Here is a 60,948-nt window from a genome sequence, read left to right as displayed (position 1 = left end):
ATTGAATAGTAAATAGAGATGTTTATACTGTTAACAATTTTTCACTATGCAAAATCACCAAAAACATAAACGTCCGACGCTAGTGCAAGTGCCTAGCGAACATAGTCAAAAGGTTGTAAGTGTTAGTCTGAACTCTTATATTCATGAATAAGCTAGTGTACATGGTGTAAGAGTTAATGAAAGTTGATTTTATATATTTTCGTCCAGTTTGATATATTTTCTTTTCTTGATTTGTCTGGAGCTTACATTTTCAGAAACGCCGACACCTTCACAGTATATTGGTAAATATTTGGTATCAATATAATTTGCGTATGTTTGCCATGACGGTTAACCCACATATCAACTGATATTAACAAACAATGACTCTACAATAAGTGTATCAAACTGAGCTGACTGTATGCAAAATGTTTATATGATTTAATAATTTTGTTTCTGTTTACCAAATATTATATTTGCTAGGAAATAACATTTTCAAATTCATGAAATATTCAATATTGTAATCACAGGATGTGTTTTTGCAATATATCATTATTTAAACCTCGGTACCGATATGTAACCTATGTTTAGTTAGCTTAATTGCTTTCCTTTAATGTGATTCAGATCTGTCTTACAACAAACGACAATAAAGTTATGTGGACTTTTATTTTGTCCTAAGAAAGGCGTTTAACATTATTATTGTGGCTTATACACTTATTAGTTTTAACTCTAACAGATAATGTAATACATAAATGCACTTGTTTTTTAAAACAATATTCGATCTTTAAGTTCATGTGATGTTATAATGATGAATATTTATTATCATAAATAACAATATGAATAACGTTTGACTGATTATTGAAAATATCTTTAATGCCAAAAACAAATGCAAAGAATCCCCTTGTCATAATAAAAACAGTTAAGCCATAATAAGAGATATTCTTTCTTCTATCCAAAAGTATTGCATTTAACCTGCATATCAGTTTTTTGTATCATGCTCACTAATTTGCTTTATTCATCATTTAGATTGTGCAGTTTTGTACAATGTGTTTCCTATAAAGTTAAAACAAAGTGTCATCAAATATAAATGTGTAGCTCATTAACTAAAAAGAAACATACTGATAGTTCAATATCCTTAATGTGCCTCAAAGAGAGGAACTCAAATACAAAAATAAAAAACAAATTATGTATACATTGAAATTGAACATGATGCTACCATGATGAACCAATTGCGCTTTTTTTGAGCCCAGATGACTTTACAAAATAGATATCAAAATTTTGGAGTTATCAAATGTTTGTCAAGAACAAAATTTTATAGAAAATTTCACTGTGTGAAAAAGGGACTTTTCACTTGCTGAAGCGGCATCACGCAGGGCTGTTTGGGATTGCTAAATGTTTGTAAAAATTAAATCTCACTTCGAACGCAAAAACTTAACCACATTTTTTAAAATGTATAAGCTTCCAAACGAGCCGTTATAAATTACCAGTTAACGATCTGGACAAAAAAGTGGAACTTTGCCTAAATGGTCGCATCTTGAGCTACAGTGTAGTTCATTGATGGAAGATATTCTAATTTCTTTTTATCATTGATACGTGTAGTCATTTTACAACTGCAACAATCATTACAACGTCTTTCAAGTCGTTAGTAGACCAAAAGAATGATTTAAAACTTGTACAGTTATTTTCAGACTAATGATTTGTTTGGAATGCTATCAAATATGTGTTTCAAATATAACATTACGAGGTGTTGTGACAGTCTGTTTTCTGTCACGATCGACACTTTTAAGTCATAAAAAGTATGTAGTAAATGCAATGTTGAAATTGCGAAATTATTGAAATGTAACTTGTCCTATTCGTGATAAAATCACTGAATTTAGTCTACAGTTGGAAACAGGTGGTTTTGTTTGTGAATTAGTGTTTGATTAGTAAATTCTTGTGTATTTTAGAACACATTTAATCACAAATCAAATGAATGACAGCAAAATAAAAGCATAATGTTTTGTTTCGTTTTAGATTACAAGAATATTTCAACTTTGCAGAAGGCCTTAATTCTCTGTGCTGCTGTATCGTGTTGTGAACAGGAATATAACGCATACAAATTGAAATGCAATATTTGTAATACATTAGAAAACAGGTTATGCTGTCCATTGTTCAAAGAAAGCAAGATACAATTTATCATAATGATTATTTTATTTCCACTAATAATTACGGGATGTATATTAGCATTACTCATTGCTTTAGGATTAACAATAGTATCGTTTGGGTGTTACGTAGTTGGTCTCGGTGAGGGTGGCTGTGAATGTATGTTTTGTTGGCCTTGCGCGTTGTGTGGCATGACCATAAATTGTTCTCGCTGTTTATTTCCGGATTGTATGAGGTGACAAGTTAAAGACTTGAACAGCATTTTGTTTACATGCATTAACAATTGTTTTGCTTAATTCCTTCCGTGTACTACCTGAAATTTGTTATAGTAGCAATGTCATCATGTTGTTTTTATGAAAAATTGATAAGAATACTTACGATAGCCTTTTACGTAAAGAAGTGCACTGTATCTCAGAAGTATTTGTTTAGATTCTAAGAATAACACTAAATACCGCAAAACGCAATATACTTAAAAACATGTTGTTTGTAGACTTATGCAAAAACAAGTTGACATTCAATGTCGAAAGGATATTGTACATATAATATCTGAAAGTGATGATTACATAATGTTCTCTATATTATAACTAGTTAGACATTCAGATTTTTTATTCAGATATCATATACATGATAAACATTACGTGTCAACTTTATTGATGACTTCTTCGTCTGTTTAAGGCATTTATGTTCAGGTATATCAACGATGAAACAAAGTGTTGTACCTAAATTGTTTATAACAAAAATCAAAAAGATACAAACAAAACAACATTTAAATCTTAATTATGCAATTGAAATACGGATATCTTTTATTTGTAAAACGTATACGATATAATAAAAAAACGAGTTAAAAATGATTTAAAAGTCCTCTAACATGTATAAATTTTGACAAATTGTACTACGTGTAAAAACACAGGATTCCCAAATACAGTCCATGTAACGTTATAAAACGTATGAAAGATTATGCATCATTGTAATTACGATTGAAGAGCATTTCATCAATATGACTAATTTTGTATTCGGTTAAATTAATATACATTTGTCAGAAAAATTACTATTACAACATTTCAAAACATCTTGGCATTATGCTGAAGTATATAACATACTCATATTGACATTCCATGCTTGTGAAGTTAGAATTCCTGCGTGCTGATTCAGTAGAAAAATGTGTATCAAATCAATTATATGTTGAAATATTCTCTGCTGATTGTGTGATCAATAACTATCTGATCGGTCGAGGTTGGAATTTTTTAAGATCTAACACCAACTCTTTTAGTGTTGTTTTGACAATCGTAAACAAAACATAGAACTATAAAACGTAGAGACAAGTTGTTGTAGTTGTTGCTCTCCGTCTGTTAGGAATATGGCTATCTGTTTGTCGATTTACTACTAAGTACCTTTTTTGCAATTAATATCAATGGTTATGCTATTAGCCATGAATCTACGGACAATTTCGCACACATGTTCATGTTTTTACCTGGTCAGGCCAGCCAACGGTAACGTTTATTGCAGTTATTATTCGATAGAACGAGGCTAATGCACTTAACAAGGTCAATGGGCATAGCCATTTTATTTCAATTTTAAAAGTGCCCACTGAGTAAATAATTATCGTGCCCTTTTTAAAAGCTGAAAAAAAAATCTGTATGCCATAGCCTTGATTTGCATTTTTTGACATTTAAAAGAAACTAAATGGTTGCATATGTACCATGTCAAGAATTTACTATGCTTTTGTCGATTCTCTTAATGTTTTCTTTTGTTATGCCCCATAGACAAGTGCATTTGTATAGCATATGACGTGACAAACCTATCGAATTTTCATTGCCACTCTTTTTGGTCATTGTGTAGTAACAACACACATTATAACTATGTCAATGTGACCTGTTTTTGTACGATAACTGCAGATAAACTTTAACTAGATAAATTTTGTGTTCGTTATGGAGATTCGGACTATCGTCAAGTTATCAGAGTTCCAATAAGGACTAACTGTGCATCACTTATTTGCACACCTGTATTATTATTTTTAAAATTAATGACTAAAGTAAGCAACGATTCATCAAAACAACCACTGACGCAAAGAATTTAATATGACTTTTGGATATTTGGATATGTTGGCTTTCAATTATAACGATTTCGAAATTCAGTATGTACACCAACGAGATTTATCCTGCTTAAAATTGTTCATGTTTTTAGTATGAGTGAATCTATATTAATTCCAAAAATGCCATCTTTAATGGACTTTCAACGGTATCGCTACTATATCCCTTCTAAATATGTTTATGTAAAGTTTTGTTTAGCTTTAAAGGTGCCGAACAACATTTTTTGTGCTTTGTTTAGAATATTACTAAAAAAGATTGTATGTACAATATCTGAACGTATAAGATGTCTGCACGTTAATTTATATTTACGAATGATGTTCGTGTACCGATGATGAAATGTTATAAATGATTGAGAAGTTTCTGATATCGAAAACCCTGGTGTAATAATTGTTCGGTAATACAGAAATTGCTTTCGTTAAAATTACATACGTTGTTGCATACACGAGCGAATCGAACAAGTTGATATATATAAACATCATAAGATGGTGAAAAGGGAACGTCACCATTAAACACTGGATAATTAACAATAGGAAATGATAAATCATCTCTTTTATCGTAAATGTTGGTATTAAGCTTCCCGTGAAAGACATAGATATCAAGACCCAGGAGAAGGCAGCGTTCATTGCTAGAATTAGCTTTATTTAATGTAATTTCAGCAGGATTAATCTCTTTAGTGTACTTACTGAAGTTGTCATTTGTTAGATTCAATATATCATCCAAATATCTGAAAGTGTTTATAAATTTTATGTGTCAGATGATGTGTGGATTGGTGTCTGCTTACTTAGTCTTAAATTGTGACTCATACAAATACAGAAATAGGTCCGCAATAAAGGAAACACAGTTAGTCCCCATTTGAATTTCGATAATCTAACGAAAATGTTATCTAGTAAAAATGCAAGTGCAGTTATCGTATCAAAGCAGGTCCAATATACAGAGTTGTTTTGTTTGTTTTAAAATCTAAAAGGTTGCTTTATACAGTATTAGTTAAGCTGGGGTACATCACAACCTTTATCGGTCTTTAAATTGACGAGCATCACTTTTGGTATGTCTAAACACCAAAAAGTTGTTACTAAAAATGACCTAAAGGAGTTCAAGGGCAAGCTAAAGTCCACATCCGGGTTCCAGAATTACTCGCTGTGTTGAAGACCCATTAGTAGCCTTCGGATCTGTTCTGATTTGGGGTGGGGTGTGAACGAGCTTGGTTTAATAGCAGCATAGTTTAAACCAAGTTCACACAAAGAACGCATCAGTTAAATATTAACTTGTTATATTTTTTAATTTATTTTTCCTTTAAAATATAGATATCATATATGCGCATTCTTACATTTACTGATGATTTCAAATAGAAGAATTGTTCATTAAAAATCTCATTTTTATTAATTTTGCGCGTCCGTAGAGATAAACTATTTTTATTACATTGCAAAACATTTCTTTTTCTAGCTAACATATTACAGATTATACAGGAAAAAATGTGGGATGAATATACTTCAGTGACCTCAATCAAATTTTAGAAATCCAGGAGATGTTAAGGTGAACAGTGAACGTGCATTTTTCCAGGTTAAGATGAATAGATACATTTTAAATTCTAGAAGCACGTTTCTATATTTGTATTAACCAAAAACGGCGAAGTCATTTATATAGATTATTTGAAAGCCGAGGAATCATAAATACTGTTGATAGATTAGGCGGAAGAATCAACCATTTGTTTGAAATCTATGTCGTATTAATTATATAAACAACTATACAGCCAGATAACAATTCCGTCCACATTGATACTGAATCTAATGTCTATTTTTTGTTCGGCCCGAGGTCCAGTACAAAAGAAAAAAACTATTTCAAGAACTTGCTTAAATATGTGCTCAATTTTTTTTTAATGTAAACTAAATTGAATCATAAAAAAAGGATCGAAATTTAATTAATAGTCAATAGAGAAAAAAATATTGTTCCCAGTTAATAAAATAGTTTCGTGTCCTTTGCGATACTCTCAGGGAACAGAAAGTAAAACACAGAGTCAATGTTCACTATCAAACTTCATGGATTTTTTGTTTTGCTTGTTCCGCAACACGTCTCGTAGGTCTTGTAGAGAAAGCTTGATTCTCACACTTTGAGTTCTGTTCAACATTATTTACATTGTCAGTTTGTTCAAAACTGTAATCGTGACATTCAAAAAGATATAAGAAGTTATGTTTAAAGTTTTCTTAGACGGCAATACATTTGTAATACCTTTGATGATCTACATTGTTCGTCACTATATTTGGATACGTTTATGATTTTACCAATTTTCTACATTCCTCTTGGTCTTTGATCAAAGCAATGTCACCAATCTGAGGATAAGGATTTCACGAATGTTGAGCAGATACTCATCTCGCCACACTTTCAAGAATCTGTGGTTTATATTCGGGATCGTCATCCTAATCGATTCGCTCTGGTGTTCCTGTGTGTTTTTTTAAGCGTGAAGAAACAAGACGGTGTTAACACAATATTAGAGTCATTATCCTCAACAATGTATGCTAACGGCTTCAACGTCTGTTAAAAGTGTTCGTAATTGTTCGACGCTCAAACAAATCGTTTTTTTTTTTTTTTTTTTTTTTTTTTTTTTTGGCAAAAAACGCTTTGCAAGTCCCACTTGTCTCTCATAAAATCTACCCATCCAAGGTGCTAGTTCTACTATGAATTTCCTTTTTATGCCTTTGTGTTGATTGTCCGCATCGTTAAGAACCTTTTTACATTCTTCTTGTACCACATTACTTGCGATTTTTAACTGTAGAACATTATCTGAAATAATTTGTATTGGAGTTCCACAACGGGCAACACATCTTCAGAATCCAAGTGAAAGATGATTGGTAGTCATATCAAGAATATGTTCCAAATGAATTGCAAGCACAACTAAGCAGGTGTGTAAACAGACCCACACTTTTACAGATCCATTTACAGTTTTTACATAAAGCGGACCAAAGTAGTTAATTCCGCTGTATGTGTACGGATACAAGTACTATTTTTCTCGGACGTGGAGGGATGAGTGGCATCTTATACCGCCCTCCTTCATAACGGATACAGTTTCCACAAGTTCGTGAACCATGTCAGACTGATGCTCTACCTTACGGAATCCAAATATTTGGAAGCCAAGGGTGTATAAGAACCTGAACAACTTAACGATCAAAAATTACTTTTAAATAGAAAAATGAGTCTAAGGTCAACTTTGCCTGATGGAATTGAAACCTTAGTTTCTAAATAATTTCAAAATTTAAACATGGCCAATTTAGAAAGGTTTATTATTCATCATTTCAGTATCAACGTACTCACTACTCAGCTGATCATACCCTCGGAGACTTGTAGTCCACCAGCAAAGTAGGAAACAATGTCAGATCATCTATCTTTAAAATACGTTTTCACCCTCTGATTATCACTTGTCTCATTTCGAATGTGTTATGCATTTTTATTTGCAATGATGTTGTTTTTATTTCGTTTTCAATAAGGTAAATATCTAGGAACAGGATGTATTAAATATTTTTTGCCAATTATCCCAAAGAATAAATCCAAGGAACATCAATTTCTATTAACATTACATAGATACCTTATTGTTAATGCTCGTGAAAGAACGTAAACAAAAAACCAAATCATTATTGTCGGTTAAATTTCGAGTTTTTAATAAATATGTCACTTTTTATGCCCTACTGGTATTTTCCTCAAACCTTACAATAAACACCACTTATGTTCGGGAACTAAACAACTGTGTCTTAGAACAAACAAGACCGTCCATCAAAAAGACATTCCTAACAGATTTGACTGACGGACTAAATCAGTCCTTAAACTGGTAAAGGTCATTTAGGTTTTTTTTCTTTTGAACCCAATGGTGTACAATTTGATGTCTCTTGGTGTAGCTTGCTTGTCATGCGTTCTTATATCTAGTAGACACAGTGCTTATCATTACATGTATTAATAGTTTTTTGTCGTTTAAATATAACATGTATAAAGCATTTTAAGTGTATAAACAATTACAACAAAAAAATACGATAAACATGAGTAACTGTAGCTGGTTTTTAGGTGGAAAATTACATTTCACTAACAATTACTTTACTTGAAAGAAAATATTTTCTCGAGATAAGTACATGGTCTTATACATGTTATAGGAACAGTTTGCGGTGTACATATTGATTGTAATGTAGGTCATAAGCAAGCATCTGTATTTTTAATAATACTATTGCGTATATTATAGTTGCTGTTTTTTATTATGCAAATATGAAATATAAAACAAAATATTTCTACGTACATATTTTTTTCTTATTTTTTATCATTTTCATGAAAATTACCAAGAACAATACATATTATATGTTGTTTTAATTGTTAAATTAGTTTATCCTTTAGAATCTCTTAGTGGGTAGTTTGACATTGTCAAATAACAGTGTTTTCTCTAAGTGCATTTTGTTTTAAATTTCATAATAACGATTGTGTTTTATCTTTCTGCATAGTCATATAAACACAATCGAATTTTCCTTCACAATTGCTTTTATGTGTAAACATGCTTCTTTATGATTATAAATTTAAGGTCGTTCAACTTCCTTAACAACAACTTTCTATAACTATTTGTCAAATTTTAAAGAACTTGATGACTTGCATAGTAGGTGAATACAACATTAAATATCTACGTGTGTTAACAAAGGTGAGTTACATTTAGATGTACATTTAAATTCAAAATGATTTCAAATAGAACTCTTAATCATATTATTGTATTCATCTAAAATATTTGCTCTTACCGGCAAAAAGGTACCTGTTTCACTAGTTTCTGTTTAACATATTTCCATTATAAGTTTGTACTTTGACAATTCTTGGTTTTCAGTTAGATGTAATATTTTTTTTTTTTACAATTACATTGATTTCGTTTGAAATGTTGAATAACTGTGTCCTCATATTCAGTTGTTAATGCTATGAATCATAATGGCATGCGTGACTATACGTCTTAAGATACAATAAACCTATGTTTTATATCAACAATACTTGCAAATATTAAGATGACACCATATCCGTAATTGGCTGAGAATGTGTTCTACCTTTGAATTGTCAATGTATATGCCTTCACTTAAAGTTACCAAATTAAACGTGAAAAGAGATTATCGTTCAATATTAATAACACTTAATTACACTTAATAACGTAATGTTTTCTTGTAATGGCAAATCTGTCAGTGCAGCTAGTCATGTTAGTTGATTGTTGATTTTCGCAGATATACATGTTTTAACAGTGATGTCCAGTGTAGATAAAATTTCTTTACTATGATACTTTCCCTCTTTAGTTTTTTATATGTTGTGTTTTTTGGACTGTTTTGTTGTCTTGTTGTATTTTCCATTGTTTGCCATGGCGTTGTCAGTTCGTCCTTGACCTCTAAGTTTAAATATTCCTTAAGTATCAGCCACCTATCTTTTACAATACGAATCTAGAATTATAAAAAAAATGAATTCATTATTGATAAAAAATATATGCAGGTTTTGGTTAATGAAATTATAACATTCTTGCTGTTCAGCTATTGTTTCTGAGCAGGCTGATATGTCGAGAGTATCAGTTATTAGCTGTGGTCGTTGATGGAATATGTTCTTTTTTGTTCTGCGGTTTGCATGTGTGTCGACTATTATATTATTTGATTGTTCGTTTCTCTGTTATGAATGTTCTTGCGTGTGTTTGTGTTGTATTTCTGTCATGTAGTGTTTTAGCGATATTTTTTAACATTGCCATAAAGCGGGATGTTTGGCATGCCGTTAAACCATGTTCAACCCACCATGTTTTCTTACAATGTCCTGTACCAAGTTAGAATATTGCAATTGTTATCAAATAGTTCATTTCTATGTGTGTTAGCGTTTGTTTTTGTTGCATTTCGGTATTCCTGTTGTTCCTTTGTTTTTCTCTTATAGTTGATGTGTTTCCCTCGTTTTTGTTTTGTAACCCGGATTTGTTTTTTTTTCAATCGATTTATGACTTTTGAACACCGGTATACTACTGTTGCCTTTATTTACAGTTTGAAACTCAACTTAAAGTTTTTGTAAGTGTTCTGATTAATACGATATAAGTTTTCAACGAGGTCCTGGTTTATTTCGCACTATTCACAACGTTGATATTCAGAAATCTACTTCAAAGTGCAACTGTGTGAGTGCATGCAGCACGGCTTCATGTAAGCAGAATCACTATATATGACTTAATTTACATTGTTCGATATTGTATCAATACTTGGTTTTCTCATTGTTTTGTGTCGTTTACTTTACGATTCCATGACATGACATATGTCAGTGGTTTTCAGTCTGCTTGTCCCCCAAAAAATCATTGATATACACATTTTTATATTCTCATTCTTGCTATAATATAATTTCATATCAATATCCAAAGTTTGATACCCAAAGATTTGAATTGTTTGTTAAGTGTTTATACTTACCGAATACTATTCGACATGCTTAACAACTCAAACATACTGGGATTGCAGAAACATGGATGAATCGTAAATTATTTTTCACAATATCCATTGCAACGCGAAATGTAGTTAGCGTTTGATTGTCCATTTGACATTGTTAACACTACTCTTCCGAAAACATTAACCAATCTTTCGGAGTTCGATACTTGGACCATTGTAAAACTATCATGGCTTAAATAAACAAGTTGATAGTTTAACCTCTGGCGACCTTTCGCTTACCCAATCAATTGCATCTTTACATAACGTGAGCAAATGTTCCTCAGGCAAACCTTGTTAAAACACTTTTCTAACCGGACGAAAAACGTCACTAACATATACATCATAAGGGGATGTCTAAATACAAAGTATGATATCTTTTTGGTTTGCTGCGTATTTGAAAATGTACTTTGCCTTATTATTTAGATATAAGAAGATGTGGTATGAGTGCCAATGAGACAACTCTCCATCAAAGTCACAACTTGTAAAAGTAAACAATTATAGGTCAAAGTACGGCCTTCAACACGGAGCCTTGGCTCACACCGAATAGCATATGTTCGTTTTTCGTGTTACGTGTGCATTTAAAGACGATTAACTTAAGTGACTTGGTGTCGTTTCGTTCTCTGTTACAGTCATATATATATATATATATTCAAGAGTCTATCCTAAATTGAGGTAAATTATATGGCCTTCCAAATACCGTTTCGATTCCTAACATCACTGAAGAGACATTAATTGTCGAAATCCGGATATGGTGTACAAAATTTTGCACCTCATGTTTGCGGTATACCATCTTTTCCGCAAGTTTAATGTTTTCTGTTTGGTAATAAATTAATAATGAGATCTATTTCGTTACGCTTGTGATCCTTTTATTTGACAATCGCCAATGGCAGTCAGCAGGGTTTACGAACATCAGTTGTTCGACCTGCTGGTCAAATGTGTTTTGGTAAAATATACTTTTCACTTTTTTGGTCTTTTGAAAATGTTGTTTGTGCTGTATTTAGACCCCTCTACCAAGAAATTTGTTTTGCATACACACGTATAAAAATTGCGATTTTTATCCAACGCAATCATAGGTTTGAACGTTGTTTTCAATTAAGACTTATATATATATATATATATATATATATATATATATAAACAAGTCTAAATTGAAAACGACGTTCAAACCTATGATTGCGTTGGATAAAAACCGCAATTTTTATACGTGTGCATGCAAAACAAATTTCTTGGTAGAGGGGTCTAAATACAGCACAAACAACATTTTCCAAAAGACCAAATAAGTGAAAAAGTATATTTTATCAAAACGCATTTGACTAACAGGTCGAACAACTGATGTTCTTAAACCCTGCTGACTGCCATTGGCGATTGCCAAAAAAACGGATCAGAAGATGTAACAAAATGGATCTTTAAAAATTTATAATCTAATACCAAACAGAAAACAATAAACTTGCGGAAAAGATGGTATACCGCAAACAAAAGGTGCAAAAATTAGTACACCATATCCGGATTTCGACAATTAATGTCTCTTCAGTGATGTTAGGGATCGAAACAGTACTTGGAAGGCCATAAAATTTACCTCAATTTCGGATAGACTCTTGAATTTTAAAGAGTCGAAATAGGATGAACGGATCATATAAACCCGAAGGAAAATATAATACAAGCCCAAACGAAAAAATATAAACAAGTCTAAATTGAAAACGACGTTCAAACCTATGATTGCGTTGGATAAAAACCGAAATTTTTATACGTGTGCATGCAAAACTAATTTCTTGGTAGAGGGGTTTAAATACAGCACAAACGACATTTTCCAAAAGACCAAATAAGTGAAAAGTATATTTTAACAAAACGCATTTGACTAACAGGTCGAACAACTGATGTGCTTAAACCCTGCTGACTGCCATTGGCGATTGCCAAAAAAACGGATCACAAGATGTAACAAAATGGATCTTTAAAAATTTATAATCTAATACCAAACAGAAAACAATAAACATTTTGTTACATCTTGTGATCCGTTTTTTTTTTGCAATCGCCAATGGCAGTCAGCAGGGTTTAAGAACATCAGTTGTTCGACCTGTTAGTCAAATGCGTTTTGTTAAAATATACTTTTTCACTTATTTGGTCTTTTGGAAAATGTTGTTTGTGCTGTATTTAGACCCTTTAAAATTCAAGAGTCTATCCGAAATTGAGGTAAATTTTATGGCCTTCCAAATACTGTTTCGATCCCTAACATCACTGTCGAAATCCGGATATGGTGTACTAATTTTTGCACCTTTTGTTTGCGGTATACCATCTTTTCCGCAAGTTTGTTGTTTTCTGTTTGGTATTAGATTATAAATTTTTAAAGATCCATTTTGTTACATCTTGTGATCCGTTTTTTTGGCAATCGCCAATGACAGTCAGCAGGGTTTAAGAACATCAGTTGTTCGACCTGATAGTCAAATGCGTTTTATTAAAATATACTCTTTCACTTATTTGGTCTTTTATATATATATATATATATATATACATATGAGTCTAAAAGATTGTGTAACAATACCGATCAATAGATGGAAAACAAACACTAAAAAGTGTTGAATATCATCGCACAAAGATGGAAAAACTGAACAGATGATATAAATTATACAATAATTGCAAATATTTCGGCTCAACAAATGGCCTTCCTCAGTGTTAAAAGTTTTAACAATACTGATATATAATGTATAAGGTGTAAACATAGATCAATAATAATACAGGTAAGTTTTGGTCGATTGATTTTAATCCAAAATCCTGAATATCATAATATAAACATTAGACTGTAAATTTAATTATTTCTTTCTACTGATTCCATCTGGATGGAGGACACCCAGTGTTTTTATCCAAAACTTCTCCCGATTCTCTTTTTGCCTATTTTGCCATGTACAATCCTGTTCGATCACAAGGATCTTCATGTCATCAAAATCTTTCAGATTGTGATCTGGTAACCTGAAGTCACTGCAAAACAACGTCTGGGGCAGCTCAAAGGACATTTGAAAAGAAGGGGATATAAACACAAAAACGTCAAAAATAGTTTTCGAAAAGCGGAATCAATCCCCAGAAGCAGTCTGCTAACTTACAAAGAAAAACAGAAAAGTAAAAGAATCCCATGTGTGCTCACCTACCATCCATGCCTGAGAAATAGTTTCAAGACCATTCGTGATCATTGGACAGCAATCGAGAAACATTCTAAGTTATCCAAAATCTTTCCTGAGCCTCCCATGATTGCCTTCAAACAACCTAACAGCCTGAGAAATATACTTGTCCGTGCTGACCTTTCCAAACCTAACCATACTGTAGGTAATTGCCAGCCTTGTGGGGATAAGCGCTGCAAATGTTGCAACCAATTGGGGCAATATGCGTAATAGATTCTCCATAGGCGGTAATGTTAACGTTTTCTTCTGTTGCTCAGGCCATATCGTAAACTTGGATATGTATGATGGCTCATTTTGAAGCTGAGACACTTGCACATGTGTGGTGCGATTTTCGGGGTGGCAAGTGTGATTCGTTTTCCCGTCAAGTGCCCAACCCCGAAAGATAGTGAAAAATGTCACTCTCCTCGGGAAATAATCACAAAATTCTGACCATAAAAATCATTAAAAAATATGTCCTTTGTAATTATTTGTTCAGGTTTATTTTTTTATACTTTTTTCACATCACATCAGCTCTATAAAACACCAGTCCTAGTTCATTTATGTCAATTTTTAAAATCACAGCTTCCACAATTGTATGGCGGACTAATTTTTTAATGAGAGTCATAAATCTGTGTTCCTCATCTCAAGGTCCATTAGGGATATTGACCCATATTAGATCAGCTAATGTCAGATTCCACTTATATTGCAGTTTGTATCCCTTAAGTACACATTTCTGAACAATTCTGTGAAGTTTTAGCCATATCTGAAATAAAATAAGCTCATTTTAATACTTTTAGGTAGCAATGTTTATAACTGTTCAATATCCTTTTTAAGGAAGAAAAAAACACAATAAGCATATGTTATAAATTTACATTTTAAACATTTGTTTTAACTTTTATTGGTATAACTGCAATTCATAAGCCTCTTCTACCTTACAGACTTTCTACAAATCCTCATTTTATGTTGATAAATCATGTAAATATAGTGTTTTTCACTTAAAAACTATCAGATTTAAGAAATTTTTCCACCCTGATAGTCTTGTTTTCTATTATATATTTTTTTTTATTGAATAAATATCTCTAATATATGTTCATTACTGTAACGATTAGTCACAGACCTTTCCAAAACTAGTCTTGTTTTCAAAATCCATCAAGGAATAAGAATTTTAGAGGTTTTTTTTGTATGTGTGTTGAAAGTGGGAAAAATGGGTTATTTCTTTGGTGAAGAGTACATTGTGACGCCATTGTTTTTGTGACGTCATTGCATTATGACATCATAATTTAGAGTTGTACACATCTTACAAAGTGTATTGACATTGAAACATACCACACACAGCATCATACATGCAAATTAACACACATGTATTGCATAAAAATTTATTTTTCCTATCATGCACACATTCATTGATACAACATACAAGGAAATAAAATAAAATAAAATCATGTCCATATTTACTTCCATTTGCAACTATTTCAGTTCTGTTAGCTTTTTATTTTACTTTAGATATCCTAATTTTATAATTTTGTAGTTTTTGTTTGATTTGTTTGGTTTTTATATTGAAGATTTCTTTTAAAGCATGCTTACTTTAGTTGGTTCATGTGGTTTGAATGTCCCAATTTCCTGACACAGTTAAAAATACATTTGTAAACAACAAGAGTTACTCCCCCTCCTATGTCAATGAAAGGTAAACACTCGCGAAACAAGCCGTAAAATGTGTTACCTCAGGTTAATATAAACATGCATGTTTGTTTCAGTGTCTTGGAGGGTGAGAGGGAGGGCTTTTATCCCATTTTCATTTTTTAGCAGTGTAAGAAACTTGTATTTGAGTAAATGATTCATGCATAGTGAAGTGTGGAATATGTCACCTCGGAGAGTTAAATTTTAGAATTAAAAATAGAACAAACCACAGTTTAAGATGCAACATGCAGTTAGGATATGTTGTGCCATGCAGTTCATGAGTGGTGCATTTTTGTGAAGTTACACAGACCTTACGGTGGTTATTTAAATCATGGGGCTCAAAAATTATATGGTCAGCATTAACACACAAGGCATTATGGCAGAGGTGCGAGGCATCTAAATTTCTATCAATGTCAATTGTTTTTAACTGTAACATTTTTGCCAAGCGTGCAACATTCATTTTTGTCCTTTTTTCATTTGGATAAGCCACATTTAGCATCCCTAGAATATAATTTCTTTTCCTTTGAATGACCCCTGTCCAGATTTTACATGACCCATTTTCTGCATCAATGCTATTTAACAACAAAAAATTAGTATATTTTTGATAAAAATCAAAAGTTTGGGAAGCCATTTTGTATTATTTTGATTAATTAGCACTAAAAGAGTGTAACTGACCTTGATTTCAGCAGCTATCATCCTAATTTGTGGTCACTGAGCCATGAAACACTCCATTACCTTTGAAATTCAAGGCCATAAATTGGGACAATATGCGTAAAAGATTCTCCATAGGCGGAAATGTTAACGTTTTCTTCTGTTGCTCAGGCCATATCGTAAACTTGGATATGTATGATGACTCATTTTGAAGCTGAGACACTTGCACATGTGTGGTGCGATTTTCGGGGTAGCAAGTGTGATTCGTTTTCCCGTCAAGTGCCCAACCCCGAAAGATAGTGAAAAATGTTACTCTCCTCAGGAAATAATCACAAAATTCTGACCATAAAAATCATTAAAAAATATGTCCCTTGTAATTATTTGTTCAGGTTTATTTTTTTATACTTTTTTTCACATCACATCAGCTCTATAAAACACCAGTCCTAGTTCATTTATGTCAATTTTTAAAATCACAGTTTCCACAATTGTATGGCGGACTAATTTTTTAATGAGAGTCATAAATCTGTGTTCCTCATCTCAAGATCCATTAGGGATATTGACCCAATTGCAGCATTCATCAACATTTCACAGTAAGACCACAGAAAAGACATACAAGATCTTCTGCAATGTCAACTGCAAAAGCTCAAACGTGATTTACGTTCTTGAGTGTCCTATATGTGGTCTCCAATATGTTGGTGAATCCATGCAGCCATTTCAAAAGCGCCTTAATGGCCACAGGAGTGACCTCACAAGAAAACCGTATATTCCTGTCAGCCAACACTTCAGGTTACCAGATCACAATCTGAAAGATTTTGATCACATGAAGATCCTTGTGATCGAATAGGATTGTACATGGCAAAATAGGCAAAGAGAGAATCGGGAGAAGTTTTGGATAAAAACACTGGGTGTCCTCCATCCAGATGGAATCAATAGAAAGAAATAATTAAATTTACAGTCTAATGTTTATATTATGATATTCAGGATTTTGGATTAAAATCAATCGACCAAAACTTACCTGTATTATTATTGATCTATGTTTACACCTTATACATTATATATCAGTATTGTTAAAACTTTTAACACTGAGGAAGGCCATTTGTTGAGCCGAAATATTTGCAATTATTGTATAATTTATATCATCTGTTCAGTTTTTCCATCTTTGTGCGATGATATTCAACACTTTTTAGTGTTTTGTTTTCCATCTATTGATCGGTATTGTTACACAATCTTTTAGACTCATATAATTTTCCCTGTTTGTGTAGTATTGTCAATTTTGATGATCCAATACCTATTAAGTTTACTGGTTGGTATATTCTTATAGACTCTATATATATATACATATATATATATATATATATATATATTGACCTGTTAGTCAAAGGTGTTTTGTTAAAATATACTTTTTCACATTTTTGGTCTTTTTGAAAATGTTGTTTGTGCTGTATTTAGAACCCTATACAACAAATTTTGTTTTACATGCACATGTATAAAAATTGCGATTTTTATCCAACGCGATCATAGGGTTGAATGTTGTTTTCTATTTAGACTTGTTTATATTTATTTTATTTGGTCTTGAATTATATTTCCCCTCCGGTTTATATTATCCGTTCATCCTATTTCGACTCTTTAAAATTCAAGAGTCTATCCTAAATCGAGGTACATTATATGGCCTTCTAAATACCGTTTCGATTCCTTACTTCACTGAAGAGACAATAATTGTCGAAATCCGGATATTGTGTATACATTTAAGCACCTCATGTTTGTGGTTTACCACCTTTGCCGCAAGTTTATTGTTTTCTGTTTGATATTAAATTAATATAAATATCAATTTTGTTTCATTTTGTGATAATTTATTTGGCAATCGTTAATGGCAGTCAGCAGGGTTTAAGAACAGCAGTTATTCGACCTGTTAGTCAAATGCGTTTTGTTAAAATATACTTTTTCACTTTTTTTGGTCTTTTGGAAGATATTGTTTGTGCTGTATTTAGATCCCTCTACAACGAAATTTGTTTTACATGCACACGTATAAAAAGTGCGAATTTTATCCGACGCAATCATAGGTTTGAACGTTGTTATCAATTTTAACTTGTTTATATATATATATATATATATATAATATATATAAATATATATCGTTTTAGTATTAGGAGGTACATGTATTTGACGACAAGGTCAATCGTAACTTTTATTAACGGTTGATGAACATGTGTTAATGTGATGAGTACCCAATGTGTTCTAGTTCTGTATCAAACAGACGACACATAAACGGTTACAAAAAAAAAAGATAAACAAAGTGACATTTTTCCTCTTTCTATAGTGAGTTTTTGTAGAATGATAGCATGTGATTGTGCTATGGTAAATTCTTGCATTCTTGACTTTTATTTTTAATAAAGTGCTTTGATTACATGCCTTCTTGCGTTTCTGTGTTGACATATTTGTTTGTTTTATAGTGATTAAGATTATAACACAAAGTTACCTGCTGCAACCCAACTTTTGACATTTGTTTCGATTATGTCTGTTTATTTTTTCACACATTGTGGCAATATAATATAATTGTATGCGACTGTCATTCAAGTAAGACGTTTATCCATCTGTAAAACCAGATGAACTCACTATTTTTACATAAATGACTGTACTGAGTCAGGAATATGACAGTTGTTTTCCATTGGTTTGATGTGTTTTCGTTTTTGATTTTGCAATTTGATTAGGAACTTTTCGTTTTGAATTTTCTCGGAGTTTGGTATTTTTGTTATTTGACATCATACCTTTTATGATCTTTTGTCATCTTGTGTTGTTGACAATATTATATCATCATTATGATTCGACCATTCATACAGAAGTTATCGCGTAATGTTCATTTTTGTAGTATTGTAACTATAACAAAATGTTAAGGTAACAACTTTGAGACAGAGAAAGCTCTTGTTCTTGGTTCTTTTGTTTCCAATCATATGTTATTAACAAAATAATTCCGCTATTATATTGATTTAATATTTTTTACTAGAGTTCTTTTGTGAATGCATTTTTTCTTACACCTGTTACTCGTGTAAGCAAAGAATTTCCTATTTGTTGATGGAGGTAAAAAATAAAAAAGTTTAAATGCTAAATATCATAAATATTTTTTCTAGATATGTGTAGATCATATCACTACAAACTATTTTCTTTAAAGATGTATTCCTACATTTTCAAGGAAACACAGCAAAAATACATAAGAAATAGTGGATATACTTATTTACAATAAATGAATGAATATAAACCATCTAATGGTATGTGAATAAATCATAACAATCCAATAGTTGTCCAATGGGAGATAGAGGAGTGTTGTTCTGAAGGTGGTTGGTGTTAGATTGTTGAAATTTCGTATTATAGTGGTATTGGAATATAGATGACTGAACTTAGATAGCTATCCCTATGTTTATTAGAAGTGGATATATAATAGTAAAAGATATACACGACGATTTGGCAAAAAACTACGACACTTTATCATGTTTATTGAATAGTTAGCCATCGTGTGTAATTGGCTATATTATACCGTTAACAAACTTATCTGAGCGGCACTGGTGAGTCTGTAGACGAAAAGCACGTATGGTGTATTAAATTATAAGCTTGGTACCTTTTGATAACTATTAACATGTTGAAATGTCCTATTGTAATGTTTATTTGTGTGTTTATCTGTCCTGAATATTCTTGCATTTGTTTGCACTGTAGTCCTGTGATGTAATGTTGTCATTTTAGTGTTATATTTAACATTGCCATAAAAGCAAGAGGTTTGGCTAGCCGCAAAACCAGGTTCAACACACCATTTTTTTCTTAAAAATGTCCTGTACCAAGTCAAGAAAATGGCATTTGTTATCTTATAGTTCGTTTCTGTGTACGTTGCATTGTCGTTTTTTTTTTTGGTTTTTTTTGTTTCACTTCAGTGTTTCTGTTGTTTTGTTGTTTTCCTCTTATTACCTCAGTTTGTAACCCGGATTTGTTTTCTCTCAATCGATTTATGACTTTCGAACAACGGTATACTACTGTTGCCTTTATTGTATCGTAGATCTTTATACAAATACTATATATATATTGTGTACGTGTGTTTTTTTTTTTTACAAAAGACTGTTGTATTTCATATATTTTTTCACAATGTCCTACGAGTTATATACTTTTACCATATTTTAACTTAATGACACATTGTAACACACAATTTAATTTATTGTGTGTACAACACCGGGATATTTTTCTACGGCATAATACTCTTGTTTGTAATAAATTGCCAATATATTTACGTCTTTCAGTTCATCGTCAAAATAATGCTTTCAACATGTTCGATGAAAAGGGAAATATAATCCTGGAATGTAACCAAGTTCAACGCACATGCCTGCAAAATGTTTTTAATATATAAAGTCCGGCGGGATTTAAACTTGGGAGTTTAAGAAAAAGGTACATGAATATACATTTATTTTTCAATTTTGCTGTATCTTTGACGCACCCAAATTTTTGGTAACATTTCAAATTGAATATATGTTCAAAACTGTGAATAACTGTGGAGTAACATTCAGCTTACAGGAATGTTCGATTATTAGTCATGTTCACCATAAGCGAATACCGAAACTGAAACCGAAACCGATTGATTGTTTCTTGCTTGGCGAAACCTTATATCCATCTGAACATCCTATTGCAACACCGTATACTCTAAGCCAGCTACGCAATCAAAATGCAATAATTCGCGATCAACGCAAATTTGTCAATCAAAAGATATATTGAAAAAGAGTTTATATAGAACTTTCCATTAGCCGAAAACAAATTAGAAAAATAATCAGTTCTCTTTATAGACATAGTTGGAACGATATTGCACCTATTGTAGAACTGTGTGCAGCTCTTTCCCGACGACGAAACCTGCTTCATGATTAATGTACATCATATATAATTGTATCAACATCTTAAATTGTATATTACTTGCTTTAGTGCATTTAGTAATGGTTTAAATTAACTTTTCTTTTTTTTTTATAAATTGATGTGAATTGATGAATTCAAGTAATACCCTGTATTGTGTATTCGAATTTCAAACAATATATTGGAGTAAAAAGGTTGAGTTAATTAACATTACATTATAATCATTTACAATGTACCTCACTACTTTTTTTGATTTCGGTTTCGGTATCGGTTTTTGTTTCAGTTTCGGTTTCGGTATCGCCTTAAGGTGAACATGTCTAATATGAACCATTAATTGAACTTGATTTTGCGTCCGATAATATAAATAATAGAGGTTGAATATACCTATCAATAATTAAACAACGTCACCAGTACAAGTGCTTGTCAGCAGACAAATTGCATTAGTTCGGACTAAGGTAGCAATATACAGTTAGGAAAAAAATTAAAATGTACACCCATAAATTTTGCAATACCCTTTTTCTTGCTTATTTGCAACTTAAGATTACTGTTGTGTCATATATGTGCATATACGTGTAATCAGTTTATTCGATATATTTGATATCCAGTAGTTTAAATGTCAAAATATAATTTCTTTAGTTGGTGTATCATTGGGAACTATCTGCAATAATTTGCTATAAGATATTGCAAAAAAGGAGGAAACAGATATCACATAGATCTCAAAACTTTTGCCAGAAGAATAATGTCAATCTCTTGGAGTTATACCTTTTCTGAAACTGGTGCCATATATCCATAAAGAAATCACATTAAAATCATATGTCTATCGTTTCAGTTTTTATAAAATTGCATCAAAAACTTTGTGTAAAACAGGTGTTTGTAAACATTATATTGATGTCCGGACCTACGGCCGGTCTTACTATGAAGATACGGTCAGTCAAACAGAAATAGTCCATAAATCATGTAAAAATTAACGTGATGTTCTTTTAAACCAACTTTTATGGATTAATTAGTACTCAGTTGTCTCAATATTGATTTTATTGCCTAATAACTTTAATATTTGAAAACTCCACAGGTGCCTTTACCCAACTCCAAACTGTGTATTGCTACCTGGGCAGTTTCTATTCACCGATAAGCCAGATATCATGTGTTCACATAATTTTCTTACAATGCTTATAATGAGGATTTAAAAAAATATTTCAAGCTTTTTGTTATTTCAGTATATACTAGCTTCCTATAATACTTTCAAAATTAAGACAGGCTATAATTTTTATTTCCATTTATCTATACTATGTATAAATACTTTCGTAATGGAGGGTTTTTCATTTCAAAATATATCCTTTGAAATCGCAATAATATCTCTAAAAATACGTTAACAGTGAGTCACAACTATCATGATTTTTGTATGAGTATATTCTAAATAATAAATGAAGAAAGTTTTGTAAAACAAAATAAGGATACGAAAAAAACACAATAACCTACACCACAAACCTATAAACCCTAGAGCTTCGACAGAGCTACAAGTGTCATGGGTATTATTTGTGTTGGTTATACTTAAATTCGAAAAATGTATAGAGGTGTTCAGAGATATAAAATACAAGGCTCTACTGTAAGTTTACTTTTAAAACGAGCTTCTTTCTTCTATTTTTTTACAAACTCAGGGTGTGTAAATACAAAGTAGAATATGAGATATGCTCAGGAAATCGGAATTTATTATTTTTGCTAAAGATTGACTCCAAACCATCTAGATTTGAAATCAAGGTGAGTATTGCAGACATGAAAATTAGTTTGATAGTTATTGTTTTATACATGTATTGGTTTTTTATCAATCATTTGCACACTGTTAATTAAAGTAAATCGGATGACACAAATTTATTTCTTTTTTTTTAAGTATTACATATTAAGTGCTTAGCAAGGGTTAACAAAGAAGTGGTCTCGGTGGACGAGTGTTCTAAGTAGTCGAACTACTGTATCACTAGCCTGGGGCAGGTGCACATGACTTTATTCTTAATCGACTACGACTGTAATTTTTCCAATGACAGGTTGTTTATTCTTTCCTGAAACCCTGGCTTTCTCCATCTATAAAAAACTAGCCGCTACAAAATAGCGAAAATAGAACTGAAAGTGGTGTTAAATAGCAATCAATCAATCAGCAAAAAAAACCAAAGAAATAAAAAATAATATATTTCACTTGAATTTTAGACTTGATTTAATCAAAGTTACATTTCACGTGTACGTGTTGATTTGATGATCATGTGTGTCCCTCTTTTATTCAGATAACCAACGTCGATGAGCAGAATGTTGTTGCAACTATTGATTTATTGACGAGGCAAATTGACAAAATTAAATTCACTCTAAATTGTAAGTATTTTATAAACAATTAATCGAGGTAAATGAAAATTCAATGTATGTATGAGATTTTAAATTGCTTATAAAATGGAGTGCATCTCTTTTACCTAGGAGTTGTGTATTTTTGTTAATATTTTCTTCTATTTATTTTAGTAAGAACAAGTTCACTAAAAATCATATGTCATACTTGTGTATATTCTTAATTTAGATATGGAGAACATTGCTATTTTGCACAAGACTCTTATTCTATGTGCTGTTATATCGTGCTGCGAACAGCAGTATAAAGCCCACACGTGTGATATTTGTTCTAGATCTATAGAAAGTCTGTGTTGTACATTGACCATATCCGAGATATTATGTGTTGTATGCATTGTATTATTTGGGCTTTGTGTTGTAGGCGTATCCTTTCTTGATTTGACATCGATTGCTACAGTTTTCCTCTGCTTTTTTTTAACAGGACGTCGTAAAACTGGTCTTTTTAAAATGTGCACGTGTGGTCTTTATAAAACCGACATATAGAATTTCAACTTGGTAAGATTTTAATCAAAGATGAATACATATTTTTAATCAAAAAATCTTAACGGGACGTGCAGTTTTCGTTGTTCTGATTGCCAGCTACATGTATCATTTCAGTATGATAGTTTTCAGTGATGTTTGAATTCAAAGGCTGCATTTTTTATGAACTATTTACCAAATGTATTTTTTGAGTTTGAATGATAGGTTGATATTTCAACAGGCAGTTGGTATTTAGATAAGTACTTATTGGCAGCCTTACTGACCGCTTCGTTGTTGAACTCATGTGAATTAGATTATCTGCAGTAACATACCCTCTGTCCATTGCATGGTGTTTATAAATCTAAATCGTTTGATCCATATAATTTCAATTACAAGAAAAACTGCCGCAACAGCGTTATTAAGACTGACTAAACATGACACTCTATAAATTATACGGACACCATTTGACAAGGATGAGATTTTTTCGAGCCATAATTCCTTCAAGGCTTCAATGAACATTACATTGAACAAAAAATCGGAGGATTTACCTTGTTTGTATTGGATACAAAAGCTTCACACAATTCCGTACAAACAACAATTCAGTGACGTCTCATCTGCATGTTCCACTAAAGAATTGTCCATTAGATAGACTAGAATTCTGTCCGCAGTGAAAGAGGGTCTTCAGAAATACTGTGAAATGTTTACTCGCGAAGTAGTATTTACCATATGTGGATTCTTAAAAATTCTTAAGAACTTCTGGATAATTTCAAATCTCGGTCTTTTTCTGAGATCAGTTCTATCATAACTTATAATTTTGCAACCGTGTATACCACCATTTCCCATCTGGAATTGAAAAATCGCCTAAAAGAAATAATCCACAATGCCTTTAATCATAAAAATGGTAGCATACGCTATAAATTTATTACTTTGGAATACAATAATGAATATTTTGTTAATAGTGAACAAAAGGGAAAAACATGCTACACAGAGGACAAGTGATCTGTATGCTGGAGTTTCTTATCGACAACATATTTGTTGAATTTGGAGGTAGACTTTTTCAACAAATTGTCGGCATTCCTATAGGAATGAACTGTGCGCATCTCCTTGCCGACGTCCTCTTATTTTCATATGAAACGGAGTTCCTTCAGACACAATTCAAAAACAAGAATATCAAAGATGCCAGATTATTTTATTTCACTTTCAGATATATTGATGATGTTCTTTCCATTAACAATCCGAAATTTTCTGATTGGGTTCCATTAATATATCACCCAGACTGAAATTAAAGAAACAACAAACACGGCTTCCTCCGCGTCATCTCAGTACCAGAATCTATGACACACGAGACGATTCTAATTTTGAAATTATCAATTTCCCCCACCTTAGTAGTAATATACCAACTTCACCTGCATATGGGTTACACATTTCCCAATTTATTCGGTAGTCAAGAACTTGCAGCTCCTACTAAGCCATTATAAAACGTCACTAGTGTCTGAGCAGACAGTTGATGAATCAGAGGTATGTCATAGAACGTCTCGTCCTTTTTTATAGAAAAGAGTTCATCGTAAGGTACCAATACCTTGTTGATAAATATTCCGTATCAACTTCGCAAATAATACATGATGGTATTGGTGTATATATATATTCTGCTTATTCTTCCAATTCATGTCTTTTGCCGTGGAGGATTATTATTCCATCATCCATGTATCTGGCATAATAAAATATGTCTGTCTTGTAAAGAAATGATGAAAGAATTTCTTTAATTATTTGATATAACAAAATATTACTACATTCTGGTGCACAGCAGGCTCCAATTGCAGAACCTAAACATTGTTGATATAATTGATTAAATTCAAAGATATTATATTGCATAACATATCACAGGAGGGAAACTAAATCATCAGCAGAGAGATATTTTATATTATAATGCGATTTATCAAATGCATCATGTGCTGTTCTTACTGATAAAAGAATTTCTTCAATTGGAAAGTTAGTAAAAACCTGACATTTGTCAAAGCTACATAAAAGGCAATTGTCCTATGATTTGATTGTTTCTACTTTTTGTATTACATCAGATGAATCTCTGGTAAAAGTATGGTGTTTCTTAACTATAGGCACAAGGAAAAAATCAACATAACGACGTATGTGTTCAGTGATCGTACCAATCTGGGAAATGATAGGTGTCCCTGGTGGGACTATTAAATCAATATCAAATCCTATACTAATGACATTGTCATAAACTACAAAATTTATTTTATGTATTTTCGGTAATATATGAATTTGTCCCGGTCAGTAATTTTTCTGATTGCCATTTATCATATATTTGAATCTAGTGTAGGATTGATGCAAACATATTTAAATTATTAATAGCATATAGCATACAAACTTTACGATTTCTTATCAGAAGGAATCTATCTCTTAATAAACATAATTAAAGATTATGTGATAAAATAATTGCAGGACATTAGCTAAACCAATATATTTCAATATTGTTCCGAACATGAACATTGCATTGTTAAATGAAAATAATGATAGTAATTGTGTGAAGATGAAGAGGGAAGCCGTGGACATTGGGTTTCGCTTTATTTTAATTGTTTAAGAGAAGATTACTTCTATTTCCTATTTTCAATTATCCAAAGTTGGATGATGACGATCCTTTTTGGTACCATCTAATGGTATTTGATTATCTCACCTTTCGCTCGTGTTTGTAACACATATTTGAACGCAGAAAATAACTGTATTGCTTACAAATTATTACACAAGGCCAGGTTTTTTAATATCACAAACTAGTCAAAACATTCACAAAATGTCATCATCGCTACATGTACAAGGACATCATTCGAAAATATAAATCAACATGCAGGCATCTTATACGTTCAGATGTCGTAACTACAAAACCCTTCCCTTTTCACGAATGTGACCTACCGAATTAGACTATTTAACGGATTTGTAATAACATAAGCAACACGACGGGTGCCACATGTGGAACAGGATCTGCTTACCCTTCCGGAGCACCTGAGATCACCCCCAGTGTTTGGTGGGTTTCGTGTTGCTTAGTCTTTAGTTTTCTATGTTGTGTCTTCTGTACTATTATTTGTCTGTTTGTCTTTTTATTTTTAGCCATGGCGTTGTCAGTTTATTTTCGATCTATGAGTTTGACTGTCCCTCTGGTATCTTTCGTCCCTCTTTTACATCCCATATTCCATAGTAATATTCTATACAAAGCACAAACATGTCCTCATTCCCCTCAAAAGATAAACAAACCTTAAAACAGACTTATTCGGAAAGGATATAGTTACGATGATGTTGTTCATAGGTCATTAAAGATGTCTGTTTTTGAAATTGATAATAATTTACTCATAGGGTTTTTGCATCGACTAATAAACACAATAATTCTAAAACCAGTGTTTGGCATGCTACACGTAATGTGCCTCTCGTATGTTTGACGGCATAATTAACTGGAGAAATTTTCTTGATTTTCATTTGATGGAGACATCAATTTAATTGGTTTTTTTTGGTTTTTTTATGTTTTTCTTTTTTAATTTGTGTTCCTTTATTTTTTTCGGAGTTTAGTATGACGTCCATTTGTGCCGAACTACTATACATTACTGTTAATTGGCGGACTGAAGGAATACACCGGATTCGGATTTTTATCTCGCTCTTGATGTGAAGGACCATTTTTTGCCTTGTGCTTGTTTTACTCGTTGCTCTTTTGTTAGGTTGTTGTTTCTCCGTTTCTTTCCTCAATTTCATTCCGTGTGAGCATCACATGATTCGATGAAAGCTCATAGACTCAGATTTATGTTCTATTTGCATTATAAGATGGACTTAATCTAATAATAGACCCAAATTGTACCAGCTGATGTTGCTTGAAATTAAAAAAGTCAAATATAATAAATATAATGGTACTTTGTGATGTAACAATCATATTTCATTGATCTTTAATATCAAATGATAACATATTATAACATCTATAGGTCAATCATGGTTTAGTTCATTTACACAACGAGGATGCATACAATATCAAAGATAAGTGTGTTTCACGGGTTGCATCGACTGCGGCGTAGTTGGTTTGTCCAAGTGTTTTCTTTGGAATCAGGAGTCAGCACCCTGTGGTAGGCCGCAGTTTTCTTGAAGTCTGATGTGTACTCGCTTTTGTACACATATTCCACCAAAGTGTCGTGGCCCTACGGTGAATATGGGCAAATTACACAATGCTGTTTGAATGCTGATGTCCCGTCATGAGGTCATTGACGTCAATAAATTTGCTGGTGCAAAAGGCGGCGATTGCGAATGTTGACATTGATGAACAAACTTAGTTTATTCTGAACCTGTATGGATCCCGGTTATAGTATTATGGCCTTACGCAAACATACTAGTAATCGAAAGATAATAGAGAAGGAACGGGTGAATTAATGATAAACAGCAGTTTTGAACCGTAGTTCAGTCCATTCCTGATCAAAGAATGAAGACGAACTCTATATAATTATTCTCAGAGACCTTACTTACAATATTTACATATCATAACAATAAAAGAATATGTAATATTCATCGAATGTCTCCATATACGCGTTATATATAAAAGAAGAAAGGGAATATCATTTGCGTTCGTATGCATTTCATAATGAATAACATTACTTATGACAGGATTACTATCATTTAGGTAATAAAAAGATACCTTAAAATGAGGGGCGAAATATACCAGAGGGACAGTCAAACTCATAGATCGAAAATAAACTGACACCGCCATGGCTAACAAAGAAAAAGACAAACAAACAAATAATAGTACACAATACACAACATAGAAAACTAAAGACTAAGCAACACGAACCCCAACAACAACATTTGTGATCTCAGGTGCTCCGGAAGGGTAAGAATATCCTGCTCCACATGTGGCACCCGTCGTGTTGCTCATGTTATTACAAATTAGGTCACATTCTTGAAAAGGGAAGGGTATCGTAGTTACGATATAAGGAACATATCCGATATTATCTGTGAAACGGTTATTTCATAACGGTCAACCAACTCGTGATGGCATTCGTAAAATTTACGATTGGATGATTTCAACTTCACCATTTGGAACTCTTGGTTTAATAGCTTCTACGTGAGCGGCAACCCTATATCAAGGAAATCATGATGGGAAATACAAGCCCGGGAATATCGTATGAAGGCGCTGCTGGGATGTTGCTACATAGAAACTGAACTTTATTAGTTTCAAATTTGATTAAAGTATTAACAAGTATAGGTATATTATTCATATTCCATTTTTGAGTTCCTTTATTTCTTATTATGATCATGTGTGATTTGTATTTTGTATATGATTACCTCTTGCTTCACATGTGATTGTGATGTTTTTCATTGAAATATATTGTATTACATGTAGTTTCAATATAAAGTACAAAATGTACTTACTCTATTTAAGGTAAGTTTATTGGTATGGTATTTTCACATAAGTAAATAATAAGAACACTTACGTACTACATAAAATGTGCATATCACCCGTCACAAAAGAAATCATACTGACAATACCATATGCAAATATTCCGCAAACCTTCTTTCCGTTACTCAGACACGTCGATGAGTCACTAGCTAGATATAAGAAGAAATGGTATGAGAGCCAATAAGTCAACTCTCCATTCCTGTGACACTTTGTAAAAGTAAACCATTATAGGTCAAGGTACGGCCTTCAACACGGAGCCTTGACTTACACCGAACAGCAAGCTATAAAGGGTCCCACAAATGACTAATGTAAATCCATCCAAACAGGACAACCAACGGTATAATTTATATAACAAAAACGGGAAACGAAAACCACTTATGAACCATATCAACAAACGATAACCACTGAAAATCAGGTTCCTGCCTTAGGACTGGTGCAAACAAATGCAGCGGGTTTAAATGTTTTAATAGTCCCCAAACTTCACCCAACCTGAAACAATACTGTAACATCACAACATAGAAAAACACACAATAAAATATCAATTCAAATGGTTTAACTCAATCAATAGACATATAAACACAAACAAGTGAACATACACAGAATGAATACATTTGATCTATGACACAATGACAATACAAAATTAATAAACAAGGGGGTTGAATGTAAAATAATATCAGAAAGACACCCATAACATTTGACAAAATACCATCAAAGAAGATAACGTACAAAGGTATTATTTAAGACACGCTAGAGACATTTGTAAACTAATTTAGGTAGCAAAAATACTGAATGGTATTCCACCCGTCACAAAGACGACGATCATTCACCGGGATAATACCAAATAAATATGTTTTACCGACATTCAATCCTTCACTCAGACACGTCGTTCGTCTTTGAAGAGTTGTTTTGATAGCAATCATTTCCCAATCTCCATTCTATATCATTACCATATTTCCTCGTTTGTGATCATAATTTGCGTATTCCATTTAACCTGTCATGAATAAATGCCGATGGTTCTTTTTTGTCTGACATGCATGAAACAATAATACAGGTATGGTTTTCATACGAAACGACATCTCTTCAGGAATATTGGTAAACAAACAAAGGTAACAAAACTACAACCTGGTATTGCTTAGACATTTAACCCGTCACGCATGCAGACACGTCAATGAACCACGTGAAACATTTATTTATACTAGCATAGTAGTCAAAAGAAGGTTCAACTTACGACTCTGCTTATCGTAATTGGTCAAAAACAACTAAAGTTTATTCATTGATTAAAAAAGAACTCGTACATAACTGCAATGCAGCAATTTCAAACAGATAAAACTGTGATTAAAAGAGGTATAACTCTATATTATATAAGTTTCCGAAATATTCATATATATCCTCTTTATGTATCGAAGATAACTATGTACCTTTACGTAATAATACTAATTGTGAATCAAATTGAATATTAAACATCATGTTTTTTTTAAATGAAGAAAAAATAATTAGAAAAAAAAACATTTCAAAGTCATTATGTTTTTGTTCAACATGTTAAAAGGTCATTCCAGATAAAACTTCGTATGGTGATTATTTTGTTAGATAATGCAAAATATGAATTATTTTCAGAAAACACAATTTCTTTAATAATCATAAACACATTGTTTTATCTTAACTCATACCTTGATTAGTTTCGGACAATATAAGTCACCATCAACTTCAGAACAAATCACTTTTCAGAGCATGTAAAAGACATTGTTTAAATGGATTGTACTGCAAATTCAGTTTAGGCAGATAAGAGATACTATAGCGTTACACATGCACAAAACGCAACAAAGACTGAAACAGTGAGACCATCTCCTTGTGTTTTTCAACAATTCTATAAAATTCTGCACAAAAAGCATAACATTGCCTACATTCACTTCATTTGAACTTTGGTAGATAGTTGTCTCTTGACAATCATACAACATCTTCTTATTTCAATACAGTAACTAGAATACAAAGCAAACTATTTTACAGGCTATAACTTTTCATAAGTTTGACACCAGGAACTGCGGTCGCAAAAAATTATCCGTGAATAAGAGTAAAAAATATGAACTAGAAACATCAAATCTAGCTTTTTATATGGATGATGTCTGTGTTTGAGGACGATACTCGAAATGTCTATGACAGCAAGACTATAATCAAGTTATGGGTATGTTCTTGAGTAAATCTAAAATCTATCTATGATGACTCTATTATTAATCTGAGTTGGCTCTATTTTCTTAATAGTTATGGCAGCTATTTAATAAATTGTGTGAAAAGAACATATGTACTGGCAATAAAAACCAATTACGAATAGCATTGTTTACCAAAATTATACAGTAACATTTTATTTAAAATCGAGTTAGTTATTACTTCGAATTCGAAACTGAGATTCAGTCTGGAAAAGTCTCTGTTTCTATACGTCAATTTTTATCTATGCAAAGAAAGATCTTTATAAAAAATTGTATTTTTGACGTTTTCTTGTAATCCAGGCAGAGAAAGAGTCTTTTCAAAAGTTTTTTGTTAATATAAATAACCTCAAGGTATATCACAATTTTTAAATATTTTTTTCTGTCATCAAATCAATTTGGAGTAGATTGTAACTTCAGCATTCATAATATATCTGTGTCATAAAGATGTTTCTGAATTTGTTTTAGTACAAATCAGTTCCATGACTTCTCTGAGGCTTAGTGACTTGATTTGCTGCAAAATTGTTTTTCGTCATTTTTCTTCCAACATGCGTGACATATATCAGTATCAACAGTTTATTCCAAAATGTATATGCCAACAAAAATGTTCAAGGAAAACAAAATGCATATCTACAAAATAGTCTTTTATTTTATTTCGAACGTGACTTGTAGACTCTGGAAGCCACTTAATATCTTCATTGTGTCATCTAAATAATGACATAAAACATGTCATTTGTCCGTACCACCACCGATTATAGCATAGAATATATTGTTTAAAAATATATATATTCTGACACAATCTACAAGGCCATGCAAACACACAGGAAAAATTATAATCCTAAAAAATCATTTTTGTGATTAATAATGTAAACAGAGTTGCAACTATAATATGCTGTGAAATATATAACAAGTTTATGCATCGTTATCGAGGAAAAGGGAACACCATAGTGAATAGTACAACTGAAACATTTCTTTCGTCAATCGGTAAAACAAATTTTCCAGAACGGTCAATCAACTCGTTATAGGAACGATAAATTTTCAGAAGGAGTTGTTAACGCTTATAGATATAGGTATAAGATGTGGTATGAGTGCCAATGAGACAACTCTCCATCCAAGTCACAATTTATAAAAGTAAACCATTATAGGTCAAGGTACGGTCTTCAACACGGAGCCTAGGCTCACACCGAACAGCAAGCTATAAAGGGCCCCAAAAGTGACCTTCACCACTTACTAATATGTGTTCAAAAGCTTCCTTGTTAGCAGCAATCCTCTATCAAAACAAATTTGATAGGAACTACAAACTGTAGAATATTGTATCAAAGGGGAGTTATGTACTCGTAAATTCAGGATTGGGAAAATGAAATCATCTCATTTTTCGTAAAGTTTTGTTCCCAACTTGTTAATTTTCCAATAGTTAAGATACACGTAGCAGTATAATTACTTTACAATGAATATCGATGCACCAGAACTGATCAAATCAAAGTTTTCAAGCGCAAGGAACATATTGAAATACTCAAAAATCAGACCATCATTTTAATTTTTTAAACAATATGGGAAGTTTGAGTCATGTATCATATGTCTTGGCTGATGTGGAACTACAGTTAATCAGCAGTTATAATCTATTGCTTTTATATTTTACGATAACAATGATAAAAAACAATTGTGATACATATTCATGGTAAGCACATTAGTAACATTGAAAAACTGAAATTATGATTAAATCTCATCTGGTTACATAATTATGTGTTTGTCAATTTTTCCATAGTAAATTATGAGCTCAAATAAAATGCTGAAAAGTTATTTTTGCTCATACTATTATTACAAAAAGCATAAGAAGTACATAAAACGAATTCATTGTCATACTTTACAGTAAGTATACATGTACCCGCCATCCCTGAAAAATATGGAAAAGAACTATGATGAGAAATACAACGAAAATGTGGTTTATGGACCATACCCATTTCAAAAACCAACAATAGTCGGAAAGTTCGTGTTTATTTTTACACAATCGATATGGCCAATTTAAAACGCATGCCAAGTCCGGTTTTGAATCGCTGCAATAGCAAATAAGTACGTTAAATAGAGTACCAACGAAGTATGCTACAAACACAATTAGAAATGTAAAATACATTACAATGACTAAGGGAAATAAAAAGCACAAGACGAAAAACATAATTTTGCTATCATAATACAATGGAAAGCAGCGCACTCTATCAAGTTTATGTTTCATCATACAACATAACGTATTCTGTTGAGTGTTTGATAGAACTGCACATACTACTATATATATATAGTATTTGAAGCTTGTATAATACTTGAATATTCTTTACGTCTGAAATAAAGCCAAATTAGCTATTAATTTGTTACCAAGACATAACCAATTTAAGACTTAGTAACACAAGAAAATTGAATAACGTCAACGATACAAATATCCAGCTGAAGACCAATCTGTATTAACAACTTTGGTTTTTATTTTGTCATTAAATGTTTTGGTATCATACGTTCTTTAATCGTAGATATAAACATTTATGACATACAAAACTTCCCTTGAGATTTATCTAGAACACAACAATACTGTGTTTTGGTTTGTACAAACTTTACCTTGATCAGACATGTTGATGTTATGCAAAATATAGAGAATTTATTTGGAGCAGACAGGCAAGCAAGTTTAGTGGTTGGCAGACTAGACCTACGATATGATTTGTTTTGTTAAAATGTCTGCTCCAATAGAGTGTTATAAAGTAGTTTTATTTTGAAAGTAAGAACAGTATGGATTACAATTGACTTCCACATTAAACGCTTTGCTTCGAAAGACCAAAACAAATATTAAATGCTTACCATTAGGTATAACAAGTTTAACATGGGAAAATATATGTGTGTTGCGATAACGTGTATGCACAAGAAAAAGCTTATTTAGATAATTTGCGGTTTGCTTCAAGTTTTGATACCATAATAATTAGGCAAATGAATTGAACGCTTTCGATTTATGTATTCGGAACATGTAATGAGACGGATTTTGTTCAGTGTTAGCATACATGATATGACATACGACGTTGACAGTGTTATCCATATATCTTCTCAGTTGGTTGTTATTAATTTGTGCTAAACGGAGAAGAAACTTGTCAGTTTTTATTTTATATCAGGGAAAACAAGGACATGGCATTTGGTCCTTTTACCTTTATACTTGTTAATATATTCTTATTGACATCAACTTTGGGTCGTGTGATTATCTCTCATAGACAACTTTCATCAGGATCACCATCTTTAACTGTTTTCCTGAAGTATATTACAAAGGTACAAATATACTTACAAGTGATAGTATACAAGACTTTGCCATCCTGTGTACGTGATATTGTCACTTTTGCTATTAATTCTCAATCACTGTTTTCTGTTATCTTCAGAAAAATAAATATTTGTTGTATGTAAATGCCGTTGATTTCTTTATCTCTAATACACCAATCATATCTGCAATTAGGTTTTTCTTAAAATTATTGAAATTCTCAAAAATAAAACGGAGTGACATTTGACTTATTCCACATAATGACCCAAACCTTACACAGATAGGATAACATAACTCTTCCTGCTTGGACAGTAAGACTAAATGTATCATTCCTTTTTCCCTAAACATTTAAAAGCAATTTATGTTGTATTGGTTATAGTACGATACAATTCTTTCGAAAAAAATTAAATTTAATTATTTCAAAAAGATATAAACACATGCAGTGATATGAGAAGCTTACTAAATATAACCACAAAAGACTCCATTCAATTATTTTGAAACAACATTAACGGTGTAGTTACTGCACGTATTTAAACTAACATTAAAAAAAATCCTGTTTAAAAGTTTTTGATTCAATCGATTGATTAAATCATACAATTTAACTGACAATAAGAAAAAAAAATATTGTGACTTAAATTTATTGAAAGCCAATTCAAAGCTTGTATATACTATAATTATCATTCTTAAATTGAGATAAAGTATATGGCCTTCTAAATACCTTTTCGATTCCCAACATCACTGAAGAGACAATAATTGTCGAAATCCGGATATGGTGTACTATTTTTTGTACCTTTAGTTGGCACTTTATCAGCTTTTCCTCTATTGTTTTCTTTTGTGTTTTGTTATAAATTAATAATTAAGATCCATTTTGTTACATCTGGTGATCCGTTTATTTGACAATCGCCAATGGCAGTCTGCAGGGTTTAAGAACATCCGTTGTTCTGCCTGATAGTGAAATGCGTTTTGTAAAAATATACTTTTTTACTTTGTTGGTCTTTTGGAAATGTTGTTTGTGCTGTATTTAGACCATTCTACCAAGAAATGTGTTTTGCATGCACACGTATAAAAGTTGCGATTTTTATCCAACGCATAGTATTGTTTTAAATTTAGACTTTTTTGTAATTATCTTTTATATAAAATAATGCATGTGATGACGCTTACCCTAATGGTTGATCCTTAAGCGTTATTTTCACAAATAAGCAGAAATAGGATCATTTGATTTGCTGTTCTTATCTCATAGTCTGCCTTGAAATTGAAACATCTAGACGTTAAACAAACAAATTAGAAAATATCAATAATACCATTTAGAAAAGAGAATAATACATTGCACTAAATATAAAAGGTTTATGCTAAAAATTGTATATATTCCTCTTAGTTTTGGCTCAAATATTTGATTTAATAATATTTTTGTAGACCCATTCCAATGAAATTGATTGGTTCAAAATTTAATTATCGCTTCTTATGCATCAGTATTTGCTTGACAGTCAATTCTGATTATGTAACATATACCGATATAGTTTACGTCCTTTATTTTTCAAAGTATAACATTGCGTATTTACATGTAGGTGATTTCTTAGATGTTTTGCAATTTTAATATGACGTATAATGTAGCTTAACAGAAAGACCTTATACATTTCGCCACTTATTACTAGGAACAGATAAGGCATTGTCGTCACTTTGCTATCGTTAAAGATAGGCGGACGATAATTAATGGATATTCAAACTCATATGTTGAAAACAAACTGACAATGTCATTGCAAAAATAAAAACGACGAAAGAACAAACAGTACACAAAACATAACATATAAAACAGATGAGCAACACAATAGCAGGTGATCCAGAGAGGTAGGTAGATCGAAATCAAATTGTGACTCTCGGAAAATGTATCTACGTCTTTATTTTAACGTTTAGTCAATTGTCTGGAATATTCTTTGACTGAAAGAATATTAAGTGTTTCAAAGTTGTATTTCCAATTGATTGATTTTTGCTCACACTAGTTTTGGCTTTTTTTGGTAAAACATTTATAAATGAACGGGGAGCTAGAACCGGTGCAAGAGGAACGTTTTAGTAGGGATCTTTTCTCCGTTTCATTTTTGACAAAATGAACCGGTCTGAAAAGTCTATGACCGGCAACATTCGTTACATTGGTTTCGTAACATAAGTTGTAGATCGAATATATCCATACCTTTAATTTTGTCATTGTAACCGTATGGTCTCAAAATTTCCTCTTTCTGGAATCAAACAAAATTTTGTCTACGGAGAGTTGTTGCAGAATGTGATACAGATAGATCACACTAGAAGGCAATTAGCCACCAAAAAAAAAGCTTTGGAAGGGGTCATTGCTATGTTTCCTATCCCTTGTCATTAGTCAGATGACTTTTAGTTTATTGTTACTATGTATGTCTTGCGTACACATTGAACGTTATTATTTAACATATTTAATGGTAATGTGGTAGGTAAATAGATAATTTATCACTCAAAACAAGATCATTTTACATTCTAGGATACAACTAAGTAATATATAGTACAAACCCGATGACTGCCTGCTTTCATTCTCCAGTACTAAAAATGGATATACTTTCATTAACATTTTGTGATAACTATTATGCGGCGTACGGATTCATTTACGAAATAATTAAAACGGCTTACTTACTTTAGGTGTGCGAAGTAAAGCACATACAACATAAACATATAACATGATATTTTATAATTTCAAATATATATGTCATATTGCAAAATTACCAACTAGTGCTACCATATACACTAGAATATTATATTCAGTTGCCGTTCTATTGAATTATTATTTTTTTTGAATTAAAACAATAAGATTTCAGATTGTGTCCTTTTAAATTCACTCGCCACGCTGTCCTCTTCTAGGTAAACCATCTATTTGGTTTCAAGGTAATTTCATAAAAAAAATCATTCTGAAATTGTATGTGCCATTAGTTTGGGGGAAATATGAGTCTATTCCCACATGTTCCAAGTCCTTGAACTTTCCTACTTTATTAATAAATAAATTGTATCATTTAAATTTTAGATCTAAATAATTCTACATTGAAAATGCTCATTATATTGTTATCGCCAAAAACAGTACCTCTAATCGACAAAACACGGTTTTGAATACATATGTATCATTAAATTATCATAGGTACTATTTTAAAGGTAGCTTTGTGCGCAATCTTAATTAGATATTCAATTTTACCTTAAAATATGTTTGAAGTAGTTTGATTTCTAATTTAAGAATAGTTTACCTAGATCTTACATCGATAACCTATAAATGAAATTTGTCAAAAGATATTTTGAAAATTGTCAAATTTAGTACATTTCGAATCAAATAACATCAAGCGAATTGTTTGAATATTACTGAATGTATTGCAGTTGCAAATTCTGAAAAATGACTGAAAGACTGAACGTGACTTAATTATTTATTGTTCAGACTTTTTATATATTGTTAAGACGAAAATAACTGTTTTAGACTAAAATTCAATTTAAAGTGGTTATCCTGTAAGTTACATGTATATTAAAATCAGTAAAAGAGAAAGGCTATAATGTACAAGTCATTTACTTTTCTCATCAATGATGATAGTATACACTTCGTCAAAAAGTCTGATATTGTGAGGAAGCTTTCCATGTACCTTTGACATTTTCCGCACACATATACACTAGTAATCAACTCTTTACTTTTACCAGTTCCTATAATGAGATGAAAAAGATGAAATTCACATACAAATAAAATCAAACTTATGACACACAAAAAAGACCAAAAAAAACACCAAAAAAATAAATTAAGCGCCTGTAGTGTTCTAAAGAGCCAAAACAAGGTAACAAACAAAACCGGGGGGATTCGCATGAACTCAAAGCTGTAATGTAGGTGAAAATATTAATGTATACATTCACGTTTAATACATTTCCACAGCCTGGATATGACGAGTAAACAATCTTCTTTTAAGATTGGTTTAACAAAAAACATACCTTCAATATAATGATAAAACGACGTGGTATGATTGCCAATACCATAAATGCCTAATAGCGACCTAATGACGGAGACGTTAGCATATAAAAATCACCGTACGGTAAAGCCTTTGACAAAATGTTTGACAATGATTAAAACCCATATCACATAAATGTAACAAGTAATACAAGGCCCCGAAATAACAAATGTAAAATGTGTTTAAGTACAATGATTTTACTGTTTAAATGGTATTTATACATATATCTAAACTTCTGAAAAAAAATGAAATTAATTGGATTATATAATCCATTGTGTCCGATGCGCTTTTTCAATTTCATTTTATTAGGAAAGTTCTAAACTATAAGGGCCAAAGGTGTATAAGATCTGAAAACGTTTACGAGGCCAACAAAAATAAACAAATTTAGATTACTTGAAAAATATTATGCTGGTAAATATTAACCAATCCGATGAAGTGATCATTGAAACGAGCATCACATATTTAGAATGTATACCAATTGGAATTATTCTTTTAAAGTTAAAGATTGGTTGAGTCACAGAATAAATATTTTAAAAAATCAAATCGGAAAACAAATATCATAGAAACATCGTTTTGGAGATGGCAATTTACCGAATTAGACCTATCACCAGCTTTGTGTATAAATGAGGAACAGGTACAAATGTACCATATAAGAAACGATAGCTGATAAATTTCGAATCAGCAGAAATCATAACTATTTTTTGTTTTCTGTGTGTTCTGTGCACTACTGTTACTTGTCCTTTGGGAGTTTATCGTCTTTTGAGTGTGACTATCCCTTTGGCATCATTCGCCCCTTTCTTAGTAGGACTAACAGGTTTATGTAACCAAATGTACTTATATTCAGGTATCTTATTTTTCAATACAATGCAGTCCTCATATATGGGGATGCAATTCAAATCTTTTGAGAATAAGAAGTAATCTTGTCACCATAGATTCCACGTTCTGTGATAAAGATGTTGGTTGTTAAATTGGAATTCCAAAATTTGATGCTTTAGATGTATATAACAGATTCAGGATTTATCAGAAGTGTTCCCATTTCTCTGTTCTTTACTTCACGAACACAATAAGAAATAAGTTTATAAACATAACCCTTTAATTGACAACAATTATTGAAAGCAGTTTTTCCCCCCTTTCAAATACGGATTGTGTAGTGTTCAGCTGAATTTATATATACAACAATTACTTTATGATTCTTATTGTATCAGTTTCTTACCTTAAAGTCATATGAAACCTCAAAATAAAAAAAAAAATGATGCATATGTTTTTTATAACTAAATGGATAGTTTTCATTATAAAACTTATGTACATATACTTTTTTCTGAAGAAAATTCTTTAATTTGTCCACATTTAGAAGAAGTTTACTTTTTTGTGATTGGTTGCTTCCAGGAAGAATTCGCCGACATATTTTCCGTATGCAAGTGACCTTAGCGTGACCCTTCTCGTAAAATTCCGGTGATCACAATACGAATGAATCTGTCATTGCAACAAACTTTTATCTGATTGTACATGTTATGCACATGTTCAATATCAATGCTTCTTTGTTGATTGTTTACTATTAGGTGTAATACCACCATTGATTTTCCCCTATTAGTCTTTGTTAAATTTGCACTTTTCAAAAAATTGTGCAGAATTTATCTTTGTTTCAAATAAAGAAATACTTGGCATGAGTAAAGTTTTATCCTGTCCAGTACTATAGAAAAAATTTCACATAACATTTCATTGCATATAAGAAAATAACCATCACTGGAAGTTAACCAATCAAATTTTCCCCCTTTTTTAACCTGTGTACAAGCTTTAGTAACCATGTAACCTCAAGTTTCCAAAATATTCTATAGAAACCCCAAATAAAGAAATAATGGTGCTTTGAAATACCCAAGATATATGTTTATGACTCAGAAATGTTTTACTGCAATGAAATGTAGGATCAATTACCTAAAACTGTCAAATTCAAGGGAATTTTTTTTTTTCGACCTATTTTCGTATGCAACCGGATGTGACGTACTATGATTTGGTGGTATTACACCTAAAGAAGACTTTTTTGTTGAATAAACTGAATGTGACTTTTTTCCTTTGTAATACTGGTTATTTCAAGCATTCCTGTCAAGTTTTGTCATAATCAGTTCAATAGTTTGAGAAAAATCTAGTATAATGTAAGACGACATCTACAGCGATTCGAGCAAAATTTCTTCGAAAAATTCAAACCAAGCCGCATCATGATAGAATATAGTGTGGACCAATAAATGATCAAATATTTATCTCATCTGCCTACAAACAGTTGAATATGATACAAAAGATGACTTTAGGATGATAAATACTACTAATGGACCTCTTATTCTTCCTTATAAAGTCTCTTTTGGTCCATTTATACCTCTCATTTCCTCAAAATTTCTACTTTTTAGGCCAATAAATAAAAATTTTGGGGTAACTTTCACTCATTTATGATAGGAATGTTATTATAAATGATTAATTGAAGTATTCAAGCTGCTTGAACTATCCGTATAAAAGTTTACTGTCTCCAAGGAGGTTTCAATAAGTCCTTGCGTAAAACTTAAATTTACGCCGCGTTCCAGAGAGGGACATAAAAAACTTCTCTTTTGGTGAATAATTTGTTGTTACTGCTTTAAAAATAATTTCATTTACTTAAAACTATATATTTATTAAAGTATTTCTTAGGAAAAATTTTCTAGTATAGCAGAATATAAGAAATAAGGAGAAAAAGCTCCCCAAGACTCTATGTATGGCTTGTTCTGTCAACTAATATTCATGGTAAAGTCCTATTTCAGGGAAATTTTCTCATAAAATGTATTTTGGAGACTCAATCCACTCAGAATATTTCATTATTTGTAATATTTCACTTAAATAGCAAGAAATTTTAACACATGAGAGTACTCACAAGGTCAAAGGTGCATGTACAGCTTCCCATATTAGGTGTAATACCACCATTGATTTTCCCCTATTAGTCTTTGTTAAATTTGCACTTTTCAAAAAATTGTGCAGAATTTATCTTTGTTTCAAATAAAGAAATACTTGGCATGAGTAAAGTTTTATCCTGTCCAGTACTATAGAAAAAAATTCACATAACATTTCATTGCATATAAGAAAATAACCATCACTGGAAGTTAACCAATCAAATTTTCCCCCTTTTTTAACCTGTGTACAAGCTTTAGTAACCATGTAACCTCAAGTTTCCAAAATATTCTATAGAAACCCCAAATAAAGAAATAATGGTGCTTTGAAATACCCAAGATATATGTTTATGACTCAGAAATGTTTTACTGCAATGAAATGTAGGATCAATTACCTAAAACTGTCAAATTCAAGGGAATTTTTTTTTTTCGACCTATTTTCGTATGCAACCGGATGTGACGTACTATGATTTGGTGGTATTACACCTAAAGAAGACTTTTTTGTTGAATAAACTGAATGTGACTTTTTTCCTTTGTAATACTGGTTATTTCAAGCATTCCTGTCAAGTTTTGTCATAATCAGTTCAATAGTTTGAGAAAAATCTAGTATAATGTAAGACGACATCTACAGCGATTCGAGCAAAATTTCTTCGAAAAATTCAAACCAAGCCGCATCATGATAGAATATAGTGTGGACCAATAAATGATCAAATATTTATCTCATCTGCCTACAAACAGTTGAATATGATACAAAAGATGACTTTAGGATGATAAATACTACTAATGGACCTCTTATTCTTCCTTATAAAGTCTCTTTTGGTCCATTTATACCTCTCATTTCCTCAAAATTTCTACTTTTTAGGCCAATAAATAAAAATTTTGGGGTAACTTTCACTCATTTATGATAGGAATGTTATTATAAATGATTAATTGAAGTATTCAAGCTGCTTGAACTATCCGTATAAAAGTTTACTGTCTCCAAGGAGGTTTCAATAAGTCCTTGCGTAAAACTTAAATTTACGCCGCGTTCCAGAGAGGGACATAAAAAACTTCTCTTTTGGTGAATAATTTGTTGTTACTGCTTTAAAAATAATTTCATTTACTTAAAACTATATATTTATTAAAGTATTTCTTAGGAAAAATTTTCTAGTATAGCAGAATATAAGAAATAAGGAGAAAAAGCTCCCCAAGACTCTATGTATGGCTTGTTCTGTCAACTAATATTCATGGTAAAGTCCTATTTCAGGGAAATTTTCTCATAAAATGTATTTTGGAGACTCAATCCACTCAGAATATTTCATTATTTGTAATATTTCACTTAAATAGCAAGAAATTTTAACACATGAGAGTACTCACAAGGTCAAAGGTGCATGTACAGCTTCCCATATTAGGTGTAATACCACCATTGATTTTCCCCTATTAGTCTTTGTTAAATTTGCACTTTTCAAAAAATTGTGCAGAATTTATCTTTGTTTCAAATAAAGAAATACTTGGCATGAGTAAAGTTTTATCCTGTCCAGTACTATAGAAAAAATTTCACATAACATTTCATTGCATATAAGAAAATAACCATCACTGGAAGTTAACCAATCAAATTTTCCCCCTTTTTTAACCTGTGTACAAGCTTTAGTAACCATGTAACCTCAAGTTTCCAAAATATTCTATAGAAACCCCAAATAAAGAAATAATGGTGCTTTGAAATACCCAAGATATATGTTTATGACTCAGAAATGTTTTACTGCAATGAAATGTAGGATCAATTACCTAAAACTGTCAAATTCAAGGGAATTTTTTTTTTTCGACCTATTTTCGTATGCAACCGGATGTGACGTACTATGATTTGGTGGTATTACACCTATAAGGTGACAATCGGTTAACTACGGCTTCAAAACACGACAAATTTTCACAACATAACAGACAGAGAGGGAAAAAGGTGACAATTATACGATATGTTTGCGTAAAAAATTATATAATCGTGCACAGAAGACTAAGTTTATGATATATACATGCATTGGTTCAAGAATTGGATACATTTTTTTCACCAGTCACTCGTTTTAAATGACTTTAATTCACAAACAAGTCTAGCCTTTAAACTCATTAAATGTTGATTGGTTGACTCTTTATAAAATGATTGTATATAAACAGTTTAATATTTATGATAGATATCTACTGCATTGTACTATACATGCTATAATTGATGTTGTATAATGAATAGCAAAACATTAAAAAACAATGGGGTATTTCAAACCATAAATACTAATCTATGATTCTATTCTTTAAATGTAAAGGTGGTATGTTATTAATATATATTTACAAACGATTCGATGGTACAGATATGTGTATGAGAAACGGATGGGTTGAACTTTTATCACACTTTGTTTCATTCTTTTAATCCGTATTTATATTTATTTAACGGCAATAAAGATGCATTGAGTGTTGTTTGAAATAATTCTAGCAATAAAATTATGCATATTAGGAAGAGGTCAAATAAAAGAGAATCCGTTGTCAAAAGATTATTTTCATATTACCGACTTTTGACTCCGGATCATATAATTTTTCGACAGGTTACCTTTTCTTTGGTACTCGATAGAGTAAGAGTAACCAAAATAGGTAAAACCAAACATATAATCCGTGCAATTTGAGGCGAAGGTTTTCTGTTTTCCGAATATTTTATCGTGTTAAGAAATATCCTTATAAAATATGTTGTCCAATGCTATAAGAAAATTTCGTACTCAAAGGATAAAATATTACACCAGTATGAAACTTTAGATTAGATTATTTTTTATGTAACATAAGTTCCCTATAACAAATACATTGATTTTCATCATAGTAGCAAATAAGTAACAACAAATAAGGCAAAAATATTTTCTAACATATACATTCTGATGGTAAATAAAAAAGATTGCTTAGAAAAAAATTAATTGCTAATTTACATTTTTTTCTTAGAGGGAAATATTCATAAATGCTATTACGGCGCTCTTTTCAAATACATTGTCGTTTTTTCGTCCATTACTTGCACATACATAATCTTCATCAATCAGAGTCAAAAACTGGAGAAGGAAATGAAACAAGTTTACTCACTTCTAAATCAAAAGTAGCATCTGACTGAAAAGTAGATAGAGTCAAGAAGATGCTATTATCGTCTACGTCATTAGTGTTAATGTTTTCATCCTGTCCGTCATTATTGTCGTTTGTATTCTCATTAAGCTCTTAGGCTGTTTTATGACACACTCTTTCTTTAGATCAACAGATATTCTAAAACCAATTGAAATGTTTGTTCCAGGAAGATATCTTATAAAGGTGGAAATAATATTATGTCATGATTGTTCCAAAGAACTTGTATCATCCATTGGTTTGTATTAGTGGAACAAGTATTATGCGGAACAAATATATGTTCACACAACAGGTCACAAACAAACCAATTGACAAATATCGACATTAAGATGCAGGAAGCATACTCATCTGTTTAACTGTTTTTTTACAGATACAATGTAAATAGCTTGTCGTACTACAATCTTTTTTCTTTCTTTGAAATTTAAATTGTTAATATCAACAACTTACAAAAATATCGAATTTTACAATTGTTTCGTTCCAAATTAAATGGACGACATTTTATCCCATAAGGAGATTATGGTTGAACTTCATTTTAATAGACTAAGTGTAGTTTTTAATTATCTAGCATGTGTTGTAATGCCTGTCCCAAAAGTGGAAATTGTACCATTATATTAAGTCCGAGGTTGACAAGTTTATCAAAATTGAAAATTGTATTCTTTTCTCAGTTTGTCTATTTTCAATAATGTATAAAGCATTTATTAAGGAAATATTCATATATCTATTCATCATTATATTCTCCAAGCATTTAAAACAAATGATGTGGTGGATGTGTTTAAATGTATACGTTCTTATTTATTAAGCTTTTGGTAAAATTTCATGAGATAAAACAAGTTGCTTTTTTTGAAAAAAGGAAAAGCAATACGTGAACCCAAGAACTCTGACTGGTAACCAAAAAGTTGTTTGTGAATATTTGTTTGCTTTTGAACTGAAATAATTGAATGTGCATAGAATAAGATAATGGTGATGTTAAAACACGTGTCGTGTCAGTTGAGAGCAATGATGGATAATTGTGAATAGAAAAGTGTTTATACAGCTACTATTTATATAATAATGTTGTGTTTAACATTGAATATGCGAAAATAGTAGCCAGGGTGAGAGACAATAGTGCACGACCAAAAGGGAGTGCACTATTGTCTCTCACCCTGGCTACTAATTTCCATAGTCAATGTTAAACACAACATTAAAATCATTATTATACTGACTGTTTACTATTTCAAATAGTGCTAATTGTGTATTTATATGTAAAAAATGATTTTTATTATGAAAAGAAGCCCTTTATATAACTCTGCATATATATATGCTGTCTTAAAGAAAATTGATTTTGTATACTTGACTGTTAGAAAGAGTTACAAATAAATAGATTCAAAAGTATGTGTTTTGAGGTGAAATGATTGATTTTAACTCTTTCTGAATTTAAATCATTATTGACTAGTTAAACAAGTAGAATTCTGCTTAAGCTGGTGCTAGAGGTTGTCTTGTCTTAAACTTGCTATGAGGTACCTATATTTTGTCCATTTTTGAAGGCATGAACTCGTGTTGACTTCAAGATGAAGAAGTACCTAAAAGGTATCGTGTCATAGTTTTGATTGTCCGGTATTGTTGTGGATTTTGTCTAAACAAGGTTTACTTCCTACCCCTTCCATTTCATTCTCATTAACATGTTCCATAGTACTTAATAACTTACAAAAAAACCAGTGATGTGATCATAACTATTAATCTGTCTAACAAATGACTTCTAAAGTATTCAAACAATTTTGGCTTCAACGGCAGTAGGCAGAAGTAAACGGAGAACAAAAACGTTCTTTCAGAAACTACAGTATTTCAAAGTCTCTTAAAATGTCAGAAAAATTTAAATGATATCTACTATTTTCCCCTTATTGTTCAATTGTAAAAGTTAATTAATTGTCAGGCTAATAAATCCAACCCACTTGTCTGTCAAAGCAACTAATCTCCTCCTTTGCACGCGAAATTGAAAATGATTGACGTGAAAATCTATAGTCTGTTGCAACAGCAAGCCATACTATTTTCGCATAGTGCAGTTAACGCTCTATATTTCTTTTGAAAACTATTAAAAAATAGAGCAATTTTACTAAAAAAGGACATTCTTACAGGAAGTATTATAATTGAATATACATTTAAGGCTCGACTATTTTATTTATTACTTGGGAGTGTACATCATTTTTTCATTACCCTTTTGCAAATCCCAGTTTTTTACAAACCCGATGTCTAATGCAAATTGCACAAACCAATCGCAATATAGATTTAAGCACATAATGTGCTTTATAATCTGGATGCATTTATTTTATCTATCATATCTTCATATTTTTTTTCCTGGAAACCTCCAATTATTCTCAATTCAAATTTCCATGTGAAGTGAAACCCTGTTGCATGCAACTCATAAGATGGTTTCGTATATATTTCTTGAAAGTAACACACCAGCTTCATTTGGACCTCTTATATAGAGACATATTTTGGTCAAAAAAACATATTTTAAGGATTTTCTGATGTTACTTAAATCAATCAAAATATTCTACAGGAAAACTTTGTTTTGAAGAATATCTTATTTTCAGAAGTTATATGAATACCTAAACATACTATAAAAAGAACCAATTTAAATAAAAAGATATATAGATATAAAAAGATAGCATGCCATGATAAAAATGTTGTACGCCAGACGCGAGTAAAGTCTACAAAGAATCATCAGTGACGCTCGAATAAACAAGTTTAAAAGGCCAAATAAAGTACGAAGATAAGTAATTAATTCCTTGAGTAGAAAATCCTTAGCATTTCGAAAATGTCAAAGTTTATAATAGGACAGAGACTCCAAGAAGAAAACAAAAGAGAAACAGCTAGAGGTCAGAATACTGTAGTTAATCATGACCGTGCTTGAAAGTCACATGCCAAGCTCTTACTGCCGTGTCCTGAATTCGCATTCACGAGTGAAATTAATATTGCATGCACGTGGTATTTTTGCGCTAGAAGTAGTAACTAGAAAGCATACGCACTGATATTCTGTATAATAATACGCATTTGCGTCATCACATATATTAATTTATTAGTTGAACTCGTATGTCAAAATACCTACCTCAACTGTTTTGACTCCGGATCCGTGACATTTTATCCGGAATTTTTGTTAACGCAAACAGATATGCACGTGTGAACAGGGTGATATTCAATTTGAACGATAGCTGGTCAACACAATGAATGCAATTTTCATATAGTACAAATATTTAAATATTATAAGGTTGAACTATTAAAACAAATACACAAAAAAAAAATTGAAATTTTATAATTAACATACATTCCTGTTAGTGAATTTTTACGAGGATTTAGAATAGAATATCAATAAACACAAACGTCAAGTATTTACGGATGGACATTTTATTTATCAAATCAATCGCTTTTTAAAGTCTAACATGCCACTATATGAGTATATTGCTATACAAAATATAAGCAGAGACTTATAAATCTTTTGTTTGATTATCTTTCTGCTTTCCGACCTAAGATAAATATGTTTAACAGAAATATCGTTTTCTTAATTTTCTTCATGCTTTCCGACTTTTCCCATGCTATGCATGAAATACAAAATATCAAATGATAAACGTTCAGAAATAATCAGTTTATTCTCGGACATTATATTTATATATATATATATATATATATATATATATATATATATATATATATATATATATATATCAATTAACTACTCCCAGGTCACAATGCACAACAGCACCCTGTATGAAATACTACATACACAACGTGTACATGGACCGTCTCAAAGCATGAATTATATAATAACGTTATCATTTTACTTGATATTTAATAAACATTCACATTATTAAAAACACATATGTTTTGTGAAAAGGCAAATAGGTTCTAATATATAAACGATTTTTGACTGCAACTTAGTCTTTATTATTTTACTTTCCGATTTACTTTGGTTGTGAAATATACAATGTCACGTGGTAGCCTATCCATAGAGGGACCGTAACAAAGACGTAGATAACTACCTGTATAAATGATCGAAAGACGTCCCGAGAATCTTGATTCCGACTTTCGGACGAGGATATCGAGTGGCCCATAGATTTGGTTTGATTTTGGTGTTTTAACACCACTTTTAAGCGCCGTTTGTGGGCTATTTCGTGGCGGCCAGTTTTTATTGGTGGAGGAAGCCGGAGTGCCCGGAGAAAACCACCGACCTTCGATAGGAAAACTGACAATTCTAGTCAATTAAGATTGGAGTCGAGTGCACCCGCACGAGCGGGGTTCGAACTCACAACCTCAGTGTTGACTGGCTAGTGATTACAGTAGTAATTACTTAGACCACTCGGCCACCGAGGCCCCCTGTGGCCCATAGACACTTCAAAAACTCACCAATATATAAGCTTGAACCCCTCAGGGATTTCACCCAAAAACATGCTACACTTAAAACTATTAAATAAGTCAAATGAAAATGTACATTCAATACGCATATCCTGTATCTTAAAAGTTGCTGAAATGACTTCTATGATGACATGATAAATAGAGGTATTTCCATAACAGTATGGACAACCGTAATGATTATGTTTTTAAAACTACCTAATCATTTACCTTTAAATGTTTGTCATCGGCTATCGATTACAATGATTTTACGCTCACTCAGTCTGTCAGAGGCCTTCAAGTAGGGATTTAAATAATCACTTGTTTCGCATTTCGATACATAAAATTAAACTTTCTTTCAACAAAATTTCAAAGGAATTAGTCTTAAACATTCTTTATATCGTCAAATCTAACAGTTTCACTTGAAATAACAATAAATGTGCAGAGCTAATATCATTAAATCATAGAAAACATATATAGTAAATGTAAACAATGTCGATTGTTATTTTGTACCTAACCATGAATAGCTCTCTATATAACATATCAGTGACCGCCGTGGATAGTAAACTTGGAAGTGAAAGTAAATAGAAAATACATTCAAGTTATTTATAGTATATGGAATTGACAGTAGATAGCAAATAGAACTTATTTATAGCATAAGTATGTTCATAGTATAGAGTAAACTAATTGAAATTAAATTTATTTTAATAGAAAAAAGTACGGGTTTTTGAAAAAGGGGGAGGGCTAAAAATGAATTGTTTTGTCCCCAAGTACCTATGAAAATTATCAAGTGTAGTTCATTAGCTCTCCATTTGTAATTGTAATCTAAGCATAAAACGTCAGCTTTACTAAACGTATACATAAAAGAAGAAAAGTGAATTGTAGTACTCTGAAAAACAGGAACGATTGTGCACCCGTCCTGATTAAATGTAGTTATGTTTCGGAGGGATACATACTTTTTAAGCGGTCCTCAATCATTCAGAAAGAAAGGTGAAAAACTAATGAATATAAAATTAGAATCAGGGAAAAAAAGAAATACGACACTGAGATTAAAATATTGTTCCTGTATGTTCATAAGAAACAATCCCCCACCCTTGCTTATTGCAAAGATTTAAGTTTCCCATTCATCAAACTATAAATGTATTATTCTGAATAATCTAGTCCAAATGCAAATTCAGTCAATAGAACTTATTTGAATTATAGCTTTCCAGTAAATTAATTTATGCAACTATAAGTTATATTAAGATATTTAATTTAAAGATTACTATTTCATTAAGTAAATGCAAATTGTATTAAGCTAGGTCCAAATATATGTAGCTTTTCACTGTTTATATATTGCAAGTACAAAAAAAGACCGTACCAAAATATATAATATATATCTTTTTAATTGCACCACAATTGAAAGTTATTATGCATTCGTTCTAAAAATGAATAGTTTTACACAAAATAAAGGTTAAACGATATAGAGCCAGTACAATTTTTTAAAGCGACAATTGCAAAATCGTTTGAAAGTCGAAAAAGGTACTTGCTTATAAATTCATACATTACAATTTTTGAAGCTTGTGAAGTTTTACTTTATTTAAAGAGCGTGCGGTATGATAAATCTTTTTTATTATCGATTGTTGATGAAGAATGTCAAAATCATGTTAGTCAATACACCTGTGGTATTTTTTCGTTTTTTTTTGTTTTTTTGTTACTTGTTTTCAGGCGTTAAGAAACCTTTGGTGACCTCATACGTTTAAATGTCCCATGTAAAAAACGAAGTATAAAATAGGCTTAACAGACAATTGCAAACCGTTACCCGATCTGATCCAGTCAATTGCAGAATTGAGAGCGCAAACGAATGGTCTCGTCTACACTGTTATTAATTTGATTCTAATAACACGAAATTTATGTTACGTTTTGAAGAAATTATCCAAATTTATAAAGCAACTACAAACCAGTTACAATTTTGAAAGGTGCAATATTGTAACTCGACTTTTCTCATTTTTACTCAACCATTCCGAATAAGACTGAAATTTAAGTACAAACAAGGACATTATGTTCGTTATATTGATTTATAAATCTGTTTATAATCATGTTATTTTTTTATTTTTTTTTTGTGATTTATTTTGCACAAGTTTCGTTGTCTTTAGAACGTGTCTATCAGTATATGCTTTCCTTGATTGAAGTGTCTCGGTTTTTTTCAGGATATTTTCCTTTTTGTAGTTTCTATATACTAGCGTACACCAGGCACTAATTGTACTCGTTTGAATTGTTTTACATTTTTTCTTCCGGAATTTTTTTTTTTTTTTTTTTGTATTTTGTAAATAAGGTTTATTGTGGAATCATTGAATACAAATTCTATAAGGTGTATCAATGCTTTCTATTTTAACAAAACCCATTCTTAAATTTAGTGTACAAGTTATAAGTGAATTTTTATGGATTTTGTTTTGATAATATTTCTTCCTATGTTTCCGTTATAACGGAAACCTTTGTGGTATAACCATGATAACGCAAACCGGTACGTTTTAATTTTAGATTAACTGAAAGTGGTAAAGTAGATAAGAGAAAAATAATGTCATACAATTGTGAAACTATAAAGTCAAATAGACAGAATGATCTTTCTGCTTTTTAATGAATTATTCAGAAAAATATATATTTCTAAATTTTGTTGTTAGAACTTGTTTGTTGAAATCTCAAAATATGATAAAGATTATTTGATAAAAAGTTATGAATTTTAATTTCAATCTATAGAGTTACCTATTTAAGATGCTAAGGTAGCACTTTGAATGAAGAGAACATAATTATAACAATAAAAGAGGGACGAAAGATACCAGAGGGACATTCAAACTCATCAATCGAAAATAAACTGACAACGCCATGGCTAAAAAAGAAGAAGACAAACAATAGTACACAAAACACAACATAGAAAAATAAAGACTAAGCAACACGAACCCCACCAAAATCTAAGGGGTGATCTCAGGTGCTCCGGAAGGGTAAGCAGATCCTGCTTCACATATGGCACCCGACGTGTGGCTCGTATTAGTACAAACCCGGTAATAAGTCTTATTCGGTAGGTCACATTCGTGAAAAGTGAACGGGATTGTAGTTACGACATAAGGACACGTCTACAAAGCTATAATTGTATATACATGACTTTATAGAAAAAATAAGCACGTGCATCCAAAACTTAGAGTTGTAGATCTGCAGCGTTAATGTATTTAAATAATGTAGTTTGTAGAATAGAAAATATACGTATTTTTTAGCAAAGCCAGTTAACATGGATGTATTACTAAACTACAATTCGTATATGCTTTGCATATTAGGGAATATGTCTATATGATTAATCGAAATAGCTTCCAGTTGTGGCTCTTTGCGTTATTATAAATGTTTATTTTTTTTTCGATAGACGACGTTGACTGAATTACTGAATTACTTTTTGTAACCAATGTAACCAAGACCGCGGCGATAATAACACAATCCAGTTCGACGTTAAAATAAATAATAAACACAAACCATTCAATTGAATGATAATAAGATATTTTGGTAGTTAATATTTTATCCGATAGAAAATTGAATATCGAAAATAAGTACGCAAAAGTTAAATAGTTTTAGAATTACAGGAACCAAATCAAACTGTATTTTTATCATTCTATTTTTATTTTTATTAATGTATTTTCTGAAATGTTATTTGATAAAACCCATCTACCGAATGCAGTGAAGTGGCGTAAAATCGCTGAAAAACGTTCTTAAAGTACTTAGAATTTTGAATCGTCATATTTCTTAAGCCAATCAATATATGCATTTGTTTAAGAACTGTGTGTCCATTATGCATAAAAAGATCAGTAAAAAAGAATAATAGTTTGTTTATCGAATCTCTGTTAGAACCTTGTATGTCCAAATTGTATATAAGATGATATTAAAATCTGTAACACTGTCCCTCTTTGTTCGTAAACCTTAATAGCAAGATAAATTATGATTTCGAATGTCGAATTATTTCATTCAGACCTGACTTTTCTAAGCAATAATTATATAAACTGTCGTTTCCATTACTATGGTACGAGTAATGTACATGTATGTCTCTGAATTCTATTAGTACATGTAAAAAAACAGCCTCCTATTTTACGTCTTCAAGTCACGTAAATTATCGCCGTTTTTGTAGCTGTGGACGTCAAGTTATTTTCTATGACGTGACGTCCATTGTTGCCGTTGCCAGTGGCGTTGCCATTGACGTTTCTATTGTACTTTATTTCTTCTTCTTTGCTACATAGTACCAAAGTATATTCAGTTGATTGGTATTCCAAATTCCAGGAAAATATAAAATGTAAGTACAAGTATTCGGTAAAATTACATGTCTAATGATGTTATAAATTGTTTTGTATTTTGTAAAATCTATGATATAAAATAGACCTATGTTTGGTCTTTATAACGAAGATCTCTTATACTTGGTTTTACTCGTGACCACCGTTCACTTATTGAATTGCCAAGATTTATCCACAAAATTTGTGTTTTTAAACAACCAAAGCGCTAATAACATTTATTATGTCATTGGTTCATTGGAGAATGACTACCAATTTCCAGTTCGTGAGGTATTGGTATGTTGACAGAATGAAGTTTATGAATATTTTTTTTTTTCATAAAATAAACATATATAAAAATAAGGAAATGTGATATGATTGCCAATGAGACAACTATCTACCAAAGTTCATATGAAGTTGATGTAAGGAATAATAGGCAACCGTACGATCTTCAACAAGGAGAAAACCGTATAGTTGGCTAAAAAAGACCCCGACATAAGAAATATGAAACGATTCAATTGAGAAAACTAAAGGCCTAATTTATAACAAACCAACGTATGAAATTAAATAAGACAGACATGAACCAACGACAATCACTTAACTACAGGCTTCAGACTTCGGACAGGCACATATAGAATATGACGGGGTTAAAAATGCTTGTGAGCGCTAATTCTCCCCTGACTTGGGACAATATACTAGTATATGTCTCGCACAATTATTATGCAACACCAACCTAATTAAAATTTTATTTTTTACAGTTTATTATGAAAAATAAATGTAGATATTTTATCAAAGACAATCATGCACGAAATAAATCAATTCAAATTAGAACTTTTCTCCATATTTTTTCCAGAAAACACTATGATGAAATCAACAAATTGTGTGAATTATATACCGAAAGGTATGCACGAATTTCATTTGCAGTATGTAAATATATGTACATCTATGAGAATTTGAGTAAAAAACAAATGTTATTTCAAGCAATCTAATTAAAATATAGATCTCTGAATTCGTTTTACTACATCATATGTAGTATAACGAAATCAGTGATCTATATTTTAATTAGATTGTATTTCAAGAAAATGGATAACACCCTATAACGGCTATTGGTACGACAGATGCACATAAATACTGTTAAACATGACGTCTTATATAAAAAATATATAACGAACATACGTTCTATTAGTAAGCACTTTTAGTTTGATAAACGGAAATGTGTATCAGCCGACTGTTTTGTTAAGCGGAACGAAAAAATCCACAAAACTTTGAAACTATATTGATACAAAGTATAAAGAAAACGAAAAAACTTTTAGAAGAATCAAGAAAATAAAAGATAAATCGAGATAAACGCCTATGACACAGCAACCAAACAATAAGCTATAATAGTAAACAAAATAATAGTTATAAATTTTCTTTTTCTTTCAGCAAAAATCATGTTGACATTATTGACTATATTTGCACCAGCTGTTACTAATAAGTTGAAAGCTGCAGGTGGTAAGTATAGAATTGTCTGTTAAGATGTTTTTTTTTTATCGTTTTTGAATTAGTTTGAATCCAACATTAACTAGGATTGTAAGTTTTCCTTCTGAAGGTCGGTGGTTCTCTACCGACACCCCGGCTTCTTCCATTAATACAACTGACTACCATGCAATAGCACAATAATGTTGAAAGTGGCAATAAACACCAATCAATCAAAATCAATCAAATCGTTTAGTCTATTCGTGACTCAATAATAGAAAACTGTTTTTTAAAAACACGCGAGATCGGCGTACACTAAACTAAATGGAACGTCAACTACTAAGGCATGATATAATATTGATGTATGTGTCAACATGGTTTTGCTCCACAAATTCGACAAGTTATCACCAAAACAGCCTCTTTTCAGAGGAACTCACTTGTAACACGTAACACGACCAGAGTTTTCTCTCTTTACATTTGAATAACAATTACGTACAGTTCTGTATTTTGAATTATGTGCCAACAATGGAATCCTATAGGAATAACGGTATGATAATAAAGATCATAATTTACAATCATAATTAAGAGGAATTGCAGTTCAACAATGTTCAGTATGATTATTCATACAATTTATTGATACACATATAAAATTGAAACAACAATGGAAATAAAAACAGTTCCAGTGGACGATCCCTGTCTATCGACGCAACAAACCCGTACTTATAACCTGTTCATTTTTTCTAAATATAATTGAACTATTGGCCACTGGACATTCGGAAATAATGGTTTATTTTGTTTCAAACTACTTGATACATAAAAAAAAACATAAAGCTTTTTACGAGAAAGAGTTTGTGTCCTTTATTTTAATAGAAAACTTGAACAATGAGCTTCCTATTTTCATTTTGTTTTGGGGGAAGATGGAGATATAGATAAACACTTATAAACTAGCTGCGACGGAATCGAGTTTAATCATTTCTGTTATTTTGAGAAAATGCGGAGTCAATACATATCCGGTCGTTAATGATTTTTTTTGTAAGAAAAATTGTATTTTTTTGGATATTTGATTTTGTTGTTATGCAAAAGTTTCTATACAAACCCATAGGGGAAGAGCGCCTCGTTGAAAAAGTAATATTATTGGTTCCCCTAAACCCATGCATCAAACAATATTGTCTGTGTCATGTCTTTAACCTGTAATGCAGCGGTTTTGTGTGGTTGGTGTCTGTCATATTTGTTTATTTTCATTTATTAATCAATTAAACCAACGTACATTCTTCACACTTTTATTTTTAAAAAATGTATATCAACAATTTTTTGTTTACATATCTATACAAAATTTGATGTCCCAATGCATGTATACAATACGTTTCCCATTACCTAATGATGAATTAAATCTTATTAGCTACGTCTTATGTCCGCCCGCTTTTCTGCAAGCTATAATACTACGTGTATGCATTCAGATTTTATAACTCATTCAATCTATATCAAACTGAAAATACAGAAGCCTTTTATTTTTGGCAGAATAGTGCTGTATTAATTGTGTCAAAAACGATTATCGTTTGGAAGTACTACATATTATAGTTGTTTTTTTATAAACTGTCGCCAACAAAGCACACTAAATTGGCTTTCATGGAGATATGAATATCAAATGAAAGACTTGACCATTGTTATTATTATTATCGCACAGAAATATGCAGCCCTTTTCAATTAATTTTTATAATGTGTTCTTATGTTGTAATGTTACACCACAGTTCCAGGTAAGGGAAGGGTTGGCGCCTCAAAACTATAGTTTAACCCCGCTACATTCTGTATTTTTCTGTCGTACAATGTGAGTCAGGATCCTGTATTTCAGTGGTTCTCGTTTGTTGCTGTACTATGGATTCATTTATTTTCGTGGGTATCAATTTTCGTGGATTGAGGAAAATTTCACTTGTACCCACGAAACCCATGAAAATTGGAATCCAACAAATAATAATGAATCCACAGTATATCATATTTGTTTTTCATTCATTATTTTGTACAGGCCGTTAATTTTCTTTTGAATCGTTTCACATTTTTATTTCGGGTCCTTTTATAGCTGACTATACGGTATGAGTTTTACACATTGTTGAAGTCCGTGCGATGACCTATAGTTGTTAATTTCCGTGTCATTATGTCTCTTGTGAAGATTTGTCTCATTGCCAATCATACCATATCTTCTTATTGTTATATCGTAAATTTATTTTATCTTTTTTTATATAACGACATAATGATCGTCATTGACCCCCTCCCCCTTTTCTTTTGTTGTGAAAGGTATGACGTTCCTCGAACATATTAACATATTGCATTGAAAATACTAATTATTAATTTATTTATTTTTTAAGTCATTTGATTTATCAATATTTATTGTGTTCATTCTGATATTTATTTTGCTAAGCATTGAAACCAGCTAACCAGAGAAGACCTCATAGAAAATATGACAACTTTGGTATACCGGTACCACAAAACGACATTGCGCCACTGTTTACACCGGGACTACCAAACCTACACATACCCGAATCAAGTGTTGATGGAAATGCATTTGAGGACCTTTCTGAAGTTTCTGATTCCGATTTGTATCTATACTTCAGAGACGAGGAACCAAAACACCAGGTATGAGTCAATCACTAATAAAGCTGAACATGTATTCTGTACTTTGATATATCTCCCGGTTTTGGGTGGAGATCGTGGTTCTCGGATTTATTTTTGATGTAGTGCTTTATATACTAGTCTGGTGTTTGTCTTTTGCCCGTTATCCCCTAGTTCTAGTAGTTATATTTAAGATTTTTTTCATTCTATGATTGCCATCTAATATAACTAGTAACTGACAACTTGAAATCAAGTTCGATGTCTGACAACGTAAATTAATTCATTTTTTGCTAAAACAACACTACAAATGTAGCTGAAATAAGTAATTAAATAAAAAACGCTGTTCAGTGGTATTTAAATACGCGGTGTAAACCCCTTGGCTCATTATGCACAGACAATTCGAATGAGACGGGCCGTCCTTGTACTTTATCTCGGTAAGAAAGTTTTAAATAAACTCAAAAAAACGACAGACATGTCATTTATAAACCCAAATTTGTAATTGTAAACAGTACTAATTTATTCTTTTAAAATTATTCCAGGCAGCTTGGTAGCTGCTACAACATTTTTTTTTTCTCGCAAGTGCATCTCTCCGTTGGTCACAGTTTTAATGTCACTCGGAATACGTATATAATATTCAAATTTTACAAAGATTTGCATTTGAATTCATGCTAGTATGCGCGTAAAATTTTTAAATCAATATAAGGAAGAAAGTGACGCGAAATCATTTATGCCTAGTGGAAAGCTCCGTTATTTCTTTCGAATGTTCGCCAAATATAAAAATATACTTAATATTTATTGACATCCTAAATAAATCAAATTGTCAGAATAATTGGAGCCATGGATTATCATTTATGAGAGTTGATAATGTTGAAAGCTGGCTAATAAAGCTTTAATTCTAATAAAATTCAAATATTTCAATGTAGGTTAAAACAGTTCACAGTAAATGCAGGATGACAAAGTCCGAATTGAATGCACCTGAGTCACATGATAACGAGTGCACCAATAATTGTTGGATACGAAGCGGAAGCGGAAATGCGTCTCTCGATGGCACGTGTGTAGACTTCCCTACACACCTGCCAGTTCTGGGTCAGTGTATGTCATTATTTAAACGATTAGGAGGGGTAAGTACCCTGTACAAGATATCTTTTTACAGGAACTTGAAAACGGTATTTGGTATACATCAATGATAGCCAACCAACAACAACAAACAAAAAAAAAAGACATCAAGAGATCAGCTTAAACTCTAAAACCATAATGTACAGCTCGTAATACCCGTGTGTCTTTAAAGTAGTAAATCAATTTAAGAGACAAAGAAATCCTTTAATAGAGAGGCGAAAGATACCAAAGGTACATTCAAACTCATAAGTCGAAAATAAACTGACAACGCCATAGCAAAAATAGAAAAAGACCAAGACAAACAAAGTTCACATAACCCTTTCCCCCGTCGCAGATAACAACTACACTTGAATTGGATTGATTGTTGTTTTGTTTGCAAAACGATTAAAGCCAGTGTCAGATATTTCATACAATTTCTGACAAGAACAAATAACAATACATCCAGTATTTAGGTACACAATGTAATGTTCCAATTTAGACTAGTTGTGACTATGAATCAGAATTTCATTCAACACATTGTTAGTCCACATCGATCGGTTAAGTTAGCATACAATTCGCCATTTCAGAATATAACACTAGTAAATTATAGTGATATTTTCAGAAGCGTAAACCAAAACTTTGTGATTGGTTGTAAACGTCTTAAAATATGGACATCCAGCCAATGACGTGACGTTATTTACATTTTGGGTACGAACATTGACCTTTAAATCTGAAACGTCGAATAGAAAAAGTAAGAAAATATCATAGAGATGAACAAATATTATAAGTCGAAGAAGTGCAACAGAAAACAAACAATAAAAAACCCATCACAAAAAGTAATAACAGTTCACAATTATACAATTACAGTCCTAATTACAACAAGAATAACAATAAGATACCAGCAAAACACTCAGGGCTTTGTAAGCGTAAACAGTCTCTACTTTATCCTTGACCTGCGAAAACAAAGTTGGTGTAAATGTATAATACTAGGAAATATCAAACTTAGTAATTCGGCTAAATGATTGCCCCAACAAATGACTCATATCCTGGTTTTATTTTACTCGTGTACAAGTAAAATAAATGTTTAATCAAACGTTTCCAATGGTCACTGTTCTGATCACCGTGAAATTTTTGTCACGTTTTTAAGAGTAAATGGTCTTTTGGTATGTGTATGCTAGAGCTAATGCTCTCGACCAACGCCATATATATAGTTTCTTCACTTACATTTAAGAAATGTATAACAAACTGTTACGCATTGCTCTAGCGTTTGCTAACCATCTGATTTAGTGTCTCCATGGCGATAGTGACCTGAACTGAATTTCCTTTCTTAACTTTGAAATATTTTCAGGTAAGGTTGGATAGCATGTCACAAGATGACAAACCGGAAAATGATTCTATATGGAACTACGACCTCAGCTACAACGATCCTCTATATGATGTGGACTAATATGATTATCATGTAGGAAATGTGTATGGCTCACGTGCTGTTCTACAATTCAGTTTAGAATTAGAGTGAATTGCTGAAATTCCGTTTCTGATAGACATATGGATGCGTAGTTGAAAATGTTCCAGAAAAAGCTAAAAAGAGTATACATTTTAAGTTATTGAAATATGTACACTAGACTATTGAAGTCGGTCATGTGAAAAATCTGGAGATTCAAGTACGGACTACAGATATTAGTATTCTGTTTAATATTAACTAGAGATAGGTGAACCAAGAACAGAAAATGTATATACATGTATTGATGCTTAATCAAATAATAAACAAATTTTAAACGCTCTATATGTTATTGCAGTTGAAAAACTATAAGGTGCATGAAATACGTGAAGCGAGATTTGTATATATTGTCAACAATACTTGATAGAAACGGTTGATCTTCAAAAACGATTCATTCTCGTCAATGCATTAGTATGTTCACTAAAAGGATGTTCGCTCCTCTGTTTCAAATAAAAAGCTTTTTTAAAAGACTGTTATGCATTGATAAGATAAGAGGACAAACTCTACATGGATAAAACTAGAGGATTCCGAATGTCTGACAGAAAGCCAAAACAAGAGTAGCGAACATCCTTAATTTTTCATTAAAAAGTCGTTTTCTACCTCAATATTTGCTTTGAATACACACGAACCTGACATTAAACAAACTGCATCATTATGATGGAGTTGGCCATTTACGTAATAACATAAAATGTCGTTCTCTATAACAAAACAGCACCATTTTTTCTGCACCAGATGCACATTTCGACAATCAATGTTTCTTCAGTGATACTCGAGACCAAACTATTTGAAAATTCAAAGCTTATTAAAAAAATGAGGAGCTAAAAACAAAAAGGACAAAAACTAACCAAATCCGGACAAGAAATCAGAGCTTTGCATGAGGGAAATGCATTCCCTTAAA

The 60,948-nt window shown here is 31.6% G+C and overlaps 1 long non-coding RNA gene across 1 annotated transcript; it reads right to left on the bottom strand.

Annotated features, from left to right (window-relative positions):
- Window positions 1-14,269: 14,269 nt before the first annotated feature.
- LOC127710645 (uncharacterized) lies at window positions 14,270-15,458 on the bottom strand. Its single transcript, XR_007986255.1, has 2 exons — window positions 15,370-15,458; window positions 14,270-14,548 (listed from the first exon to the last, which is right to left on the bottom strand). It is a non-coding gene; the product is annotated as an uncharacterized LOC127710645 (long non-coding RNA).
- Window positions 15,459-60,948: the final 45,490 nt, after the last annotated feature.

This window comes from Mytilus californianus, unplaced genomic scaffold (genome assembly GCF_021869535.1).
Source record: "Mytilus californianus isolate M0D057914Y unplaced genomic scaffold, xbMytCali1.0.p SCAF_8, whole genome shotgun sequence".
NCBI classification, from domain to species: Eukaryota; Metazoa; Mollusca; class Bivalvia; order Mytilida; family Mytilidae; genus Mytilus; species Mytilus californianus.
Note: the sequence above shows the minus strand (reverse complement) of the source record. Positions and strands in the feature narration are given on the sequence as shown.